This window comes from Solanum lycopersicum, chromosome 4 (assembly GCF_036512215.1).
Source record: "Solanum lycopersicum chromosome 4, SLM_r2.1".
Classification (NCBI taxonomy): domain Eukaryota; kingdom Viridiplantae; phylum Streptophyta; class Magnoliopsida; order Solanales; family Solanaceae; genus Solanum; species Solanum lycopersicum.
In genome coordinates, this window is record NC_090803.1 from 60,553,464 (window position 1) to 60,625,552 (window position 72,089).

Consider the following 72,089-nt stretch of genomic DNA (forward strand, 5'->3'; position numbering starts at 1 on the left):
TATTATCCTAATAAAATAACGAACCTTTACCAATATTATAAAATAAAATAAATAATAATAATAACAGGTGTTGTCATTATTATCTTAGCTTGGGAAAATATATAGAACTCAGCGTGGCCACACAATTGTCAAAATATGGCGCGTTAGACCAAATGCTTAAATATAATACATAATATTATTTTGTAATGTTTACAATATGAATATATGACAAATTCATATTTTTTTTATTGAGTTGTTAGGGTAAGAGATTTCTTGTCTCACTTATTTAACATCGTGTTTTTCTTTTTCTTTTTCTTTCTTGTCTTTATACGTTTTGGTAAGTTCTAAAGATCGAATAAATGAGGGGAATATAATATGGTTGAAAAAAAATAATATAATTTCACCTTTTTGGTGAAAGTATTACCCCTCAATTTTATTTTTTGTTATTAATATTTTTTTTCTACTTTCCTCGTATTACTTTGTTGTCGGCTTCTATAATTTGCCTATTGTTTTCTGACCTAATACTTGGAATATTTGGCTCCTAGATCTATCTATCAACATCATATTTTATTTTATTTTATTTTATTTTTTGATGACAAGATTTGATTTAATTTTATTTTAAAAGTAATGAGGGAAGAAAGATGGTGCAAAGAACATAGATTTTACTATCCATACCTAAAGATTACCTAAATGTTATCTAATCACTTAAATTTATAAATAATTATTAATAATACTCATATAAATGAATTAATTAACACATTATAATATTTCTTTATTCCATATTAAGTTAATTTTTAAGGTGTTTCATACCCTTTAAAAATAGTACATCAAGATATAAATTAAATCTAGTTTTTTTATTTTTATCCTTGTAATTAATTATTGTCAAATTTATGATTACAATAACTAAATAATAATTAATCACTAATTTCAATACTAACTAATAAAGAATAAAATTATAAAAAAAAAACACACTAAAAATAGTTCTGAAAACTGAACAATTAAAGTAATTTAAAAAATGAAAAATATCTCAGAAATTAACTTAATATGAAATGGAAATAGAGATGGAGGGAGTATGTTAAAATATGATACAAATTACTTATAATGCTATTTTATATAGTATAAGTTAGTATTAATTAACTCAATCGCAGTCTTCTAATTGCAAGTATAGTCTTGAGAATTAAAAAAAATGAATGATAAAAAATAATTATTTAAAAATAGAGGAGGCAAGAAATTCAAACTAGCTATAATTTAGCTAATTAGCTATAATTTAGCTAATTATTACACAATTGATTAATTCGTAGATTCTACAGAGGAAAAGAAGAAGGTGGGTGTTTGTTAAAGAGTAGTGTCTCCACATTAATTAATTATATGTTCTATAGTCAATTTAGACATTATCTTTGTTATATTCAATACGTTATAGCTATCAGGTTATCATTATTATTTTAAATATAATTTGTATCATTACTATACTAGCCATATAAGCAAAGGTGGACGCACATTCATATGGGAATGCACATGCACTTGTAAATTTTGAAAAAATATCACGTGTATTTGTATATTTTTTTTATGAAATAAACAAAAATTAGAATATAATAAAAAATTTATGATACAAGCCAAAAGTACTAGCCATGAGATTAAGATCTGAAGAACCTATTTATTTATTTATTTATTTATATTTTAAGTTTTTTGGTACACACAAAGTTTTTATGCAAACTATATATAATAACTAATAGATTTAATACTAAAATTACAATTTAAATTTTAAATCTATCCACGTGTATTATGAAATTACACAATATAACATTTACTATATATAGAACAAATTCAAATTAAACAGAAGAAAATAAGTTTAATACATTTTTTGGTTTGAATTAGTAATACTTAATTTGTTCACATACAATATCCTTAACTAACATGCAAGTGTAAATGGATTACAACTTGAAATTGATGACCTCTAGCAATACGTAGGAAAAAATAATTAAATTAATCAAAGACAACAAAGATATGGTTGGTGTAATATAGTTGCTAATTTCTAAAGAGTTGTTCCTTCTTTCATGATCTTCACTTTGACATATCTTGATGAGCTTCCAAGTTTTCTATTGTAAATTTTTCTTAAGATCTTGTAAGAAAGTATTTATTAAAATATTCTTTAGTTATCATTTCATTTTCACAGTCTCTCGTAGTTAAATTTAGACTTCACAAAAAAAAATCGAATTCGACTCCTCTTCATTTTCCTTCCTTTCGTTTTTTCCAAGTTCTTGCTTGGATCGATGTGAGACATATGACACATATTACATGGATAAAAATCAATGACTAAGATTTATTTGATTAAAAATAAAATTCTAATTATGATTTAGATGATTATTTCATAAAAAAAATTATAATATCATAATGATAAGTCATAACAAATAATATCTTGTTCATAAATATCTTATAAAAACTTCTCTTTTCTATATTTTTCTTATGAGTATTTATAATTCCCCCCCCCCCCCCCTCCCCCCTTTTTTTTTAAATTGAGTAACTTTGAACTTTCTCTTTAAAATAAGTTTACATGAAATTAATAGCAAATATACTCGCAGGGAAAAAAATTAGATAAAGAGAAATTATTTTATAATATATTTATGGAAAAAAATAGAAGATAATATTAGTATTTTTTTCAATAATATATTTATGGACAACATCATATATTTGTTATTATTGTGGTATATATTTTCATTTTTTAATAAAATATTAATTATCTAAATCATAATTAAATCTTACTCATTAATATTCATCTATTTCCATGTGTCTCACATCCAACCAGGAACTTAGGAATTAAGGGAGAGAAGTGGAGAGGAGTCTATGACCAAATCATACACAAAATACGTTATGAATTAACAAAACCTAATGAATTATTTTTTGACCTCCATTTTCAACTTGTTCTGGTAGAATAAGCTACCTTCTCTGGAATAAATGAAAAATGAAATTATTATTATACACCATTAAGGAGAAATATAATTTTATGAGCCATCTTTTTCATTGCCTTCTTGTACTAAAAGAGACAAATCCATTAAAGGATTTTGTAGTTATCTGTTTTTGCACAATTTACTAATTGATTTTTATATTTTGTTCATAGTAAAAGTATAAGACATATCTTATAAAATATTGTGATGTAAAAATATATATTATAAATAAAGTTGTTTTTTATTTTGAAGAAGAAAAATCAAAGATGTTGGGACAAAAGTGCGAATGACTCACTTGTTTCTTAGCCCGTCAATTGGAGAAAAAACGTCTATCTCAAGATATTTTTTCATTTATAAGGTACAACTTGAGACCTCAAATAAATTATGATGAGATATCTCATCATACTCTTTATGGATTATTTGATAGGATGTATTAAAAAAACTATCATATATTAATTTTGATATTGTTTCATATTTTATTTATAGTGTTTTCAATTTGCGTATAACTAATAAAAATATCACAGTAGTTCAGTAATTTAGGTAGAGTGTCTTCATCCTATTAAGTATTATAGAGTGTATACTTCATAATTTAATACACAACAATTCTATCATATTAGCAATATTATATAATTGTTTGTCATGTTACGCTTATTAAAAGTTAATTTAACTAATTTTCAAAGGTAAATTGGATCATATTAGTTCGATATTTTAAATAAAAAAATAGATATTCTAAAACTATATGAAAAGTACTATAAATTATAATTTTTTGCATATTAATATGATGAAAAAATACATCTTAAAACGTTAATCAAAGTTTTAATAGTTTGACTCTAAAAATAGAAACCTTGACAAACAATACCGGACGGAGGGAGTAATTATTAACACACTAACAATCATGGTTAAAAATAAAATTATCTTTGAAATACACCAAATCATATAGTGAATAATAAATAATCTCAACACAACTAATTTTAATATTACTTTCTCCGTTCGTTTTTAATTGTCATTATTTCTATATACTACTATCAAATGAATTAGTGCGAGAAATTTAATATTGAACAAGTAAAAATGAACGGACGAACCAACTATTACTTCCTTCCCGCTATAAATATAGAGCCAAGTTAATGTGAACCTTCCTCACTTAGCCTCAAAATATCATCAATTAATCATAATGGCTTCACCTAGCCTTTTCACTTTTGATTCTTCACTACTTGTAGTACTAATCCTTTCTATTTTTGTTTCAATCCATTTTCAAGTAACACAAGCTCAAGGTACTCAACCAATTGTGAAAGGTCTTTCATGGACTTTTTATGACTCCATTTGTCCCAATGCTGAGTCCATCATCAGGAGGAGACTCCAGAATGTTTTCCGGCAGGATATCGGTCAGGCCGCCGGCCTTCTTCGTCTTCACTTCCATGATTGCTTTGTTCAGGTATTGACTTGTTATTGTCACTAGATCTAAACCTCACTTATAAATAATTACTAGGCGCCATAATACTAATTACAAGTATATTCATCTGTTTCATATCAGTTGTCCACTTTCTTCTTTACATACTCCTTCAGAATCATACATAATTTGGATCGTTTTACTAATTTACCCTTTATCGACTCTTTTGAAAAAAAAAAAAAACTCTATAGAACTTATAAACTTGCTTAGGCTTTCAAAAAAATATATATTGTAGAGGTAAAATGAAGAGAAAATAACTAACTTTTTCTTGATTTGATAAATTGACAAATAATTTGAGATAATTATTTATAATATGATGGACAACTAATATGATGGAACTATAATAAAAAAAAAATCTTATACAGTTTAACTTATGTAACATAATTTGAATTAATATGACAAAAAAAATGAACACTTTCGATGACTAGAAAGCTTTTTATAAAGTTAAATAGACCAAGAAAGAAGTGTTACATAACCTAAAACATAAAAAAGTAACTAATGTTATAACTTATAAGTAACTATAAGAAGATACAACTCCTATTATTCACTCCTGACTTCTTGATAGATAAATTTTAATTCCATCTTTTTAAAAGAGATATTTTTACCATATATATTTATATATATTCAATAATTAATATATGCAATACTATTTTATATACAGGGTTGTGATGGATCAGTACTGTTAGATGGTTCAGCCAGTGGACCAAGCGAGAAAGATGCACCCCCAAACTTGACTTTAAGACAACAGGCTTTTCGGATCATCGAAGACCTTCGCCGTCGTGTGCATCGTGATTGCGGTAGAGTCGTTTCTTGTGCTGATATTACGGCTATTGCTGCTCGTGACTCCGTTTTCTTCGTAAGTTTACGTTTGTTAGTAACTATTTTAAGTATTTATTGGTTTAATTTATATATTCCTTTAGTATTGTTTTGGAAAAAAACCTTCAAGTCAAATTTATGACAAATAATTCAATGCGCAATAGTATAAAAGCCTCAAATAATTGAACAAGTTTTCACTTCTCAATAATGTTCGCATTCAAGTGTCCCACGTCCACAAGTTGTACCTAAACTGTCACACCATAATTAATAGCATATTCTTTCTTTATTACATCCATTTTAATTTATTTTTTTAAATTTGTCTTTGACATAAAAATTTTAAAAGTAAGGAATTTTTTTCAAAATTGTATTTTAAATTAAATTTATATAAAATATATCATATTATTTTTTAATCTTCGAGTGATAAACATGTCATATGAAAAGTTAAAACTAATAAGCAATGAAAAAAGGAAACACACACACACGTATACATATATATAAATATTCCTTCTGTCTCATTTTATATGAATTAGTTTGATTTGCCTGCTCTAAAATAAGTAATAAATATTGTGTTACTAAAGATTATTTCATTTATGGTAAAATGAAATATTTTAAAATTAAATTGTTATTGACTATAGAAATGTGTTATTCTTTTTTGGACTGATTAAAAAAATAAATGTGTTACTAGATATAAAAATATGTTATTCTTTTTTGGGTGGACTAAAAAAGAAAGCCTGTTACTAAATATAGAAATGCATCCTTTTTTTTTTACACCAACTAATGAGTCAAATAAACTAGAATAGAGGTAAGGAGTAATCATTTTCTTATCAAACCATTTGGTCAAATATAATAACACGTTTTGATTATTATCAAAAAGTTAGAACCCACATATATTAAGTACTTCAATATATCATATTTTTGTTTTCTCTGTCGATGTAGTTTAACTTACTAGTTATTATTTCTAGTTAGGTTACTAATAAGTAATACTGAATATCATTTCACGATATCTTATAAGTGATCTGATTATGTAAATAATTAAATGCAGTCGGGTGGCCCGGACTATGATCTACCACTAGGAAGAAGGGATGGACTCACTTTTGCAACAACAAATGAAACCCTAGCCAATCTCCCACCACCTTCATTCAACACAAGTTTAATTCTAGCTTCACTTGCTACCAAAAACTTCACTCCCACAGATGTTGTTGCACTATCTGGTGGTCACACTATTGGTATTAGTCATTGTTCTTCTTTCACAGACAGACTTTACCCTAATCAAGATTCATCCATGGATAAAACCTTTGCCAACAACCTTAAAACAACATGTCCAACTAGAAACTCCACGAACACGACTGTCCTAGACATACGATCACCTAACAAGTTCGATAACAAGTACTACGTTGATCTCATGAATCGACAAGGGCTTTTCACATCGGATCAAGATTTGTATACAGATAGAAGAACACGAGGGATTGTTACGAGTTTTGCTATCAATGAGTCACTTTTCTTTAAGGAATTTGTGAATTCCATGATCAAGATGGGACAATTGAATGTGTTGACTGGGACACAAGGTGAAATTAGGGCAAATTGTTCTGTCAGAAATTCAAATAATTATAATTTGATACAAGGAACTTGGTCAGAAATATAACATATGTAGCCCTTTTATGGTTTATTTCAACATATGTTTGTTGTGTTTGTTGGAGAAAAATATAAGGGTGGTGGGCCCTTTGTAGTTGTCCGTTGAAGCTATCGTAGCTTATGACTATAGCAATAGAAGGGCCCGTTGAAAAACTAATAATTTTATGCGTCTTATAAGACGGAAATAATGTTTTGCATGTGTAATATGTGTGTTTGCTACTGAATAATAAATAAACTTGTGTTATTCCTCCGTTAATCTTATTCCATATTTGTTTAGGCTTGATGAAGATTAAGATTTTAATTTTAATCCTTAAAATTTCAATAAATAAGGGATTTCTTTTTATGATTTGATTTTAATTATTCAAATGTGAAATACGAAGTGCATTTTTTTTTACAATCACTTAATAATGAATTTGGCTATATACGAATGATTAATACCTATCATAAGATGTTCTGGATTAAAAGATTTTCTAAAAAGATAAACATTTCACCACATCTTTCCACTTTCGGTGCTAAGCATCACCATCACTGACTATTACTATCATCCTCAATCAAAAGTCACGGTTAATAGACGTGGCAATCCTCATAACCTATCACTAGCTAGAGGCAGATATAGGATTTAGTCACTGCATGTCAAGCAGAGGCGGAACCCACATGATTTGATAGGGGTGCTCATGCACCCATTAACTTGAACAAAATCACGTGTATATATATATCTATCGTGAGAAACAGACATAAATAGGATATAATCAACAGTGCACCCACAAAAAACGTAGCACGTGTTTAGTTGGTAAAAAGCAGAGGAACCATTCGCGAGAATACGCTTCAGTCTTATTTCATTATTTTTATTTTAAGTTTAGCTTATAAATCATATTCGAGCCATTAGTTACCAATCAAATATTACATTATTCGTTAATTGTAGTAAAAGTTTTGTTAACTACCTAAATTAAGATAGTATTGGTGTATGAAAATCTTCAAATTTTGGATTCGTCTCTAATGCTCTAAAGAGTCACCGATTAAATCAATTTTAGATTCAGATAATTATCCGTCTTGTGGTTGGATGGGAGAGTATGATTGGGCGAAGACGGAATGCTGAAGCTTTAATTGGTGACAATTTTTTGTTGTTCAAAGTTTAAAGGAGGTTTCAACGGTGAAGTGATTTTTTATTATATATTTAATCATATAAAAGAAAAGTCAAAGAGTTAAATTAAATTAATTAAAAAATAATTATTAATTAATACATAATAATTAGTTAAATAAGTAAAAAAGAAATCAAAAAATAAAAAAGAATATGCCTTTTAGTTAAAAAAAGAAACGCTCCCTGCAGGTTGGAAAAAGTCAAAACAAAAAGCTGCTAGCTGGAATCAATCCCGTGAACTAGGACTTGTGTTAAGTAGATGGTCTGCCACTGCCCAAATTAAAGAACACTTCTGTTCTATAGGTGGCACAATTGATGTAAAATGCATTTAAATGTAGATCCTTTTGAATAGAGGTTTGACCTGTAGTCGAAAATTACATAATATTAAAATTTTAGCAAGTAGTCAAATGTGGTAAAGATCCTTATAATCTATCTTACCATAATTAAATGCCATGTTTTTACCTATAAATAATGCTATTTTGGAGGAGTCAAATTGTGAAAGATCATTAAGTGCTAAGTCTAAAAAAAAAAGAAAATGGCAATGGCTAGTGTTGAGTTTTTGAAAGTCACTTTAGCTAGTGTTGCCAATAACAAAGAAGAATTGAAAAGGATGGGGTTGGAGAACAAAGTGAGAAATATGGAGTCCCTTGTTTTGAAACTTTTGGAGGATCCTAAATTTTGTGTTGACAAAAAGAGTGAAGTGGATTGTAACAATTATTTGGACTTGGTATTGAAGGAAATGGAGAGGAGATTGAATGGTTCAACATTATCAAATGCAAATTAGAGTGGGATTAATAAGTGGATATTTCAAAATCTGCTTAAGTTTAAGTATCGTATCGTCTCGTAAGACGCAATAATAATAGTATTATTTTACGTTAAATGAAAAATTGCTTTGATTAGTAAGGTAAGGTCTAGCCCTCCTTGCTTGTACTTTTCTCTTTGAGGTGTTTTATTATTTCTGAATAAAACATAGCCCGCTTGCCTAGAGGATTTGGTTAAAGAAAAATGAAAAATCTCTTTTCAATATGTTTTTTCTTTTGATATTGTCATTATATATAGCTTGCTTACTCGTATATATATGATATGTTTGATTACTTTCAAACGTGCTTGTTTAAATATTTACTATTAATTATGTCTCAAATAGATAAGAGACGTAATTATTTGTTTATGGGTTGAGTATATGATTTTATTTTATTTATATTGATAGAGGTGGAACTTAAACACAAATTTTAACTTAATTTTAATTTAGAATTTTTGAAATAAATCTATTTTTTTCGAAAATAGGTGCATCATTAAAGGAAAGAGGAAAAAATGTGTCTAAGTAGAAATCAATCCATATTCCTTAAGAATTAAAATAACCAACTCAACATTCAGTCAAATACGTTATTTAACTTTCTTAAAATATGAAATTAAATAATGTTAGATCAATTCTTAAATAGATCATAAATTCAGATGGATCATAAATTAATTAAGCAATAATTCTTTCCCCGTCCCAAAATTGTGTGAAACATTAAAAGAAAAAGAAAAAAAGAAGAAATTAAAGGAAACATACTTTTATCAATTGTTTAGTAATTTACTTTGCACCTTACATTGGTGACAAATCGAAAATAAACTGCATAAAAATATAATTTTTATTAAATTAGAACACAATCGATGTAACTTGAAGTGTTGAACATTGAACTGTTTGATTTTTTTTATTATTATTATAAATAATAATAATAATAATAATAATAATAATATGTGAGTTGGAAAAAGAATGGATAGGGTCTCCGCGACACTTCTTTTGCTTCTCTTAGAGAATATCTAGATTGTGAAAACTGAAATTAAAGAACTTATCCGCTTCATGATAATTTATGTTGGGTATCCGCTTTTATGAAATTTATTTTAATTTATATGATGTAATCTGATTGGATATATAATTTAAAAATATAAGAAGATTTAAAGTCTCAAAATTGTCCTTAGAAATAAATAATTTTTTGAATAGAAAAATACACAAATTTTTAACCAAACTAAGTCATTATATAAAATAATTTATCAAAGTAATACATTTTTCTAAAATTTTACAAAACTAGTATAAACGTATTTCACGGTAACGTTTTAGGGTATGTTTTATTTTTTAAAAACTAACAGCATTAGGTTGATAAACGTTACTTTAAGTAACATTTTACTTTTAAAACGTTATTTTCAGTAACGTTTTACTCCTAAAACGTTACTGTGAGTAACGTTTTAGGAGTAAAACGTTATTGTGAGTAACGTATATCAATCTGACGCCATCAACTTTTAAAAATTAAAATATATCCTAAAACGTTACTGTGAAATACGTTTATACTAGTTTTGTAAAATTTTAAAAAAATATATTATTTTAGTGAATGACTTTATATAATGGCTTACTTTGGTTAAAACCTCAAAATACACTCCCGTGGATTTGCTGTCACATAAATGCGAGCCCTCTATGAATAAAATATTGATGATATTATTAGATAGTTATCAAATTTTTTATGACAAACTGAAAGAAAGTGAATTGACCTAGAAAAATTAAATATTCTATGATTCAATACAACATGAACCATCACACGCATCATCACCATTCATTATATGATTAAATCCAATAGATCTTAAAAAACAAAAAGAAAAAAGCATTCATTTCATTCTTGATGATTTTCGTTCCCTTAGTTTTCCATTATAAAGTAAATTTTTGATTTGATTAGTTTTCCATTATCAAGTGAAGTTTTGGCCGATGTCTTTCTAGTTTAAGTATTGTAATTATTAGTTTTTCAAATGATTAATTGTCACTATTCAACAATGGGTGTGATGACACTCGTCTTATCCCACCAAGACTAGTCAGACTAAAATTCAATATCTAACAAAGTGCAGAAGTAAATGACAATCAAACAACAATTTCTATTATGAAACCAAGTCATATTAATTCGATCTCCAAAATCAGGTTGTCATTTGCACAAGCCTCTAATCTAAATATTAGAATTGAAATAAAATAGAAGTCTAAAATGAAGTTGTCTTTCAAGTAAAAATAAAGTCATAAACTGGAGTAGGAAAGTTCGCTGAGATGACAAACAGCTACCTCACAACCCTCCACAAGATGCCTCGGAAATGAAAAGAATGATGGGTATCACGAAGATCCGGGCTCGTAGCCTACAAAAAAATTTATAGAAGCAAGGGGTGAGTACCAAACCACGCGGTACCCTACAAGCAAACCTCTAAACAAATTAAGTGAACAAAATACGGGTACTCCTTACACCCTATCTAAACCTCCACGCTACAACCAAACAGTTCACAGTTTACCAAACACAAAACTCAATAACCACACTCTATCAGTTTACACATTCTCAATAACAACTCAATATTCAGCAGTTACAAGTTTCACAGAGAAACACTCACAAGATCAGCAAAACACGTGTTCAAGTTCATCAATAATAAAAATGTGTCATGCCATGAGATGTAATATCAAATATAGTGATGCATGTCTTTCCTAACGATACACACCCGCTGTCTCTCAGTCTGGGACCCATGGGGGACATACATGTCCATGCGTCTGTCGCGGTGCACGATACGACCCTCGCTAATAATAACCTTCGTGGCGCGCGATACGTCCCTCGAAATATAATATCCATCGCGGAGTGCGATACGACCCTCGAAATGGTACATCCTCTTACCAAAACCACGTCTCAGATACAATGCAAACGACATGCTCAAATGAAAATGAGGAGATAACCATTTTGATAACAAAACACAATTTACAACAAGAAATACAACATCAACAAATAAGCAACAAGTCTCCAAATCATTCTCAACACCAGACATGGACATCCACAAATTTCATACGCTTAACAAGGGTTTAGAAATTCACTTGCCTTAGTAAAATCAAATAGTCACTCCGGTACTTGAGCCTTCCCTTTCGGTTGAGCTTTCGAATCAATTGAATCTATTCAAGTATATATATATTCACAATAAGGTTTCGAAATTGACAACACTGACATTATTGTGTGCTTAATCTTGACCTAAAAATTCATCCCATGCATAATCAAGTTCTTAATTCTTAATGTCAACTATCATTTCGACTATCATATTTTTCAAGTTTCAAGTCTAGAATTCATCCAATTTTCTTTTTTAATATCATAATTTCAATGATAATCACAAAATATCATTCACCCAATATTTAAATAATATACATAGCAATATATCAAAATTTGAACCATAATATAATAACTAAGAATCTAAAAATTACTCTCAAAAGAATTCATATTTACGTTGCAGAATTATGATCCATTTTCTTTCTTTTCAACTCTTTTGCTCTAACCTATGATTGACTCATAATGAGCCAATCATTGGTCATCATTACTTACTCAAAAAATTATATTTCAAGACTTGCCCAAAATTCTCAGAACTTTCCAAAATTCCCAGAATTTTCATTACTTTAACACACAACAATATGCCTCCATTTTAATTCCGATATTAATTACACCTAATTAATTTTATCCTTTTATATAAAAATAATTTCCTTTTAATGCCAAACAAATAAATTCCCAATATTTGCCCTAATTTTTCCAGTAACTTACGTTCCAATTTTTATCAATATAAACACATAATGTATCTTAATATTTTTTCCAGTCAATATTTCTAACATATATTGAATCATACGGAATTTCTCCATAGCATCTCTAAGCAAGTCTATGTCCAAAGAGTCCTTCTCTGCCGAATCAAACCAACCAATCGGAGATCTACACCGTCTACGAAATCAAGTGAAAGCACATGAGATTCATCTGGAATATACTTCCGAAGCATAGAGACATGAAAAACAGGATGAACCGCCGACAAACTAGGTGGCAAGGACAACTTATAGGCCACCTCTCCCACTCGGCTCAAAATCTCAAAAGGTACAATGAATCTAGGGCTTGACTTTCCCTTCTTTCCGAACCTCATCACACCCTTCATGGGTGATACTCGGATCCAAACATGATCACCCTCCATAAACACTAAGGCTCTAACTCTCCGATCTGCATAACTCTTCTGTCGACTCTGGGCTGTCAACAGTCTATTCTGAATCATACGGACTTTTTCCATAGCATCTCTAAGCAAGTGTGTATCCAAAGAGTCCATCTCTGCCGAATCAAACCAACCAATCAGATATTTACACTATCTACGATACAAAGCCTCAAATGGGGCCATCTGGATACTAGACTGATAACTGTTATTGTAGGCAAACTCTGCTAAGGGTAAATGTCGATCACATATAGCACCGAATCGATCTCACATGCTCGAAGCATATCTTCCAACACCTGAATCGTCCGCTCAGACTGACCATCTGTTTGAGGGTGAAAGGTTGTACTCATATATAACTGGGTACCCAGACCATGTTGTAATTCCTTCCAGAAGTGAGAAGTAAATAGTGAACCTGGATCGATATGATAGAAACAGGAACTCCATGTAGTCGCATAATCTGACTGATATATAGCTCGACTAACTTTTCTGTCGTATACTTCACCCGAACTGGAATGAAGTGGGCAGACTTGGTCAGCCTATCAACAACGACCCAAATAGAGTCATAACCACCCACTGTGGTAGGCAAACCCACAACAAAGTCTATGGTAATCCGCTCCCACTTCCAAGTAGGAATAGGCATCCTCTAAGATACACCTCCAGGCCGCTGATGCTCAAACTTAACCCGCTGGCAAGTCAAACACCTCAAAACAAAGTCTGAAATATCCCTCTTCATCCCATACCAAAACTAATTCTTGTGGTAATGATCGATGATATGCAAGCAAATAGAGTGAATTTAGCAAGTAGTTAAATGTAGCAAAGACACTAATAATCTATCTTAGCTAAACAATACTATATTCTTACCATAGTTGAATGCCAATTGATGAGAAATGAATTTTAAGTTAGATTCTTTTATGAAAGAGGTTTGGAAAGATGGAAAGATGTGCAAAATTACATAAATATGAAATCTTAGCAAGTAGTTAAGTAGGCGCTTGGCCATGTGATATCATATCACGATATGGTATCGTGAGATAGGAATCAGTGTTTAGATATTTGATTTTACGCTGATTTCATCTCATGATTTCATATCATGAGATGTGATTCCATATTCTCCAAAAATCATAATATGGAATTATATGGTGATTTAATATCATGATTTGAGATATTTTAATACAAAAGTTGATCCACGAGTTTATATTTTGTTCAAACAACTCCACATTTATATCTACTAACCATTTATTTTATATCTAAATAAAATTTATAATCACATCATTACTTTTTAAAATTTATTATTCTCACCGACATAAATTTTATTATTCTCACCAACATATAGTCACTTTAACTCACATTAACCAATTGTTAAAAATGATGAAACATTATGGTCTATGAGCATGAAAGTATAATTGCGGATGATATTGACTAACAAATGACTCAAAATAACAATGTTGGTTCGTCTTCTATGTCACATGACCAAGAAATGTAAGTTTAACGTGAGGAAATTGTCCGTACGTCTGTGGGAGGCTTATATATATATATATATATATATATATATATATATATATATATATATATATATATATATATATATATATATATATATATATATATTAAAGACTAGCACACTACAATTTACATTCCAGTTTTTAATTGAATTAAAAATATGTGAAACAATTACTTAAGTGGAGAACAAATAATTTTGTAATAATTTAATATGCAATTTTATAAAGTTTTTGTTTATTTGATAAAATTGAATAAACATTTGAGGTTATTTTAATAGTTTTACCACTTATGAGATTTTTATGTTTATGAGAAAATATGCAACACAAAAATTTCATATTGCATGTCCCATCAAAAGTTCAATTTCATCTCATGATTTCATATTATAATACTATATCGCATGGCCAAACGGACAATATAGCGAAGATACTAATAATCAATATCAGCCAAACATATTGTACTCTTGACGTAATTGAATGCCAATTGATGTAGAATGTCTTTAAGTCCATAATATCCTTATTTGAAAGAGGTTTGAAAAGTTGTTGAAAATTACGTAGTATAAAATTTTACCAAGTAGTAAATGTAGCAATGATACTAATAATCTTAGTCAAAGTAATATTACACTCTCTTACCGTTGTTGAATGCTAATTGATGTAAAATTAAATGCATTTAAATCTAGATCCTTCTTTGAATAGAGGTTTGAAAAATAGTTGAAAATTAAATATAATATTAAAAGTTTAGCAAATAGTCAAATGTGGCAAAGATCCTTATAATCTATCTTATCGTAATTAAATGCCATTTTTACCTATAAATAATGCTATTTTAGAGGTGTCAAATTGTGAAATATTATTAGGTGAGCTAAGTCTACAAAAAAAATGGCAATGACTAATGTTGAGCTTTTGAAATCCACTTTAGCTAGAGTTGCCAATAACAAAGAAGAATTGAAAAAGATAGGGTTGGAGGACAAATTCACAAAGATGGAGTCTCTTGTTTTGAAACTTTGGGAGGATCCTAAATTTTGTGTTGACAAAGAGAGTGAAGAGGAAATTAACAATTTCTTAGACTTGGTACTGAAGGAAGTTGAAAAGCAGATTGAAGATGTAAAAGCTGTTTTGGGTTCAACATCATCAAATGCTAATTAGAGTGGGATTAACAAGTGGTTATTTCTTTTAAGATGAAATCTATTTAAGTTTGAGTATCGAATTGTATCGTCTTTAAGACGAAATAATAATGGTTTTACTTTATGTCAATTGAAAAATCTCTTTGATTAGTAAGGTAAGGTGTAACCCTCCTTACTTGTACTTTTCTTTTTGAGGTTCTTTATTGATTATGAATAAAAATTTAGCCCGTGGTAACTAGTTTACCTAGCGGATTTGCTTAAGGAAAAGTGAAAAATCTCTATTCAATACGATTTTTCTTTTGATTATATATATATATATATATATATATATATATATATATATATATATATATATATATATATAATTCCGTCTCAAATAGCTAAGATATGTAATTATTTCTTTTATGCATTAAGTATGTGATTTTATTTTATTTATATTAATAATAGTGAATTTTAAATACGAACTTGAACTTAATTTTAATACAGAGTTTTTGAGATAAATCTGGAATTTTCAAAAATAGATGCGTCATTAAAGGAACGAGGCAAAAATGTGTCAAGGAGAAACCAATCCATATTCTTTAAGATACTAACTCAATATTCAGTCAAATACATTACTTGACTTTCTAAATATATGAAATTAAATAATATTTGATTACTCCTAACTTGATCATAAATTCAGATGGATCCTAAATTAAGCAACAGGTCTTCCCGTCACAGAATTGTGTGGAACATAAAAAACAAGAAATTAAAGAAAATATACTTTTATTAATTGTTTGGTTAATTTACTTTGCACCTTACATAGGTGGCAAATCCAAAATGTACTGCATAACAATATATATATATTTTTAACTTGGAACACAATCTATGTAACTTGAACATTGAACTGTTTGATTTTATTTTTATTTATTTATTATTATTATTATTATTATTTATTTCTGGAGAAAAGGAAAATTTACAAGTCATTTTCTTATTACTAGACTAGATATGTGCATGAGTCCCACATCCGTGTGAATGAACCATCTAGAAACATTTGAAATTTTTTATTTCTCGTCTACTAAACCGTGAAAATAGTTCGAATCGATTTTATTCATAAAGGGTGTTAATTATTGTGTAAATTTATTAGTATATCCTTCTTATATCAAATAAATACAAAACTATTATGAGTTGGAAAAAGAAAAGATAGGGTCTATGCTTCAATTCTTTTTGCATCTCTTAGAGAATATCTAGATTGTGAAACCTGAAAATTAAAGAATTTATCCTCTTCATGATAATTTATGTTTGAATATCTATTTCACAAAACTTTTTTTCAATTTATATGATGTAGTTTGAAATGTTTTGGAGATGTATGTAAAGACTGTATCGACAGATCAAAATGTTGCATTTCAAGTTAGTGGTCATCATGGTTATCACATGAATTTGTTGGCTCAAAATTATGGCCTTACCACGATCAATCAACCTCATTTTGTAGAACCGATTGTTCAACCACCATTTCAACAATTGTTGATGCATTATCATCGATCATTTGGTGAAGGCTCAAGTACTCAAATGCATATTGATAATAGTCACATGGAATATGAAGCTAGGTAAACAACAAAGCTTTATTTTATTAAATTTTAGTCTAACAATTTAATAAGATAATTTTTATTGTCAGTATACACAAATTATCTCTTATAAATAGAAGAAATAATATTTTATAATATTTATTATCGCTTTTAAAACAAGCTTGTATATTTATAATTTTGCTAGAATTTGACTAATATTTTTTTTACAGAGATATTGAAATCAACATTGATCTATATAATGATGTAAATGCTGAAATTAGTGATGAAAGTTCGGAGGAAGATGAACCTCCGAAAGATGGTGATGAAAGTGAATCTGATGAAGATATCGATGATATTAGAGATTTTTCTCAAAATGGTGTAAATCTTCATAATCATGATCAGGGTGTGTCTCATGACATACCCTATTTCAGGACATTAGAGAATGAGGAAGACATTTTCATGTCTACATGTGAATCTGAGATGGAAAGTTGTTCAGTTTGGTCTGAGCAAGCAAAAAAAGATTTAAAAAAAGGTATGCTTTTTAGTAGTAAAGAAAAGTTGAAAATAGCTGTAACTATTTCGAGTTTGCACAAAAATAAGGAGTTCAAGGTGGTAACATCTACCAAAAGTCTATGGGTTGTGAGATGTAAGTTTTATAATTTATTGGGTTGTATGTGGTTTCTTCGAGGACGACAAGTTGGAGATAAATTTTGGAAGATAGGAAAATATGTTGAAAACCATAGATGTGAGACTGAGGGGCTTTCTAGCGGTCACGCCAACCTAAATACCAATTTGATTGCATCACTACTTCTAAATCAAATTAGAAAAAATCCTAAGTTCTTGGTGGTAGATGTCATTTCAAAGGTTCATGAAAATTTTGGTCACCAAGTGACATATAGAAAAGCATGGCTTGGACATCAACGCGCATTTGAATTGGTGTATGGTGACTATAAGAAATCATTTAGTGACCTACCTAAATTTTTTTGCAGCTTTTCAACACTTTAACCATGGAACAATTGTGGAATGGAAACACGAAGAGTCTATGAGTTCATCGGAGGTAAAAACTTTTAAATTTGTATTTTGGGCTTTCAAGCAATGCATTGATGGATTCCAAACATGTCGCCCAGTTATTTCAGTAGATGGAACTCATATTTATGGAAAATATGAGATCAAATTATTAATTGCTGTTGGAATTGATGGAAATGATAACATTCTCCCTTTAGAGTTTGCTATTGTAGACAAAGAATCAAAAGAGGCATGGAAATGGTTTTTTAGAAATTTGAGTGCCATGTGATAAAAAGTAGACAAAATGTATGTGTTATATCTGATAGGGCAAAAGGAATCTTGACTAGTTTGCAGGAGTTGCGGCGATTTCAAGAGCCTCGAGTCTTCCATCGATTTTGCATAAGACATCTTAAGAGCAACTTTCAATCTAAATTTCCAAACAAGGACCTCAACAGATTGATGTGGAGGGCTGCTTCAGCCCATCAAGTAAGGAAGTTTGAGTCCATGATGTGGCAAATTAAAGAAGAAAACATCGAAGCACATGCATACCTCATGGAAATTCCCTTGGATAAATGGACTGTTAGCCATGATGATGGAAAAATATGGGGAGTGTTGACAACAAATCTTTCAGAGTCATTCAATGGAGTGTTGAAAAAAGCACGAGATTTACCTGTCACTGCTATGATTAGACTTTCATTGGAGCAAACTATTGAATGGTATACCCGTAGGTCTCAAATAGCACACCAACTTGCAGAGCAAAATGTAATATGGACCGGGAGGTTCAAAATAAAGTGGGAGAAGAATCATGAAAGTTCAAAGAGGCACTTTGTTTTTGATTGGAATATACCCACAGGAGTATACGAGGTTAGATCTATACAAGTTGATGGTACTGGTGGTAATCCTCATTGTGTTTCACTAAATGAAAGAAAATGTGATTGTGAAAAATGGGTTAATATGCACTTCCCGTGTTCACATGTCATGAAGGTAACTGATAGAATGGGAGGGCTAGCTAGAAATTTTGTTAGCGAGCATTTCACAATAGAGTATTATGTTGCAACATATTCTGGGTCATTCTCACCAATTGGTCACGAGTCATTTTCTTATCACTAGACTAGATATGTGCATGAGTCCCACATCCGTGTGAATGAACCATCTAGAAACATTTGAAATTTTTTATTTCTCCTCTACTAAACCTTGAAAATAGTTCGAATCGATTTTATTTATAAAGTGTGTTAATTATTGTGTAAATTTATTAGTATATCCTTCTTATATCAAATAAATACAAAACTATTATGAGTTGGAAAAAGAAAAGATAGGGTCTATGCTTCAATTCTTTTTGCATCTCTTAGAGAATATCTAGATTGTGAAACCTGAAAATTAAAGAATTTATCCTCTTCCTGATAATTTATGTTGAATATCTATTTCACAATAAAATTTTTAATTTATATGATGTAGTTTGACTGGATATGAAATTTAAGAAATATGAGAATGATTTAAAGTTTCGAAATTATCCTTAGAAATAAATATTTTTTAAAATAGAAAAATATACTCTTGTAAATTTCTGTCAAATAAATGCGAACCCAATATAAATAAAATATTAATAATATTATTACATAAATACCGAACTTTTTACAACTGATTGAAAAGAAAATATATTGTAAAATTGACCTAAAAAATTAAGTACTCTATATGATTCAATACAACATGAACTATCCCAATTTCTCTCAACTTTTGCAATTGTGACAATAATGTATTATTGTCATCAAACAGATCTTTTAACAGTTTGTTGAGAATTATTTATTGCTTCACATTGGCAAATCAACATGTTTTCAACATTAATTATAAGCATGAGTGATATTATAATTCATGCAATATTTTACCATGTGAACTAGACAAAGTAGAATTAAAGTTGTCCATCTTTTGTTAAAATATTTAGCAAGAATCAAATGTGAATTTCTATCCATGTTAATGTAATTCTTGTGGCAATGATGATTAGCCTAATTAAGAAGCAAATAAATCTCTTAAATGAAGGCTTTTCACACAACCAAAAGCTTAAAAGCAAAAAATTAATTAAACAAGTTGGTCATTAACAAAATGTTACTTTCAACTATATAGTAACCCTACAAACAAACCAAAATGTGGACTATATACACTTTACTAATTGGAATTGCATTATTGTTGCCTTTATTCTAAATAAAAACTATCAGTTTTATTACAAAGACATAATTGTGAAATTTGGCCCCCACATGATATGTTGAATTGCCCACCACCATGTGAACCCATTAGAGCAAAGCCCCTCAATGTTAGATGTCACTTCCTCTTTTCCAACTTCTATGTGGCATATTGCAAATTTTGAGAGTCCAAATAATTTTTTTTATTTTGTTTTATAAATATTTTGATCAATTATCATGATTTTAAATATTATTTTATGTAATTTTTAAATGTATAAAATTTGTTTCAACGTATTTGAAAAATTTATGTTGGAATTTTTTCAAATTCGAACGGTACCACATGAATTGAGAGAGATAAAACGAATATAGACAACACTTTGTTTTTTCTTCCTAATAAATATAGTCTCATGACCTTTCACTTTAGGGAGGAGTCAGGTAGGATCGAGGGGGTTCATTCAAGCCTTGTTCGATTGAAAATTATATTACTTATATATGGTTAAAATTAATTGTATATATGTATAGTAGATAATGAACCTCCTTCAATTGCTTTGTATATTTACTTTTTCATATTTTAAGCCCTCTTATTAAAAATTCTGATTTCACCGATACTTTCGATTTCTCTCATCATTTTCAGCGTGGGCAACAAAGCCCCCTCCAACTTCCCAACATAATCACATGGCCTTCACACTCCATTCATAGTATATTTCTTTACATACATCATCTTCTAAGAAATTTCTTGCCTAACGTTAGGAAACATATTTGGGAAACTTAGGGAAGTCTTTAATATTACATGCCCCTCGATTCAAAATTATGATAAATTTGAGCAAGTTCTTCAATGATAAGGATCGGACTAAATTTAAATATTAGAGATCAAATTTGTTAGTACTATTTTTCATAGTCGAAGGGTAATCTAAGTTAAGGACATATTTAGATTAATCGAATTCAGACAAAGTGAAATATTATTCTATTTTTCATAATTGAGAAATGTTTTTGGTACATTTTTCTTAATTATAAGACTGATACTAATTTAATCCTTCAATTTCAAGAATTATGAGAGTCAGGTTTTAAAAGTTGAATCTATTAAATTCAAATTCTGAAGTCAGATCTGATAAGTTTGTACATAATATTAGTAAGATTACAAAGAATTGTAATAAGGAGTTGGAAACAAATGAAACGGAAAGAAAGATGTTACATTACATCAAATATATACATGCACCACAAAAAAAAAAAAGTGTTGGAATGACATACAAAAAGATAGATCACATTCATTGATAAATGCATGCCTAGCTATAAAGTATGTACTTTCCAACAAAGCCAACTTTTATTTTTCCTCACTTTTTAGAGACATAAAATTTACAATAAATCTAAACTAAGGATTATACATGTGACATATATTTTATAATATATGCATTATTATTATATATGTCAGCATGCATGCCCTACTAGCTACTTTACTCTCTATATAACTATATTTATGATGAAAAATTCCAACACCACAAGAAAAAAAACAATTCTCCCCTTCAATAATAACTAAATGCAAGAAAAACAAGAAAAAATTGTTATGGAAAAGTGTAGATCTTATCCACAATATTCATCTTCAAATAATTCAGGTGAATTTGGGAATTTTCAAGATGATCAAACAAATGTATACACATTTAATGGTCCAACAACAAAAGGATTTGCACCATCAAATGATCCAGAAATAAAGAGGAAGAAAAGAATTGCAGCTTATAATATGTTTACTACTGAAGGTAAAGTTAAAGCTACTGTAAGAGAGAGCTTCAAGTGGATCAAGACTAAAATTAGTGATATTCGTTATAATGTTTAAAGTTAATCAAGAATATAAAAAGAAATAAAAAGTTAATTAATTACCCTTTGTAATATAAAGTTTCTAATTTCTTCAATATGGTATTTGTTCATTTTGATGGAAATTGTTGATGTTGATTTGATCAGTAATTTTCTATTTGTCGTGTCATCATTCAACTAATAATTATTACCCTCAAAAAGTCATATTTCTTTCTTGATTCTATTTTTTTCTTCAACAGAATAGTGACTTTTTGATTATGAGATTGTGTATTCTTTAATTTGTTAAAAGTTTTTAACATTTGTTGAGCTTTAACTATTTTGATATATTTATTTTTTAAAATCTTCTCTTCTTGATTAGTTTGTATACACTTAGACTGTTTCATTTTACTTTTACCTCTCACCAATATAAGAATGGAGTAAATTTTTATCCACCTAAACTTAGTCTAAAACAAAGAAATCATCGATCTAATATTTTTACTTTATTTTTCATGTTATAATTTCATTAATTTTTTTATGATACGAGTGCCTTAAAAAAGTAAATCAAATGTTAATCACCATTTTGTAAGGATTTCAGTAATTCTTTTTTGAGAATAATTCGATCGTACACATGTATTGTACACCCAATTGATTTCTCTGGATAGACGGGGTGTAAAATATTCAAAAACATATAGTAGGCGTTTGATCATAAAAATGACATTTTGTATTTTTTTGAAGTTAAAATATAATTGTCTTTGGCTATATTTTTGCAAAAGGAAAGAAGAGAACATTGTTCAAATTTGAAATTCAACTTCAAGTTTGATCCAAAACTAATATTCATGTAAAGTGAATAATTACTTTTAAAAAAAGTGAATAGTTTTAATGGTTAAACGGATTCATAAATGACGATAAAGTAATAAAAAATAAACAGATTCATAAGATGACGATAAAGTAAAAAGAATAAACAATCTCTTATCCTAAAAAGAAAAAAGGGCACGATCAATGTATGGGTTGATTTCCCAATTCATTTTTTCAATAAATATCAATTTGGATTTATTTATGAGATTTTTGTTTCAAGGAATTAGATGCTATAATGATAATAACAAGTTGGTTGCTTTTAGTGTTAAAAAAATAATCTTGATGAAAATTTGATTATATCAAATCATGAACCTCTATTTATGGGAGGGGAAACAAAGTAATTTTATTTTTTATTCTGCTCCGAAAAGAATGTCATTTTTCTATACTTGTTTATTCAATAACTTAAAATATAGTTTTTCACAATTCCACAATGTAATGTATAAATTTTAGTATAGGCAACAAGTTATTTACCCCACCAATTATAAGTTGCAAACCAAACTTTAGAAAAAAAAATAATTAAACGTATATACACCGATGGTATAAAGATTTTTTTGCACTATCAGCATAACTTAGTGTGTTGTAAGTGACTTTAGTCAACAATGTTGTGAAGCTTATGGAATCTTTGATGATCAAGATCTCGAAAAATCTTTGCTTGATTGAGACCTTTGGGCTCGACTCAATCTGTTCATCGCGTCCTTGTTGTTGTTGCTGCTGTACTTACTAGCTCGGCTTCTTCTAGCATTTGGCAACGGAGGTTTATTCTTGACGTTCGTAGTGGAATTAGGATGAGATTCAGCACTTGTTTGAGAACTCTGAGATTTCTCAGTTGGCTTTGAAGTACTTGAAGATGTGCTTGTAGTAGTTGTAGTAGTAATAGTAGTACTGCTACTTCCTGGCTCTAGTTGTCTAAAAACTGTTGAAAGTCTACTCTTTATTGGCTCCTGCAACATACAATTCTTCGCTTTCAAGTGTTTGATCTTAGTGTTTGATAGGAGTAAAAACTGAGCAATGTACCTCATTAGAGCCAACGTCGTCTGGTTTTGTTTCCTCTTCATCTATTACTTTCTTTTTTCGTTCCTTTTGTGATTGAGAGCGTTGTCGAGTCTTGTGCCTGCAGGAAAGGGAAACAAAATAACGTGAACATGAATGTCGATTCACTTCAACAGAGACTTAAGTTTGGGATTGTTAGATTTAGGGAATGTAACAGGACATGAAACTTTATTGGCAAAAGTCATTATTGTTTTGTTAGTGTAGTGTGTTTTGCTGCAATTTTGTATTTTTCTTTCTTGTTCTACAAAAACAAGGCAGTCTTTGGGATATCCGATCGGAGTTTGGAAAACAGAAAACAAGTTAAGAACTTAGCAAAACTGATCAAACTAAGCTCAAGCTTGACATATTCTTCGAAAATGGACTTGGGACCTAATTCAAACGCAAAAGCTAACTTTTGAGGTGCGGATTAAGGATTATAGTCCATAACCTCGACTTATATCTGGATCTAACAACGCTAAACACAGAATTCTGACGTATAAACGAGCTCACTTACCTTCTCCTCTCAAGCTTTAATTCTGCCTCAGGATCCTCCTTATAGACTACAGGCAGCTCCGAGAGTTCACATGCCAAGGGGCTCGTACTAAAGAACTGCATTGAAAAATTTTCCGAAATCAAAAGACAGAAGCATTTCATTTAACCAATCACCTCTAAATAGAATCACAAACTTGTAGTTAGCTAGGATGGATATTGAATTAATAATTCAATTAACATTTACCTCATCTTGGAGAGCTGAACCTGCAGAACCGCGATTTGCAGGATTTAGCGCAAGAAGAACGCTTAAGAGCCTCCAAGAAGATGCAGGGAAGTGCCTGAAAGCTTCCTTCTTGTTAGACCTGTAGGTATATGGTGGCCTGAAGGTAGTCGAAAGTTTCGTTTTCCTCCAGTAATCCTCTGTAGGTGTACCACAGAGCTTGAATATCTTGTGCAGCTGTTCCACCTAGAGCAATTTTCAACATTTATAGTATCATACATAAACACCCTTTAGAATTTTCAAACATTGGAAATTTTTTCAAAGTTAAGCTAGTACCTCGGTGCGACCTGGGAGAATGGGCCTGCCTGCAAACATTTCAGCCATGAGGCAGCCTGCACTCCAAAGATCAATACCTATTCCATAATCAGTAGCACCTAATAGTAGTTCTGGAGCTCTGTACCAAAGCGTGACAACTCGACTTGTAAGAGGACGTTTCTTTTCAGGATTAAAGTGATTTGCAAGTCCAAAATCAGCAATTTTTAGCATCCCATTTTTGTCAATCAACAAATTGGATCCCTTAATATCTCGGTGCAAAATACCCCTCTCGTGGCAATGCTGCAGCCCCGAAAGCAGCTGCTGCATGTAACACTTAATCTGATACCAAACAAAACGCTTCCAAAATCAGCACTTGCAATTGAAAAGAATGGTTAGAAAAATATGCTGCTGACCTGTGCTTCATTGAGCCTCCTATCAGGGCTAGATATTATGCTGGTAAGATCAGACTGCATGTATTCGAAAACTATATAAAGACTATAATGCATTCTAGAAGTAGCCAATCCTTCAAGCTTTATGATATTTGGATGGTCCAATTTCTGCAAGATCATAATCTCTCGAGCCATGAACTTTATACTCTCTGGTTCTGAGGTATCAAAACGAACTTTCTTTAAGGCAACAATCATCCCAGTATCCCTGTCTCGTGCTCTATATACGTTGCTATAAGTCCCCGAACCTATCTAAAATATCAAAAAACTTGCATTAAATTCAATTTCACTACTCACTGCAGTGCATATATGCAAGTAACCATTACAACAACACATTATTCATGTTAACATAACCTGACAGAGTAAAAGTTTCTTTCTTTATACCGTCAGTGCATAGAACATAAACTCTAACGCTAATTCCAGCATCCCACATTTCAAAAAGATGGGAAATTAAGATGATTATTACATATACCTTATCAATTTTGTCATAAGAATCAGCACTTTTTGGGACTAAACCAGCCAAAACTTCTCTTGGAATATTATCTACTAACCATTTTGGCCATCCATCTATTAACTCTTCCTCCTCATGAGTTGTTGTTGTTGTTTTGGTAATTTTCCTACCAACATCATTAGTTTGTTTTTTTTCTCCCTCATGTGTGATAGTATCTCTGTTTGCATCACTTAATCTCCTACCACCAGCATTTTTCTCCCTAATTAGTTCATGAGGCCTCTGTCCAGTAGACCTCCTTGGCCTAACATGTTCTCCTCTACCAACATATCCACTCTCTAATTTCAACTTCTCTAGTCCCCGAGGCGGCGAATGCATTGAAGCCTTTGCTTGAACACACCCCATGAGATGGAATATCTAATCAAGTTTCTTAAATAGTTGAAATCAGATTGAAGAATGGCCAAGCTTTTGAAAATTTAAAAGCTCGAGTTGAGGCGTTTGGTTAAGTTTTTATGAATAAAATAAGTGTTTTTGAGCGAAAACATAGTTACTCTTATAAGCACATTTGGAACTTGACCACGTGCTATTGGCAAAAGTGTTTTGCAAATTGATTAGTCAAACATAAACGGTTAGTTTCTAAAAGTTCTTCCAAATAAACAGATTTTGAAAACTTAACCGAACAGACTATAAAATTGTGACATATTGTCAAGAAAAAGTCATGAATTGTTGATCAAATCCAACAAAAAGAAGAAACATGGAAAAAACTGCAGGCTGAGCTAAAAATATGAGAATATATATAGAGAGAGAGAATAAAAGGAAATTTGATGAAAGTGAAGAATTAAGCCGGCAAGGCCGGCAATTTTCAGAATAACATTAATATTGTCTTTATGTTGTTGTAGTTTACTTCATTAGTTGGCATATTAATTGAGTTTATTAGAATAAACACGTGGTAAAATAGGTTATAAATATTTTAGAGTTTAACTTATGTATAGTAACTAATAACAAAGATAAATCAAACTTTTTCGAGTTACAATTATAGTATATTTGGTGTAATTTTACATAAATGAAGCCGGGATAAACACCTTAGAAGTAGAGAAGTCGTTTCCGATAGACTCCTAGATAGAGGCGAAGCTAGGATTTTCAATAATGGATTCAAAATGTGTAGAAATAGATAGCCGAAGGGAATTTGATATTTACTATATATGCATAAAAAACCTATTTTAATCATGTATAAATAATATAAATTTTCTGCCCTTCATACAAGGTAGCTCCACCCTACTCCTAGATCAAAAAAAATACAATTAAAGCAGTATACAGAAAGAAATATGCAAATGTAGAAAGTTATGGCAAAATATCATTAAATCATCCTAATTTCTAACCATAGTCATAATAAAACAAAACAACAATAGAAATGTAAAAAAAATAGATAATAACCAAACTCTTAACTACGGTAGTATTATCATAACTAATAATACGGCTAATAGTATTGAAGAATAAGCAAGACGATGCTCAAAGTATTTAATTAATTAACTTGACGTGTGTGTCATCTTCTTTTTGTGTTAGCACTAATAGGCGGAAATTAATCTTAGTAAATTATGATACGACGCTACAGCTATTTTACTGCTGTGGGCTGTGGAAAACGATTCTTTAGCTTGTTTGGATATATTTATGTTCCACAGTCTCGTAATATATTGTATTGTATATTACTTAATATTATTTCAATAAATATAATATTTAAATAAATCGTGACATTTCATGCCATCATATAATATTACATATCAGTCATGTAATAATAAACTTACAAAAGAAACACATAATATGAAATAGATTTATAAATAAAAATGTAGACTAAAGATTAAAATAAGATAAATAATAAACAAAGTCAAAAAAAAAAATTAAAAGAAAAGGTAACAATGCCACTGTAAGTATATAAGTTGTTGCACAAATTTCTTTTTTTTTTTTTTTTGTTATTACATTCTATAATAGTACTAATAAATTTAATGGTATGTTGCAACAAAATTTAAGTAAATATTATATATTTAAAATAATGTACGGTACAAGTTACAACCATCCAAACATAGTGATTTGAGCTAATGATGGCTACTGCCAAAAAAAGTGTTGTCTTGAACAAGAAAGGAATTTAGTATATACTCTCAATTTTAATTTTGGTGATATATATTAGATTTTAAGATTCAAATAAATTTATTTTTAATCATAATTTTTTATATCTTTGAATATTTTGAATTGTTAATTATCGTGTATTATTTAGTAATATACAAATTTCAAATCAAATAAATTAAAGATTTTGTATAAATTTTCGATTAAACTTAAATGATTCGTATATCAAAAAAACTAAAGCATGTCAATATCTAGTGAAAACGGTCAAATTTGCCCATGCTATGTGAAACGACCTAAATTTTAGAAATAAATTGATTAGCAACGAGCTCATCTAAAATTGTCCCATTAAAGGGGGGAAAAATGGTACTTAGCTCATTCCAGAACCTAGGTAATTTTCGATTCCGTATTTCGAGATTTTTAAGCCTACAAAAGCAAGCACGAGAGAATCGCTTACTCTAACCAACTAGACTACAACAATTACGAGTTACACAGTAAAAAAACATAATGAACTATCACTTTTTTTTCACAAATTCACATCAAAACTATCAGTTGTTTCCTTTTCTTACGTGAATAATAACACAGGTAGGAGTGTGTTAACTATACTGTATATAGTAGAATGAAGGGGCTCAAACAAATGAAATTTGAAAGAAAGCAATTGTATTTCTTTTACAGAAAATTACAAAGGAAAGTATCTTATGGCAAGATTTAGTGATATGGAGGAACCTCATTCCAAGTCTAGTATCCCAAAATTTGAGAGAAGGATCTTAACTTGATCCACAAAGTCAGAACCAGTTGCATATTCTGTTAACATCCCAACAGCAAAACCAAACATTGCCCATCTGTTCAACAGATATATAGATAATCAGTACAAGTTAATGCTTAAAAACTTATCATTCCAAAGTGCTTGTAAGAAACTATGTTCAAAGCTTAATTCGACTATCAGCTCACCAACTTATACGTCTTTTTACCACCTCTAAGCAATTGATAATAAACAACGGCAAAAGGATGTATGTCAGCTACCACAAAATTGTTTTAGAAAGTCAGCTACACCTGAAAGAATGTATGTCTCTATAACTGTGAAGGACATGAGAGTTATGATCGATCGATCATCATAAGCCTGAAAAGTCTTTCTGGTGTCTGGTATCAGAGCCACTATTTCGTAAAGTGAACTGCAGCGCGTTTTCCTACTATGTTTCTAACTCCAACATAGCTTGGCTGCACGTTTGGTTGTCCATCCCATCAAGAAAATACCACTTTTTTTTATCAATGCTTCCGAATGCCCATTGTTAAGAGTCTAAGAAAAAGAGCAAGCTTCTTAGAAAGCACATGATCAACTGTACATGTATATAACGATGATTTCACCATCCAGTCAAACTGTGCATGTTGTATACATTATGTCCATAGGCAACAATACTATGCAGCAGGCAACGTAATGGTGAAACCTTAAAAGCTTTTTTTTTTCTAGCGAAGGATTCAAGAAGATTCGGTTGAAGGTGTTTTTGCCAAACCATCACAAGTAAATATCTCTTCAATGGATTTAATGATAATCAAGTTCAAGAATCAAAAGTATTCTGAATATAGTCAATCACTTTGAGTTTACGAGAACACAAAGAGTCATAGAGATATGAGAAGTTTTGCTTTTGCTTTCGACTGACCGACCTGTTAGCAATGCTATACTAGATTGTCACCCTAACTGGTCCCTATACAGCTACTCCTTCCACTCTCAACGGCCTTTTCTTATCTTACCAGTAGCTCTATCTATCGGTACCAACCAGGGAACTCCTTTTTTACGAACTACTTACTCTATCTGAACCCTCTACCTACAGATGCACAAATTGCACTGGTGACCGCGCATAATGCCCTCTAAGCCATTCAGTCATTCGAAGGACTGGGGCCATAGGTGTGATCCATTATTGAGATTCGACTCTCGAGAAACAAAACTCAACTTAAGCTCCATATGATGGAAACATAAATGTTTACTTTTTTAGGTATCTCTATCTAATCTCCAATTTAAACCAAATTAAAGCACTAAATTCTGCTTGTTTCGCTAACACACACTTTGGAACAAGTTAGATCAATGCCAAAAAACTTGTATTAATTAAAACTGAAAACAGCAATTAAGGATACTATAGCTACTACTTAAAACTAAATGAATCCAAATTCTCTCAAATTGTTAATTAATTACCTGCCATTAGAAATCTCATTCTTGCCAATAAAGCCAAAGAAGGGACCTTGATTCGCTTGCTCAAGCTTCTTCTGCTTGAAATACTCTTGAAGCTCCTTAGCCTTTTGCCTCTGAAATTCCATGGTAATTACATTTTTGCCCTCCACTGCAACCTGCTTAAGCGGAGCACTAGGCGGAGACGGAGGCGGTGGCGAAGAAGTTGAAGGTGGTGATGGTGGGGTAGGTTTGAGAGGGGTTGGGGGTTGTACCATAGGTCTTCTTAAAGGGCCATCAGCTTGAGAACTCCTAATGGTAAGTGTAGTAGAAAATCTGAAATTATAGGATGATAATGAAGAAGAAGATGGGTTTTGAATTTTGATGCAGGGGAAGGAAGAAGATGATGCTACTGACATTTTTGTTTGTTGGATTGTTGAAGAAGAAGGGGAGGGAAAGTTTGTGGAAGGGCTATGGTTTAACTGATTATCAGAAACTGGATAGTGAAAGGTGTTTTGTGGATAGCATGTGGCCAAGTTTCATACTACAAACTTCACAACACATTAACATATACTTTTGTGTACACAGTCAAAGCTAATTTTGAATTTGAAACTAGAAAAAAAAGAACTTATGAAAATTGAAATTATATTTGAATATATGTATTTACTTGGGGAAAAATGCAAATTTTTGTGAGTAAAAATCTGAAATTTGATATGAGTAAATGTTTACCAACTTAAAAGTATTTGGAGATTGGTACTTTTATAATTTATCACCAAATGCTAGCAACATTTCATTAGCCCTTCTTAATTGGTTAAGAACCATGGTGAGTTGATTGTCATTCTTAATTAAATTCCTCAAAATTCAAATTTTGGACATGATTTTTTTACAAAATCATTTTTATGAGATGGTTTAGGGTTAGCAATTCATTAGACAATTTTGTCGGTTGGTTCGATTTTTGCACTATCCCTATACAAGACTCATTTATCTATTTGTTCAACTTTATACACTTATCTACACTCAAAGTTAGAGGACATAAATGTGAAATAAAACCAAGTATATAGCACATTATCAATACCAAATTGATTAAAACAAAACGAAAAAGAGCAATTTTTTTTCTTAACCCAAAGATTTAGAAATTAGGAAATGAAAAGTTCATGAGGAAAAAAAGTATTGACTTTTACTCCACAAATTTCCAAAAGAAATCATAAAAAGGGAATCACTAATCAGTTGGAGTTCAACACAAATTGCAAAGCAACTCCTCACAAAGGATAAGTCTAGTTTTAGCATAGTGCTTTGGAAACATAAGCAGGTTTGTTTGAATGGAAAAATCACAAACAGGATGACAATCTCTTGAAAGTTCCCAATAAGATCGATCAACATACAGCTATCTGAAGACCCGAAGGGAGTGATTAACACACGAGAAACCACCATCGACCATCAGATTATGCCCACTTATATACCTTGATTCATCACTGGCTAAGAAAAGCACGGCATTAGCAACATCATCAACCGTCAATTCCACCCCCTGCAAGTTAGCATTCCTGGCAGCAAAATCACGAAAACCTTCCATTGCATCATCAGTCTTCTCATCCTCAGGCAAGTGAGCCAGAGCTAATCCAGTTGGAACTGCATAAGGAGAAACACAATTCACATGTACACCGTGTTTTCCCAACTCAGCTGCAACGTTCTGTGTAAGTCCCAAAACAGCATACTTGGAAGCTGTATAACCATGAGGTCCGACTCCACCAATGGCACTTGCCACACTGCACAGAGATACTATTGCTCCCTTCTTTAGTGGTATCATTATGCGAGCAGCATGCTTCATTCCAAGGAAAGTACCTTTCAAGTTCACGTCAAGCACATTTTCAAACACAGAAAGTTCATATTCACGGATATCTCCAATAGGGGGCCCAGACAACCCGGCATTATTAACCATTATGTCAAGTGTACCAAACTTTTGAACCGTAAAATCAACTGCATTACTAATATCAGCTTCTACAGTCACATCACAGTGGATAAAGCACACATTCTGGTCATTACCAAGGGTCTCACAAACATGCTGTCCAACTTCATCTTGAATATCAGCAATGCATACTTTTGCACCATGCTTATGAAATAGACGTACTATGCTCTCTCCTATGCCAGTTGCCCCTCCAGTGACTAAAGCAACTTTTCCCAATAACCTGATATATCAGATGAATGGTCAAGTGAATTTCCGGGAAAAATAGATAACATTTAAGTGCATATAATGAAAAAAGAAAAGCATTTCCCTGTCAAAGGAAGGATTTGAATCTTCAACATTCCTAACAAGAGACTGAGAGAAGAGTGAGAACTCTTATGTTCCACTCAGCATCTTAATGGTTGAGCAGGAAATAATCTATAACTTGAACACACTATTCGCATTTAGGGGAGAAGGGGAGGAAGGATCAGAATTAGAGGCAAAAAATGTGGGGAGAGGGAAAAGGATGACACCTCTTACACCAGTGTTGTTTACGACCAAAAGGACAAATAACGAGAGACAGAAGTTGTGCTTAAGCTGATAGTACAACTTTTGCAAGTAGTTTGATTACTTAAGTACCATAATATGATTCAAAACTGCATCCAAGGGTGTGACCTAGTGATCAGTAAGAAGGTTGTAGATCTCATGGAGAACAGATTTAGACCTTGACAGTAGATATGCTAAAAGGTTGTGTAGAACAATACAAATGATCAATTTAGAGAGTTTTAAAAGGATTAGAGTATGTCTAGAATCTTGTTGAGATAAATATCTTTTGAAACTTGAAAATTTAAAATATTTAAACTTATGTATTTCCATGTCATCAAAGTTATTGCCATATCATTAAGATACCTAGAGTACCTATTTTCTTTCCTCTTGTGATAGCTAATTCAGCCTGCAGGTAACTTTATATCTAACCAGCAATAGCGAAATAGAACAAATCATTGTTTGACAAAATCTGCTAATATCTGACTTATCAGAGGAAGTACTTTGGGTTCTCCTGTGCTATCGTGATTCCCAAGTTCATTTACATTTGATCAGCCATTGAATCATTTTTTTTTCTCCTGAGAAATAGTCTTTTCCCAAGCCATAGTCAAGTAATAAGTAATAAAGAAGCTGAAAATTTCATTTCATGGGATTTCGGAGAAAAACAAGAGAGGGAAATATGATTATAGGTACAAAACCAGTGGCAAGTACCTTACACAAATCTAGACCAGCTCGAGATTTTATAAATGCATATTCCGATCCGTTTGTATCAAAACATTGGCATAGAGAATGCAATTTTCATTCGATAATATGCTATTCTAAGTGATGGTAAGAATGGACTAAAAAGTGAGAACGATACACATACCTCATGGATTTGCTAGTCCAGAAACTCAGATGCTAGAAAGAAAGGGAAACTGCATTGAAGGGTCAAAACTAATCCTGTTTCTAAGTCTATCCTTTTAGCACCATACCACTAGAAGAAACAGAGGAAAAGTATTGAAATGTGTTTCACAGTTCACATCATAAAAGGTGCATTAAACAGTGCATCCCTGGTGGATAGATAATTTTTTCAAAATATAACCCCCAGGCAATGTGCATGTGCAGGCTTTTCTTACCTAATTGGGTTTGAGGTAAAGAGAGGAGCAAGGGACGATGAGTCCATGTCAAACCTCTTCCTTTTATTTCCGGAAACAGTAAGGTAGTTTCCATATCACACCTCTTGATTGCACATATCACATTGATCCTCTGTGAACTGCAGACAAGATAAATACACGGTGGCTTGTACAAAACCATGGTGTGCTTTGGGAAAGCTTTCGGTTACGCATCAATAAGAAAAAATCTGAGTTAATCCCAGATGAGAAGGTGTAAATTTTTGTCTTTGTGCATCTGGAATTAACTCAGACTGGAGGATGGAGTATCTCGTTATGCATCAATACGATAATCTTTGTCGTTGTTGTAGCTTCTCGTACATAAGTGAAGAAAAGGATAAACCATCCTAATTAGATTATTATGTCGAGTATACAGACTAAAATTTACATTTTTATTCATTATACCTACCTTATACACTAAGAGAAATCAAGAAAATATTGTGAGGCTTTTTATGGAAAGGGTAGAGGCGGGAAGGAGATACAATCTGGTGGAATGGAATAACGATAGCTCTAACTGAGGGGAGAGTCCGGAACATAAGCACATTTTTCATCTGTAATAAGTTCATCTTGGGGAGGTTTGGTTGCAAAGAGAATTCTCTATAGAAGATGGCGATCCTCGCAAGATATGTATATCAACAACAGGAATGCTTCTGCAATTACGTCGTAAACATTAAATGACGACCTTTACAGAAAGGAATCATGAAGTGATGGAATGAGCTCTCAAGAAATGCTGGTCTTACTATGCTAATGGAATTGGTACACATCTGTTGTTTATGTGGTGTTGGAGCCTGAAATATGAGCTTCCTTGCTTGCTGCAGATTACAATGCACAAGGAAGCTCAAGTAGCTGAACTTCTTCAACAAGATGATATCATATTGCGATATCCTTTAGATGACCTATCTTAAACAGGAAACAGGACCATATTGATGAATACTGTGAAGATACTTTAAGCTAGTTTTGGAACAAAGTGTTTGGAGAGGTTACCGGCTAAGCCACACTGTGATTGTTCAATTGATATCAGTGATTCTAGGCCCACATGTAGGTCCATATTCAGATGAAAGCACCTAATGTCTTCATAAGGTATACATGTAGGAGTTCTATGCTAATGTCACACAACTTGATAAAGAGAAGACAGACAGCTAGTCTGTTGGTTCTGTATGTGAACTACAATTGGTGAGAGCATGGATCATACACTGCTCTGCAGTTCCACCAATGTTGGTGTACCACTCTATCTACAATCCGGTAGTCCACTCAGAAGGAGAGGAACGATAGATTATTTTAGAGCATAGCAGACTCTATACATCTTTCAGGATGTTTCGATGATCCTAATCGGTGCCAACAAGCAGATCAAGCTGACATTTGGGGGATTAATCTTAAGCACAATTATACACTAGGATTTGGTGCAACAAGGCCCCTAGAGATGTAACTGATGGTTTGGCTTGGGAATTCCAAATGGAGGTCTCAATTTCAAAACCCCTTGCTTATAACAACAGAGGGAAGGTCGAGTTCATCGCACAGAGACTTGCCTAGTACAGTTAGCTATCTTGTGTGGTTTACAAGCTATTGCAGAAGAGCGAAGTTTACCCTGCTCGCACCTAAAAGGGTAGTGATTGCGGGGCTTCGCTTGTCATAAAAAAAAACTTGGCATCAACTGGCAAGTAAGTACACAAACATTGAGAGTACACATCTCTACCCCTCAACTCATCTCCACTATGTACAAGTTGGAATATTTAGTTGTCGACAAAATTGAAACCAAAGTTAAGCGTTTCGTTTATATATTATGCCTTTGTATTATTGATACAAAATTATATGGTGGACTCTTTGGAAGTTTTGATGTAAATCCACAATGTTTACAATGACATCAAATTGGTGTATTTTCAAACAAATCATTTCTAGGTTTTGCAATTTTTCAATCAAAAATTAATCCTCAAATCAAAAACATAATTTTAAAGAAAAAAGTCAAGGCTCACAAATGTCAATGCTAATAAAACCTATCCTACCAAACTTTTCCCCTAAAATAAGAAAATACAAATCTTAATAGCTTTTTTACTCTATTAGTTAAGCTATATTTGCCACCTTATAATTCCCCAATTTTACAAAAAATAAAATAAAATTACACATAGAAAGAAACAAGAAGCAAAATTGAGTTATAAATAGTTGCAGCAATACCTTTGGATAGGAAGAGAAGTATCAGTCATAGCAATAAAGTTCCTTCTTTTCTATCAGGAAAAAAAAAACGCTATTATTTCGGTGGAGATGTCCAGTTTAAATCCTACTCCCTGTCTCAAATTGCGTGGCGTATTTTAATTTGGAGTTTAAAAAAGGAAAATGAATTTTACAACTTTATAAATTAATATATGTTATAAAAAATATTTTCTTTAAAATAATAAAATAAATTATTCAAATTCACTTAAAAGCTAGAAGAAGACAATTATCCAGCTTCAGACAGTAGTCACATGAATGTTGATAAAAGAAAAAGAATTTTAATCGCATGTGTATTGGTTAGGGTATGGACCGTAGTGGGGTGGCTAGATTCACAAAATGGAAGGCTTTTGAAAATGACTGGGATATATAAACAAAAAAATGTAATTTAATTCTCCGTCTTTGATTTTTTTTTTTTTTGACAAATCAAAAAATATAAAATATTTTTAATCAGTTATTTTTAAAAGGGTTGAATTTTTTTGAAAATTTTAAATTTTTAATTCATTCATTTCATAATTAATAGGGGATAAAATGGTAAATTTACTGTTTTCTTAATAAGTGTGACAATTTAAAAATGGACAAATAACTATAAATAGAAGGAGTATATTTGTTAATTATTGTGACAAGTCGATTGTAACGATCCGCCTCGTAATTATAGATGATTTATTAGTGGGGAAAAAATGAGGGAGAAAATTTTAGATTTGAAGATTTAAGGTTGAATTAAAATTGAATCAAATGTGAGCAAAAGTGTGGTGTAGGGCAAAAGGCGAATTTTAGGATAATTTGGGGAAATATATGGATCATATAATAAGTAGAGTTTGTTAACTTTATTCTTGCGACGTTAAAGGAGTTCGTAAGACTTTTCGAAAGCGGATTGGGGTGACTAGAAATTTTAATTATTAATCAAAATCTAAAGAACCAAAATATATACCATTTAATCTGACCCACTAAAAATATAATATTAAATATGTTACAATTAATTTTTAGTTTTTTCCTTATCTTCAATCGTTGTTTGTTTTACATTTTGGTGCCAAGAGTTTCGTAGAAACCATGAAATTGAAAAATAAAATAAAAATTCTAGTATTTTTTTAATGTATGATACAAATAACAAGTTTAACAATACGATTTGTAATAGAAGTTGCAATAGAGGAAAAGAATAGGGAGACGAGGCAGAATGATTTAAGAAATTACTGGTAAAATAAAATGTTAAATATTAAAATTTTAGCGGGCCGACTTAAATGGGGTGGATCATTAAATGATTTAAATAGATGTATATTTGGTTCTTAATATTTTGATTAATAATCAAAATTCTATATCACTAAATTTTAATTAAAAAAATAATTAAATAAGTTGAGTGATTCTCTGCATCACTGTGCAAAGAAGTCATAATTGAGTGACTTTTGAGTTAAAAATGAAAGTTGAGTGACTTTCTATGAAAATAATTGATAGTTATGTAACTTTTGAATTAAAAATGAAAGTTGAGTGACTTTTTGTAAAAACAATTGATAGTTGAATGACTATCAAAATTATTAACTCACGTATTTATGAAGCATCTAAATAACAACATGAAAGAAGATAATAAATACATAAACGGCTTGTATCTCACCTCTTTTTATCTATTTAATTTTTTAAGTTATTGTTATGAATCATCACTAAACAAATTATAGCTACTAATGAAAATTATGATCTAAAGTATAGTTATCTATTGAACATTAACAAAATTTTCACAATGCACTTTAGTGCGGAACCAAGACACCTCGTGATTCACTTTATACCATCATTTAAGTTCAAAATAAGTCCAAAAAAGTGCACACATTACCGGACTTTAATTTGTAAATAACCTCTCAAAAGTGTAAAGAAAATACTTAATTCTTTCTTATTAAACAATTTGATTTTTATATTTTCAATTCAACATGATAAAAAACAATCGTTGTTGTCGAAAGTGCACATTTGTATATGAATCTTGGACGTTCTCGATATCGAATTTTTCATTCACTTCATATATTCTTCGATATTACCACTTCATGAGAATTCGATAAAAAAAGAAATCTATAATCAAGAATTAGTTATCCTGAATTTTACAATTGTCAGAGATAATTGCAACTTTTTACTAATGAAATGTTAGTTAATCAAATAGTTATTTCAACCATTTATTATTAAGAACAGTCCTAACTTGAAGTGAAAAAATTATTGATTTTTTCAAAATTACAAGAGTCCATATTATTAGGGTGTATAAAATTGAACCAAAAATTAAATTAAATTATAAATTGAGTTAAATTGAAAAAATTTCGACTAGTGATTTGATTTGATATTGAAAAAAAATTCGATTATATTTTGAGTTTGTTTGGTTTTAACTAAAAAAAACTCGAGACAAATTAACCCGACATTATATATGTAATTTTAAAATTTTATTTTATACATAAAATTATTTGTTTTTGATTTCATTTTAAAATCGGAAAAGGACCTAAAATATCTTTGAAGTATTGAAAATGGTATAAAATTATCTTCATCTACCTATTGGCTCCAAAATGCCCTTTTCATCCACCTATTGGCTCCAAAGTACCCTTGTCATCCACCTTTGGATTCAAAATTGACCACTTTTTTAATTGTTTTAAAATTAAACTCTTTAAATTTTTTTAAAATGGTTGACGTTCAACTATTGGTTATAATTTATTTTATTAATATAATTTATAAACCAACCCACTACCCACTAATTACTAACTAAACCTCACCCAATTAATAATTCAATTATAATATCAAAATCATCATAAACACTACTAAAACACGATGAAATTATAGATTCCTGAAAATAACATTCAAAATTATTCGAATCGAAACCCAAATTAAATTTAGGTTGAGCCGCTTATTTAGGAGGACAATTTCTTTCAAGATTGAATGAGAAATTTATGATTAAAGGTAAAGAAGTAATACATCCCGAATTAATTCATACATTTTTTAAAAAATATAATTTTATAAATATTTATTATTTATTTTAAAACCTTTAATATATTATTTTTTAAAAAAAGTTACCTATGAAGTAACATCACATAATTGAGATGTAAGAATAATTAAGATAAACATAGTCAGACTTTTAAGTTTATCGATAATTTTATTTAGACACTTGAATGTATGATAATTTACTTCTATATATATTTTCACCTCAAATTTTTAAAAACACTCAATTGGTAGTAGCTAATCTGTTGTTGCATTGATAATGTGACAGATTTATTAATTCAGAGGGGTTTAATTAGTAATGGGTCGGTAGTGGATTGATATATAAATTAGGGAAAAGGGTCTGATATACCCCTCAAGTTTATCATTTGGAGCTGATATACCCCTCGTTATAAAAGTGGCTCGTATATGCCCTTGTCGTTATACAAACGGCTCACATATACCCCTGCTGTTACATAATGACTCACATATACCCTTCATATAACGGAAGTTAAAAAAATAGTTTTAAATTTATATTTGTTATTTCTAATTTTTTTTAAAAAAATTATTTAGGAGTATATATGATTTTTTAATCAAAGTTCAAGGTATATTTTATTTTTTTCATACATAAATTATTTTTTGACTTCTTTTATTATAATGATTTAAGTTTCTTATTCTTATTTTGTTTTTGTCTTTCATTCCTTAGTTTAAAGAAAAAAAAATTAAATTATTTTTTTTGTGTGTATTGTAATTTAATTTCGTATTCGAAGAAAAAAATTGGTCTTCTACAATAAGTTTTACAAGAATATTAGTGAAACATAAATAAATTTGATTATCAAAATAATAATTATAAATTAGTCATTGAAACAAAAATAAGTCAAAAGAAATATGTTTGACGGGGATTAAATTTACTCATATGAGATTATATTTTTTAGAAAAAAATAATAAAAATTTAGATTAAAATTATTTTTTTCCATTTCCGTTAGAGGAAGAGGGTATATGTGAGTCATTTGTTTACAAGTAAGGGTATATATGAGCCACTTTCATAACAAGGGGTATATCAGCTCTAAATGACAAAGTTGAGGGGTATATCAGACCCTTTTCCCTATAAATTATATTAATAAGTTAAATTATAACAAATAGTTGAGCGCCACGTATTTAAAAAAAATAGATTAAATATAAAACCGTTAAATAAGTGGTCAATTTTGAATCAAAAGGTGGATGACAAGGGTATTTTGGACCCAATAGGTGGGTAGGAAGGGTATTTTGGAGCCAATAGGTGGATGGAGGGTAATTTTGTACCATTTTCAATACTTTAAGGGTATTTTAGGCCTTTTTCGTTTTAAAATATTTCTTATACTGTTTCATACTTTTATCCTTTAATATATTATTTCAAGTTTAAAACTTAAAATTCGAAATGGTCCGATAAAGATTATAGTTCATAAATGTTGACAATTATAATAAATCTTAAATCAAACTCAAACTAATACTAATGCAAAAAAAAAATCAATTCAACACTAAGAATGACAATAATATTGAATATTTGTTCTTTAGTTTTACATTGGTTTAGACAATTAAAATAGATAATTTAATTTTAATTTTTATTAAATATTTAGTAATGTAACTAACACTTAATAAACTTATTTTAGCATGGTTTAGTACTTTTAGATTATGATTATTTTCATTATGACTTTACAATTTTTATTTTATATGATGATTAATTCATCATTATTTTTTGTTAAATATTTTTGTGTCATCAATATCCATCTCATATTTTGTGTTATTTTTTTTAAGAAATACCTTAGATAATTGTGTTTTGATTGGACTAAAAAAATATTTGGAGTACAAGTTAATTATATGTTTGTATGCAAACTTTACCGAAAAAATCCAAAAATCCGCAGTTTATTAGTTTGGTTTGATTTATAAATTTAAAAATTCGACACAATGATTTGATTTGATATTTAAAAAATCTGAACCAATCCGAGGTTGAAAAACAAAAAGAATCAAATTTTATTAGATTGATTTAATTAATAAATTAATATTTTTTACACAAATAATTTAATTTGTTTGATATTTGAAAAACCTAAACTAATCCGGTACACCCCTACATATTACTTACATAGTCTTTCTCTCTATCTATTTAACTACGTTATATATTATAATTCACGAGAGTATTAACATATAATCATGAAGTTTAAATTTAATATGTAAGGTATATAAATTTGAAATATTATGTTGATTTATCTTCTATAATTTCTTTACTTTATTTGAAAAACGTATGTATTTTCATTTTCTAAATTTAGGGGTTTATTTTTTAGTTTATATTATAATTCTGTTCTTCTTGCCATAATATAATTCGTGAGAAAATTTCAATTTTATGAATAGCATTTTGTACATCATAATTTATATTATTTATATAGATTTTCATTACCTATTAAACTACATTATATATTATTTATAATTGATTTGTCTTCTATAATTTCTTTACTTTATTATAATTTTTTTCTTATAAATTTGTAGGGTAATTTTTTTATTTAATATTATAATTCTTTTATTTAACTTATTTTCTTTATATAGTTGTGACTGACTTGAAATTATAAGAAGTTGACCAAGATAATAATTACTCCAATCTATAAAATTAATTTTATTTTCCCTTTTTCTTTTCTTCTTTCCATAATATAATTGGTAAGAGAATTTTCATTTTTTATCCCAAAAAAAAAAAGAAGAGAATTTTATTTTTTGGACAGTATTTTGTAATCATTTTTCAAACTATAAATAAAGACTTATATTATATAGATGATTGATTTGAAATTATATAAGAAGTTGACCAAGATAATAAATACTTTGATCTATTAAATTAATTTTATTTCCCCTTATTCTTTTATTCTTTCCATAATATAATTGGTAAGAAAAATTTAATTTTTGGACAAAATGTAATCATTTTTCACACTATAAATAAAGACATATTTTCTCCTCACTTCTTCATAATATTTCAAGATTTAAGGTACTTTCTCTAGTCATCTTTTTATTGTACACATATACTTTAGCAAAAAAAAAAATATACTCTTTTCATTCTTCATTTTATTTGTATAAAGAAGTAGAGAAAAAAAAAATCAATTTTATATACGCGTGTATATATATTCTTTTTATGCATAAAACTTCTTTATCCTAATTTTCAGATTTTGTTATTTTTTGTTTTGATTCATCTTAATATATATTCTCTAACGTTATTTTTATTTTTTGAAAATGTAGATTTGCATTGGAAGTGATTGTTACTTGAGGTACTTGACTTGGTTCAATTAAAATTATTTATAGATTATAAATCTTTAATTTATGTAAATGCATTCCAAATTTTTTTTTCCTTAAAAATTACGATTTGAACATACTTTTATCTTTTCATTTTTTTTCATATGTTAGTAGAATTTATAGTGCGAGCTCTAAGAAGTCTATATATATCTATTTTATTTTGTTTATTTGATTATACAATTTAAAATGTTATAGTATAATATACAGACTAAAAAAAATGTTAGTACTTAATTTTATCATAGAATAAAATTATACTTCTAGATTACTTGCTTTAGTTTATCTCTCGTATCACAGATCTGTTAAGATTTTGAACTAATAATTTTTAAAAAAATTTTTTATACAGTGATTCTTTTTATTTTGTTTCATAGAGTTTCATTTATTTATTATAACTTATTTATAAAAGTGTTTATACATATCAATTATGTTTTTAAATGTAGATCAATTTTATTTGGACACATCATATTTTATTAAGTCCATAAATACAAATTTCAATAAAATTTTAAAAAAATGTTGGGACAGATCTGTTTGTGATCTAAGATTGTTGCGAAGAAAAAAAGACATTAATTGTTTTTATTAGGTCTAAAATCTACAAATTTATCATTTTTTCTTTTATCTTTCTATTTTTTTCATCTTTATTTTAAAATTAAATAATATTAATATTAGTTGACAAAAGTTAGGTCATAACAATATTTTAAAATTAATTATAACTCAAATGATCAAATAACTAAAGTAGAAGTAATGACTTCTTCCTTTGGAACAATTATATATACGTCCAAATATTATCTGCAGGGAACATAAAGCTAGATTTTAATTGAGTATTTTTTTAATTTTTTGGATTTCTGGAAATAATCTAACATAGATTTTCAAGGCACAAATTTTAGTAATATCACCAACATAATAAAATACTCAATTTTCTACATTAATATCTTGTGTTGACTATAAAAACTTGCCTATCTTCTAAACTTTTCCTTGATTATTTTTTTATTATTTAAACCCTAATAATTTTTTCTTAAGTTAGCATATTACTAAAACAATCTCCGTTTATTTACCTAAGATATGATCATAAGTTGTAGTATGTGTTGTAAAATTTGTAGGTTTCTATATATAAATACGATAATTAAATTGTATAATATTATAATTAAATTTTTTTATTTAACCTGTGATTTATTTTACAGAATTTTTTTTGAAAAAAATGTCGACCAATTCTTCTGGGATCACAACAGAAAATGATGTTGACTTAACTTCTAATGAAGTCAACTCACCAAATTTAGCTGTGGTTGATAATATGCGTTTGAGGAACACGCCAAACAGGATCTTGCATGTAGCAAGGTAAATGTACATTTGATTTATTTTATTTATAGTATCAAATAATTATTATAATAATTTACTGGTAGATAACGCTAAATAGTCTAGACAAGATAATTTGATAATTTATTATAAAATTGAACTCATATTCATTTAATTGACAGGCCTATGATTAATCAACCATCTCAATTCAATCTTATTCAAAGGCAAAATTTATCTGTAGCGGTATGTTTATTTTATTTTCCCAACATTATTTATTTCTTTTACTATGTATACAATTGTTTTAAATGTTTTTTTTTTTTTGGCTTGAGTCATGTTCTTAATCATGAATTACTTTTTCTTACATGGCTAATTTTAATCAGAAAAACTTTAATCGTATATCAATTAAATTTTTTTGTTATATATAATTACAAGATAAATTGTCAATACTAATTTTGTGGTACAAATTATATATAGTATGTGTTTTGTTTTGTTTTATTTTTTTAATTATTTTGATTTCACTTCCTTATATATATTTCATCAACTTTTTTTTTTTCAAAAGATTTGTATGTAAAATAAGTTACAATGTATTAGTGATGTATTTTCATTTTTTTTATGAATGAGTGTAGGAAATTGCTCAGGGACGTACAAATTTGGGTACCCAACCAAGACAAAACCCTCCACAGATTCCTAGGTAAAATTCTTTTTGTAATATGATAAACTTAAAAAAAATGTTATTACACATAAAAAAAAATTGATGTTCCTTCCTTCTTTTTTTTTTTTTTTAATTTATGGATCTTTTAATCGAAAAATTCTATTATTCTAACAAAATTTCTATTCAAAATGATAGATAATAATTTAAAAATATATTTTATTAGTTTCAAGAATAATTTTTGTACAAATTTAAAAATAGCAAATGTAATATTTAACTGAAAAATAAAATGGTCATTTGTTAAATCATTCTCATAAAATTACATTTTTATGCATGAAAACAATCGAAATAGCTTGTATGATGAATCCTATGCTGCTAGAGGTCTACCAAGGGATCCTATCTTGCGTGCCATATTAGCTAATCCAGACTTTTGTAAGTTATTTTTTATTTCATTCTTATTCTATTTTTGAAGGAGTTATATATTAGTATTTTATAATTTTTATATTTATGCTAATTGCACTTTTTGTGTGTTGTTGTAGTTATCATCCCCAAGCCTAATCAGAGCAAACGTTGAATGGCTAGCAAGAAGGCCAGGGTCATTTATGGGATGTTTTATGGCTTTTGTTGCTTCTTTTGAATTTCATAATATTTAGTAAATTTTTATGGATTTTGTTACTTATTTTGAATTATTTATGGACCGTGTTTTCTCATTTAAGTTATGCAAAATTGTGTTTCGAATGGTCAAAAGTTATATCATTGTTATATGTTATAGAAATTATCTCATGTAATGATTGTTATGCTTACTATCAAATCCAACACAATTATGGGTGTGTTTGGTATATTAATTTTCTCATATCTGGTTAGGTTGAAAGTTTTAAAAAATAATTTTTAAATTAAATTATTTTTCTCAAATTTAAAAAATACCTGGTTAGTTCATTTTAAAGAATATTTTCAATTTTTATTTTTTCACCCCACTTCTACCCTCGACCCCCATCAGCCCCTACCCCCCAACACCCTTAAAAAAAAGATTTTTAAGTTTGTTCTTAAAAAATATTTTCAACTTTAATTTTTTGTTTTACCTCATCTCACCCCTATCCTCCCCCACCCCGCCACTCCCACCCTAATATTTTTTTTTTCATCTAACCCACCTCTACCCGCGAACCCCTCTCCCCACCCACCCACCCACTCCCCCCACCCTAATATCAGGATACAAATTAAGTATTTTATTTGTATTCTTTGTGTGTAGTGAATAATCAAATGACGACTTGAGATAAAATGACATTTTGATTGGTGCTATGATAAGAATAGTGAAACAAACATAGAGTAATCATTTTCTTCAATGAATTTTGAAAAATTTAGGCAATATAATTATGAATTTTATGCATAAATAATCATGGGTTTTTCAATAGAAGTCATTATCTTTCTAATGATTTTTTTTTGTCAATAATCTCCATTGGTGGATCCTTCAATGAGTTTGAGCAGGAAGACTACGAAGTTAATTAAATTGAACCATTATTAACCTTTCGATGAAAATCATCTTCTTTTCCACTCATTTCTATTTTTTTAGAGTTCTTCCGTAAGAGTTTGAATATGTGTCCATAGGTATGAAATTAAGGAACAATAATTAATGGTGACAAAGTTTTAAAGAACCGTTGAAGAAGAAGATGTCAAAATAAAGAAAAATGTGAAATATTTAAAAAAAAATTGGGGGCACAAATTAAAAAACAAAAAAGAATATTATTGACATAATTAATATATTAGAATTTATAATACTTAATCATATAATGACTAATAAGATAGTGCTACGTGTTTAAATTTGTCACTTTAACATTTTTTTTTCTTCTCACGCACCTAAAGGAAGGTGAAGACACTTTCTATGTCATGTCATCTTCAAAGGGGGCATCAACACCACTTTAAAAAAAATCAGATGTGTAATAGATCGTCCGAATAGTTAAAATGTGTAATTGACTTTTCGAAACAAGTTAAAGGGGGAATTTATGAGATTTAGAAGAAAGTTTTATTCTATGGTCCATCTTTTCTATCTCATAAAATTGTATTTCTTTATCTTTTCCTTCTTATACTTTAATTTGTTGAACTTGATTGATGGTTCGAAACAACCTCTCTATCTTCATAAAATAGTGATAAAGTATGAATACATTCTACTCTCTCTAAACCCTACTCTCTTTAAACCCTACTTGTGAAATTTAAGTGAATACGTTATTATTGTTATTATTTCGTTCTCCAAAATAAGTAGCTACAAGAAAATAGTATTGAACTAATGGGAAGTATTAGATTCATTTTAATTGAATTGAGTGAGGATATAAGTTGTACATTTACAATTTGGATCGAGCAATTTCATTTATTAAGAAAACAGAAACAATTAATTGGTATAGTGATTTAGCATTTTATTTCTATTACAGTCTTGAACGTATTTATTCATTGCATTTTTTAAAGACAATAATTCTAAGTTAATAAATTGAAGGTAATATAGGAATAAAAGAATCATCCCTCCTTCATTTGTCAAAATGAAAAGTAACAAAGGACTTCAAATTAGAACATATTCCCTCTGTTATAAAATACCATTTGTCAAACTATTGACTTTGTGCACTTTTTTAAGAAAGTATAAACAGAAGATAATTTTATTACATCACCCTTTAAATATAATAAATATAATGTCTTGAAAAATATAATAGAGAAATAACAATAATATATGATAAAAATAAAAATATCACTTGATTTCATAAAGTGAATAAGTATTGTTGAACATCCCAAAATAGTATATTGACAACTATTAATTGTTGAATGAAATCTGACGAGTAAATAAAAAATAAGGAAGTATATGTTTTACGTTTATAAGTCAACACCCAATCACAAACAATAATTAATACTTTTCAACCTGAATGAATATACGTACATGTAATAAATTAAAATCATGTCGTTTTCAACAATTAATAAGCATTTGATATGTCATAATCAAGAAATTTAATTTAATTTCAAGTGTTATTTTAGGTTTGCATATATAGTATACATATATATATACACACACCAACAACGATATTTATACATGACAATTGTTTAAATTTACTCACTACGTACCAAACACATATTAATATATTGTACTTGTAGACATGCATGGAACTAGCACATATTTATATAAACTCGATCTCACATATCATTTAAAGTTATAGAAAATTAAAATCACAAGCTGGATTGGCTTCCTTACGAAGACGGTAAAATTATCAAAGTGAATCCTATATAATGTGAATTCAGAATAATCGAGCTCCTTGATAAGTGATTGGAAGCAAAAAAAATTATTACCATGGGAAGGATATTATTCTGTCAAGAGGGGAAAATCATATTTTAAGAGTAGGGAAACAAAAAAATATATAAATTAAAGTCAACCGTAGGTCAATATTATCAAACTTGAAAACAAATTCAAATTTGAATTATTCATAAATTCATTAATTAAAGTATATGCTTAGATTTTCATTTGCAGTTTAATTAGCCAATCAAATCATTAATCTAGTAGGCTTCAAAGAAGTACTCCAGAAATTAAAATTGCGAAGCCATTTGTAGTATAAATTTAAGAATTGGACCCAAATATTATATTCGTACTATTTTAATCTTCAAGAAATAATACAAATATATCATTGTAAAATCTTTCCTATTTAAACATCTCATATAAATTAGTAAAATGGGGTGATAATTATTATTCCCTTGTTTTCTTTTACTTTATCTCTTATACTAAATTTTTTCTTTTTGTTTTAAGTTATCTATTTTAGTGAATCAAGAGAGATGTATTTATCTATTAACTTTACTTGTTTTATTTAAATTTAATATATTTAAGAAAAAGTATTATGCCTTAAAAATAATTTGGTAAATATGTAATTAATGGTGATTTTGCGTACTTAAGCATTTGGAATATACACTGAATTGTCAAAGTTATTGTGAAGTCTCTGATTAGAATCTAATACTAAACATCAATTAACGAGGATAGCAAAATCTGAGCTACTCGATGTGTTTGATTTAAGCACGTTCAAACTCTTTAAGTGTGTTAGTGAAACATCTGATTATACTCGCTCAAGCTCAACACATATAAAGAAATATTGAGTAACTCTGTAAAGATGGGGTTCCGTCATTATAAAAGAGTCAACAAGGAAAAATTTTGGGTAGGAAAACTTTTTCGTAGTAACTTGAAATTTCTCAACCTAGTTCTTTGAACGAAATCAGAGTCTTTAAGGTGTAGGGAAATTCGGTAACAATCGTGTAGAGGTGTACATGACCGGGTTGGTTCGATTTTTTCAAATATCAAACCAAACCATTTGTATAAAAAATTTAAATTTATAAACCAAACCAAACCAATAAAATTCATTTTTTTTCTGGATTTTTCAACCTCGGGTTGGTTTGAATTTTTCAAATACCAAACCAAATCATTGTGTCGAATTTTTTAATATATAAATCAAACTAAATAATAAACCTCGATTTTTTTCTTTCAAATTTTTGGATTTTTTTCGGTATAGGTTGAGTACAAACATATAATTAACTTGTGCTTTAAATATTTCTTTAGTCCAACCAAAATACAATTATCTAAGGTGTTTTTTACAAAAACAACACAAAATATGAGATGGATATTGATGACACAAAAATATTAAATTAAAAATAATAATGAAATCATCATATAAAATAAATATTGTAAAGTCATAATGAAAACGTTCATAATTTAAAAGTACAAAATCATTCTAAAATAAGGTTAATAAGTATAAGTTACATTACTAAGTATTTAAAGAAAATTAAAATTAGATTATATATTTTAATTATCTAAACAAATGTAAAACTAAAGAACAAATATTCAATATTATTGTCATTCTTGGTGTTGAATTGATTTTCTTTTCGATTAGTATTAATTTGATTTTGATTTAAGTTTTATTATAATTATCAACATCTATATACTATGATCTTATTGGACCATCTGAATTCTAAGTTTTAAACTTGAAATAATATATTATAAGAGAAAACTATGAAATAGCATAAGAAATATTTTAAAATTATATAAAAGTAAATATTTTTATGTATAAAATAAATTTTAAATTAACATATATAATGTCGGGTTAATTTAGTCTCGGATCGATTTTTTTTAGTTAAAATCAAACCAACCCAAATTTAGTTGGGTTTTTTTTCCCAATATCAAACCAAGTCAGACCAAATCACTAGTCAGGTTTTTTTTTCGGGTTGACTATATTTGTGGTTTGGTTCGATTTTCGGTTAGATTTTGTACACTACAAGAAAAGTGTGAATTACATGGAGATTTTCTTAGGGATTACTATGAAAATCTGCAGGTAACTTATTTTCCTGCAAATTTTAATACTAATCCCTAAGAAAATCCTCATGTAATTCACTCTTTTCTTGTAGTGGTACACCCCTACAATCGGGTGAGTTAATGATATTTTTTTTTACATGAATAGTTAGATAACTGGTTTAGGAAACGATACGACCTTACGAAATTGAATGCGGGTGAGTAAAACTTCCGAAATCGATCTTAGCGTGATTGGATACTTTCTGAGTGTCATGGGATGATAGGTATATTGTGAAATGGGGCTTTGAAATTCCTTTTTTACCATTCTGTCTCCATGTAGACCACCAGAGTGGAGCCACTGTAGCAGGACAGACGCGACTTAAGTCAGAAATACAACTCCCAAAATGTTTTATTCTGCACTTTTCACTTTGAGAGCTAAGGAATGAACCCAAGAGTCTTCTTGACAGTTTTCCACCATTCTTGAGACTAAAGGTAAGGTTTTCACTCTGTGGATCAAATTTTCAATCCGTAGGTTCTATTTTCTTGGATTAATATCGATGAAGAATGGTTTTGGTCTGGAATTTATGGTAAAAAAATCCCTAATCTAAGTATGTGGGATCAAGGTTTGGTCTAGAGGGTTATTGGGATTGTTATAGTCCGGATAATTAGACCTTTAATTGTTGATCCTTATGTATATTAATTGTTTGTAGACGCAAAACAAACGGAAAGAATCTAAAAGGGAAAGATTTAAGTGGCTTCGGGGATTCAAGTTTGGATTCGAGGTAGGTGATGGTTGTGATTTCATGATTGTGTGATGTATGTTTGTTCTTCCTTCATTATGATGCATGTATGTATGCGAATGTTGCATTATTGATCACATTAATTGTAATTGAGTATGAAGAATAACTATATGCCATGAATCACTTCTTAATTGTATGATTATTGTGAAATATACATTGTGATTGTGATATGGGGCGTGGATTAGATCGGTTGTCATGTTTCGCCATAAATAATCGAGATCGGTGTTACGTTTCGATATAAACGTGAGATCGATTGTCATGTTCCGGCATAAATATTGAATCAAGTACCACGAACCGGTGCACTAACAGTTTGGGTTTGGGTTCTATGAGAGGACCATTGAATTGAGTTCTATGAGAGGACCATTGACTTGTTATATATTGGCTTATTGTTATGAAAATGAATATGGACCATGATTAATGATTTTCTCAAAGAGTTCTACTTAGTGTGAATAGGGGTATGAGACTTCATTCATGCGTTGCACAAGTGAACTTTAAGAGTGGTTGTGGTGTGGTTTTGTTATTGAAGCATGTGAAATTGTACGTTGCTCGTAAATGATAATTGATACTCTATATGTTCAGTGTATGCATGCTTATGATGTTGTAATTATTTATATATGTTTCACTTAGTGGGATAGCCGTGTAATCCTACAAGTACATGACGATTGTATACTGATACTGCACTTGCTCTTATTTTTGTTGAGTAGATGACATCTTCCGGCGGCTATTGACAAACCTCGCTTAGAAGATCAGTGATCGTCGATCCAAAATCAAGGGTGAGCCAGTTCTTCTGGGCTGCCTTGAGTTCTCTTTTTGTTTAGCCCAACTTATTCGGACTTAGACTAATTCTTAAGATAATCTTTAACAAAAAATCAATAATCATCCGTCAGTTTGAATTTTTTACAATAACGAATGGATGAACGACGATTTTAAAATGTAAAATTACAGTTGAAGAGAAAATATAGAAATAAAAAAAAATCTTAAAATTAGTATTTTGTGTTTAAATGGTACAAAACAAAATAGAGGTAGAAGTGTTAATTTTTTTTTATTTTTTTTTTAATTTTTGTATTCCACTCTCTTAGAGCCACATCACTTGGAAGTGTCAAAAAGAAACATAAATATTGAAGGTAAAGAGTTAAAAATGGAAAAAGGTTGAGTTGGAGTACTAAAATGAACTTTGGGGACAAGTTTAAGGTTCTTTATATATTATGTACATTGTTTTTTCGTTACTTATTAAACTACGGTATATATTATAATTCACGAGAGTGTTAATGTATAGCCTTCAAAATTCAAGTTCAATATGCATATAGTGTGTATATACCATAATTATAAATATTATATTGATTTGTCTCATAACTTTTTTACTTTATTTGAAATACTTATATATTTTCTTTTTTCTAAATTTAGGATTATTTTTATTTGATATTATAATTAACTTATTTTCCTTATATATCTGTGAGTGATTTGAAATTATGTAAGAAGTTGACCAAGAAAAAAAAAGGGCTAATTCAATCTATTACATTAAATTTATTTCCCCTTATTCTTTTCTTCTTTCCATAATATAATTGGTAAGAAAAATTTAAATTATGGATGGTATTTTGTATATCATTTTCACACTATAAATGTAGACATATTTTCTCCTCATTTCTTCATCATATTTCAAGATTAAGGGTACTTTCTCTAGTTATTTTTTTACTCTATATATATACTTTTAAGTTTTAGCAAAAAAGTATTTAGCTTTTCATTCTTTATTTTATTTGTTTAGCTCATTCTCAAATCTTATACAAGAACAATCATGTATATTTATAAATTTTATAAAGAAGTAGAGAATGAATTTTAATTTTGTGCACATATATAATTGTCTTGAAAATCAAATTTTTAATGATCTTTGTATAGATAAAACTTCTTAATAAAATTAGTAGTTGTGTCTTTTTTATATTTTGTTATAATTCTTTGTTTTGATTCATCTAAGTATATATTTTTTAAAATTCTATTTTTTTTCTTTATGCAGATTCGGATCGAAATTGATTGTTACTTGAGGTATTGACCTGGTTCAACTTAAAATTATATATAAATTATAACTCTTTAAATTAAGTAAATACATTGTTATTTTTTAATTATTTATTAAAAATTGTTCATAAATACTTTTCTCTTTTTGTTTTTTTTTTCGATATCTGTTACAATTTATAACTTGAACTCTAAGAAGTCTATGCATATCTATTCTCTTGTTTATTTGATTATATAATCTAAAATTTTACATCCGAACATACAAAATATTTGAGAAAAAAAAATAAAAAAAAATGTTATTACTTAATTCTATCATGATATAAAGTTAATCACTTTCAAAGAGAGCCTGAAAAGAAATTAAAGCGATTCTCTTTATTTTATTTCATAAACTTTTATTTGTTTATTTTGGATTGTTTCTAAAAGTTACTATACATATCAGTTATGTTTTTAAAACGTAGATCAATTTTATTAGAGCATATCATATCTTAATAAGTCCTTATAGCTAGGGGTGTGCATCAATTTTTCGGTTCGATTTTATATTATTTGATTTGAATTATTAGTTTTTATTTTTAAAGAAGTGTAACCTGATTCAAATCAAAATAAATTTGGTTTGGTTTTTCTCTTTTTGGTTTGAGTTTTTTCGATTTGGTTAATCGGTTATGTCAATAATTATAAACATAACAAAATTATTTGGAATTTAAAAAATTATATATAGACCACTTTTGTCCCTTTTTAGTTATTTTCATTATGCTTTAGTTTATTTTCTTATGTTTGGACATCTATAATTGATGTACTTTTGAGTATTGTGTTTTACATTTTACTTGTGATTTATATTTAAAAGAATATATTGAGAGTATTGAGTTTCTTTAATATAGTTTTAAATATAAACGTAAAACACAATACTTCAAAGTATATCAATTATAGATGTCCAAAAAATAAGAAAATAAACTAAATCATAATGAAAATAACTAAAAAGGGACAAAAGTGGTTAACTCCAACTTAATTTATATATATATATATATATATATATATATATATATATGTATGTATGTATGTATGTATGTATATATATATATATATATATATGTATGTATGTATGTATATATATATATATATATGTATATATATATATATATACATACATACATATATATATATATCGGTTTTTTGGTTTTCATTTTTCTAAATTCGAAACCAAATCTACAAAATAAATTATAAATCCAAAATCAAACCAAGAATTAAAAAAATAATTAAAATTAAATTCAATTTGATTTTTTGATTTAATCCAAATAGTGCATATCCTTATTTATAGCTACAGTTTATAATATTATAAAATGTTGGGACAGTTCTATTTTTGATTTAAGATCGTTGTGAAAAATTATTAATTATTTTTATTAGACCTAAAAATCTACGAATTTACGTTTTTTCTGTATATCATCTTTTCTTTTATCTTTATATTTTTTTTTAATTTTCAAATAACTTTTACTCAAATTAAATAATTTTATATCAACCAAAAGTTAGATCGTGATAGTAGTTTTAAATTTATTGTTATTTAAATAATTAAATAACTCAGATACAACTAATTTTTTTGTTTTGTTTGGAACAATTACATCTATGTCCAAATACTCTCTGCAAGAAACATAAATCTAAATTTTAATTGAGTGATTATTTTAATTTTTTCAATCTATTGAAATAATTTAACTTAGGTTTTTAAGGCACAAAATTTCAGTAATATCACCAACGTATGATAAATACTTAAAAGTACTGAATTTTCTACATTAATACCTTGTGTTGAATGTTAAAACTTGCATGTTTGTGTGATTTTTAAAAAAATTTCCTTGATTATTTTTTTTATCTAAACCCTAATACAATTTTTTAAATTAGCATATTAATAATTAAAACAATCTTAGTTTATTAATATATGATATGTTAATCATATGTTTTACTATGTATTGTAAAATTTGTAGGTTTCTATAAATACGATAATCAAATAATTTTTTTTAATATTTTAACTTTTGATTTATTATATACAATTTTTTTGAAAAAATATTGAAGTAAATATTCTGGAGTTACCGTAGATGATAATATTGACTTTAACTAATGAAGAAGTTGGTGCCTTTGTGTTTAAATACTTAACTGAGTCATGAATATTTTATCTGGATTGATTATATAATTATAAATTACTAATTTATAATATTCATGTGTGTAGGTTATAAATCTACTAGAAAATCATTCGAGGAATATGTCAAACGAAATCTTGAATGTACCAAGGTAAATATCCACTTGACTTGTTTTACTTAGAGTAACAAATAATTGTTATAAAAAAAAATAGTAGATACTCTAAATAGTTAGTATTTTACAAAGATAATTTGGTAATTTATTATTTATATTGTTGGCAATGTTTTTTCAGTGAGTATACAAATAATGATTTTATAAACTCGAATTCACTTAATTGACAGGCCTATAATTAATCAACCATCTCAAGTTAATTTTGTTCAAGGTCAAAATTTACCTGCAGAGGTATGTTTATTTTATTTTCGAAATATTATTTCTTTTATTATATTATATTAATGATATATTTTCATTTTTTTATGAATCAAAGCTGGAAATTGCTCAGGTAGATACAAATTTGGATACCCAACCAAACTATGACTCTCCACAGATTTCATAGTTTTTATAATATGATCAACTAAAAAAGCAGTATTTTTCTTTGTTTTGAAAAATATAAAATAATGCAAGTACACATTAAAAAAAATGTTGTTCTTTCCTTTTCTTCTTCTTATGTATTTTTTTTTTTTACAATTTATAGATCTTTTACGTGATAGTCGAAAAATTCTATTATTCTAATTTAATATCTAATATAAAATGTAGAAATTTTGTGAATGATATGTTTTATTAGTTTGAACAATAATATTTGCACAAATTTAAAAATAGCAAGAGTAATATTTAACTGATAATATAAAAAAGAACTTAAACTAAATTATTCATAGAAAATTACATTCTTATGCATGAAAAAAGCAATTTAAATATAAAAATAATTATTTTTTGGTGACATAAAACACAGGGTTATGACAAATAACTTGTATGATCCATCCTATGCTGCTAGAGGTGTACCAATGGATCCTCACTTGCGTATGATCTTAATTAATCCAGACTCTGGTAAGTTATTTTTTATATTATTTTTTTTCTATTTTCGGAATAATTTTTTTAAATATATTAGTATTTTATGATTTTAATATTTATGCTAATTGCACTTTTTATGTGTCCTTGTAGTTATCATCCCCAAGCCTAATCAAAGAAAAAGTTGAATGGCTAGCAAGAAGGCCAGGGTCATTTATGCAATGTTTTATAACTTTTGTTGCTTATTTTGAATTTCATAATATTTAGTTAAACTTTTATGGTTTTGGTGGCTTGTTTTGAATTACTTATGGACCGTGTTTTTTCATTCGCTCTGTAAGTAAAATGCAAAATTATGTTTCATTATTTTTTTTATTTGAATTGACTGTTTTTAAATTGAGGGTCTTTTTAAAATAGTTTTTTATTTTTATGAAATAGGAATAAGATTTGCGTATATTTTATTCCCTTTCATATTTCACTAGTGAAATTTGATTATAGATGTTATTAATTAACAAAATAATACTAATTCACATAATTTACTTTACAACATGTATCAATATAAGTAGATATAAGAAAGTCATGTTTTAAATTTTTAACAATTAATAACCATTTAATATGTCAACATCTAGAACATTATTTGATTTCAAGTGTTATTAAGGTATGTGTATACTTACATCAACAACAAAATTTATACATGACAAAACAAATTTACTCACTATTAAGCTCATATATATTAATATATATTGTATTAGGGGACATACATGAACTAGCACATATCTATTCAAACTCAGACATCTAAAGTTGTTTGAAAATTAAAATTGTTGAGACAAGTTGGATTTGCTTCCTTTAATAAATGTGGTGAAACTATTAATGTGGAATCAAGAGGTTTACTTGTCGTATTTAAATTTGATATATTCATTAAAAAACACAATAATTGACATGAATGTCGAATATCCTTATTAATTGATATTTGATATTAGATCTTGAAAAATAACTTGAAAAATAAATTATTAATATTAAAGATAAAACATGAAAAATAATATTTATCTTTTCTTAATATGTAAGTAATAAGTAAACATAAAAATCAAATAATTAAAACAGTGAGCTAGTAAAATTGAAAGAAATATTATTTTATTTTAATTATATCCTTATCATCAATTACTAGTTGTCAGACTTTGATTTTCCTAGCATAATTAATAAAGTTAATTTATTACAATTAATTCTTCATAAATACTACTTTTGTTCCTAAAATTGATGTGTTTAGTTTGGTCATACTCCGTAAGAGAAACTATTCATTCCTAAGAAACAAACAATGTTCTTATTTTCCTTAATGAATATTTTGAAAAGATGTAATTTTTTAATACTCTCTTTATTGTATTGTAAGTGAATTTATGAGGCAATGTATATTTATTTAGAAAAAAAATTATGATATAATACAAAATAAATTGTCATTAAAGTTATTGTTAAAATATTCTTAAAAAAATTCAAAGTAAAATCATAAATGTGAGCAATTAACTCTCTTATACTTATCATCTAAAATATAAATGAATGGCACAAATATAGAAAAGTTCAAATATATGTCTTGAACTTTGAATAATTTATTTATTTTTGGACTATGAAAAAAGCCAAAAAAATAAAACTCTCTAATTTAAAATAGGATAAAATTGAAAAAAAAAACATTAATATCTAAACATCACTTATTTAGAAACAAAATTTAAAAAAAAACATCTATTAGTTAAAAAATAAAAAAGTACTATTTCAGTATTTCTCACATACTTGATAAACGTGTTAGTCAAGCCAATATTAAAATATTCCCCGTACAAATTTTTCGCGAGAGCTAAATTAATATTATTGTTGGTGGATTCGGTTGAGTTCAGTAGCATTGACTTAATAACTTTTGTATTTGGATTTTAAAAAAGTTACTTAATATGTATAAATACATTATATAGAATCATAATGAATTAATTTTCGCAAAAATTTAAAATTCATACGCTCAAAATTAATCTTAATTAACTTTAATAGTAGGATTGACTTTCAATTGGACGTATCCTTTCACGATTAATCACCAACATATTTTAACACACTTTCACAAAAGGAGAAAATCATTTCGAATCATCATCATGGGTCGTTCATGTAGACTAATCCAGACTCATATAAAAGAGATAGAAACAATAGACATGAGTTTTATTTGAATTGATGAAAATCATAAATACAATAGACTTATTGTAATTATGAAATTGTGACAAATATTAGTACACCTTATGTAAAGACCTTAAGAGAGTGATTTACACTTGAGAAACCACCATCAACTTTAAGATCATGCCCACTTATGTAACTTGCTTCATCGCTGGCTAAGAACAACACAGCCTTAGCAACATCCTGAGCCATCAAATCCACGCCCTTGAGGTTCGCGAACTTACCAAAATGAGAGTTAAAATCCGCGATAGCATCATCAGTCCTTTGTTCAGGAGGCAAGTGCAGCAGCCCTAATTCAGTTGCAACCGCGTAGGGTGAAACACAGTTCACACGTACACCGTGTTTCCCCATCTCAGCTGCAACGTTTTGCGTTAGTCCCAAAAGAGCAAACTTAGAAGCTGTATAAGCATGAGGCCCTAGGCCACCAATAGACCCTGCTACACTACACAACGACACGATGGATCCTCTTTTTCGTGGAATCATTATACGAGCAGCATGTTTCATTCCTAGGAAAACACCTCTAACGTTCACATCAAGCACATTATCAAAGACAGAGAGATCATAATCGAGAATATTTGAACAGGGCGCCCCTGTTAATCCAGCATTGTTAACTATTATATCAAGCGTGCCAAATCTCTCTACAGCAAAATCAACAGCATTACTAACATCAGTTTCTGAAGTAACATCACAATGGATGAAACACGCGCTATCTTCATCACCAAGGGATTCACAAACGCGTTTTCCAAATGCATCCTGAATATCAACAATGCATACTTTCGCGCCATGTTTGTGAAACAAACGTACAATGCTCTCTCCTATACCACTTGCACCTCCAGTAACTAACGCAACTCTTCCCAATAGCCTGTGATGAAATTCGAGTCTCAACTATCAGTAAAATTTCATCATCACGTGTTCAAGTGCTCAATCAGAAATCAGAATGATGTTTTGATTGTCGATGTATTCTGCCTACATTATATCTATGATGTTGAATTCAGATTTCGATTAACTTGATCTCTTGAGTTTAACTAATATACACGGATGAAAATTTTATAATAACTACACTTTACAAGCAATTGCCATTAAAATTGAGATCAACAAATATAAATTAAATAAGAAAAATCATTTGTTACAGCAAAGTTAAAATACACTGTGATTAAAAAATCTTTTTACATTGTGTTAATGTACAATTAAACTTTTATATTGTAGGAGTAGTAGATAATTGGTTGAATTTATTGATGTAAACGATAATGTGCGGACACACGTCATTTATTTTAGACCTAAGTTTTTTCATCTAGTGTCCGATATTTATATCAGAGCCCTATTTCAAATTCGCTAGCATATGCTTCATTTGGTGAGCACTCTCCACCAAGGATTTTTCTATACGACCCGAGAAATCGAAGCCTCTGATTAAGAAAGAAAGAAACTTCGGCACAACCACATCCAAAAAAATATATATATATTTAAAATGAAAAAGAAGAGTTATCCAGAAGAGAAAAAAGAAATTCTCAAATTCCACTACAAAATGTAACAATGGCTCCTAAGTTTTGCAATATATCGATCAAACTTACTTCTCCAAACTAATTTTTATCAAGAGAATGCATTTAAATTTACTAATTAACCAACCTAATACTCAATATATAACAATTAAACCAAATTCAAAAGAAAAGACATCAACCATTCTGATTTGAAATTAAAAAAGAGGTTGCATTTTATAAAACCAACCTAATATTGAATAGCTATCTACATATAACAAATGAACCATAACATTAGTAAGAATAATAACATATTAGTATATTATCGAAGAAAATATAGTATATGCAGATCTTACCCTATCTTTAAGAAATAAAAAGTTTTTGATAATTCGTTCGCTCAAGAAAAATAATCGAAATTAAGAAAAAAGAAGTAAATGCATCAACTAACGATGTACTATAGTAATGTTAAGAATTTTGAAGTAGAACCTTTGATTGGAAAGAGAACTGTCAGAGCTTCCTTTCACTTCCATGGCAGCAAAAAGTTTTCTTTTTTCTTTCTAATAACAAGATAAGATGTGATCAAGAATGAAAAAAAAACAGATATTTTACTAGTTAGGGATTTTATAATATGGAAAATACCGACTTATATTATTGGTGCTTTACGATGCTACAATAAATTAGTGGCTATTGCAAGTTGGTGATGGAAATTGGAATAGACCATGTGCAAGCTATTTTCCCCAACAGAAATCATGGAAAAAAGATTTTTTTTAAAAATTTAATGTTTCAATTATTGTTTTTAGTAAATCGATGGAAGGCTTCCATATTGGAAGGGATCTAATTCGAAGAAGGAAGTCATTTGTGGACTAATTTCGACCATTTACCAGAACAGGAGATTCACGGTATGGCTTCAGAAGAGGTATTGGGGTGTCAAGAATGAATTCCAAACATGGATAATTTGTCTTTATTTGCAGAAAACTCGTGTGCTTGAGAGTTCCTGATGATTAAATAAAACAAGATTTAATTCGCTTAGTATTTTAAGGGTTGGGTTCAATCTCAACTCATTAACATCTAACCCGTTTAGGGAAATTCTCAATTGAGCACAATTCAAGTTCCTATATTAAATCTATGAATTATCATCTATTTAACATCTTTTATGATTTATCTATCAATTTGTTACTTTTTAAAAAAAAAAAATCTTGAACCGAAATTCGCATTGTGATCTAAAAGTTAAATATCATTTTGTTAAAATTATTGAGATTAATCAAGTCAAATTTAGCGGATCAAGACCCAACCATTTTTAGCCCATTTGAGTCCAACGTAAATTTAGGCAGGTCAAGACTCAAACCAATTTTAATATCTCCAATTTCAATCCTACCCGCTTATTTGACACTCTTAAGATCGACCATATTTGGATTATGAGTTACACACTCTAAATTCATTTTTTAGAACACTTTTTAACCTGATTTTCTTTATTCCTAGGCTCATGAAAAAACATCAATCATCTCACCCCACTCTAAAAATAAATTTAAAACTAAAATTAGGAAAAATGAGAGGTTTGCTCGATAACAAAATAAACACGGGAGGAGGGGCTTAAGGCTTAAGCCTCGTGACAATTTAATTTGAAGTATTTTCGGACATTCCAATTTCTTGTGTTTTTCAGTACTTGCCTATGATGTACACCAATGATTGATAAAAATCATGGCTCCGCCACTGCTTGATAATGTATGTCATTGCTCATGAAAGATTAGGCAGCCCGCTTTTACAGCTAATATACATGAATATACAAGTTCTAGCAAGCTTCAGTGCTTAAACATTTACTGCATACATCTATAATACTATATGAAGATACACAAGCTTCCTACTAATTTGATTCATCCTGTCTGGGAGGAAAAGAAGACGAGAAATATTTAAACAAAGAAGATATCGTAAAAAGGATGAAATATGTAATTATGAAAACAATGGACAAGCAGACCCCAGAGAAACAAAAATGTCATCCAAGAATTTGAATATAGACAATAGATTAGTCACAGCCAAAACCAGAAAAGCCCATGATAAATGTGGCCACACTACCTAATACAGCCTCAAATTTCAATTGCCCCGAATGATAGTTGAGCAAGGCATGTCACAAAACCAACTTCCCCCGTAAGCAGCACCTTGATTGTCGCCTTCCTAAACCTTCTAGAAGGAGCTAAAATTACATTATCTTGCAAGAACATGTTCTTTCATTCCCACTCTCAAACTCATCATCTGATTCACCATCATCGCTGCAATCACAAGTACATGAAAGTAAGTAAAAAAGACTTGCATGCTTGGAACAACGAAACAATAAGTATAAAGGGTCACTTGACTCATGTAAAATGTATAATGCAAAGCTGGCAACCTAAATAAAGGTAATCAAGTGACTTTTCACCAGACAAGGGATCACCATATAACACACAATATTCCAGGGAAAATTACACAGGCATGCTTGTACAAAGATGTACAAGTGTTTGATATGAAAATTACAGGCCTCAGACCAAAGTTTCTACTCTTTATGAATTTGTAGGTACAAAGAACTCATTGAATATGTGCAAATTCAGATGATACCCATATTTATAAGCTAATATTCTATTTAGCTTTACCTTGTCTTGAAAATTTATAAACTAATTTTCTCTTTAGCTTTACCTTGTCTTGAAAATTTGCAAGCAATTGTACTAGTCAAAAGAAGAAGAAAAAGTTGAAATCAGTTCAGACGTCCTAAAGAGCTTCACAATGCTAGGGGAGAATCAAACAATATTCTAATTCACAAAATATTTGTGTCAAACTGATAAATATGCTGCCCCTAATATGTTTGGGCAATTTACACACCACTTTTGACTTTTGACATGTAATTGAAACACCAAGAGCCAAGCCCGTTGGAGTTGTTTTCACACTGCATATTTGAGGGCATCACTCATCAGCATAGCTCATAATGCAACAAAAACACCAGATAGTTAACCCAAAACTGTGAGGATAAAGAGGAAAAGTAGTCTTCACCCCCAACCAAAGAAGATATAAAATACCAAAAAATCTGACAAACCCAGACACACTTAAGTCTGGAGATACTATATAATATATAGTTATACAAATGAATATCTCTGATCTTATGCTTCAAATGAAGCAACCAGCTTGAAACTCCTTTTCTAACCACCTCACCTTCTGTTGAATATATCCAACTTTTTGACTGTTCCAACTGAAAACTACATGTTTTTCTCTTTCAGTATCTCCCCTTAATCTCAGGTTTTTCTCGTAGTTGATGACTAGATACAATTTTTATTTCTCTAGCCAAAATCTCTTCTGTTCCATCCCTAGCTTTCGGAGGAATTTGAGTGTGTATGGAAATAACAGAAAACAAGTCGCTATCATGAAGATGAAGGATCTGTTTTTCTTCTCCAGAAAGTTTATCGCATGTGTAAATCTTAGATGACTAAAGGCAGCTTCATAATTCAATCAATCAACAACACCTCAATCTCAAATGAGGAACTCCCAACTAATAATAAATCACAAAATAAAATACTTGCAAAAGAAAAAAAAAATGATTCAGGTGCTATCTAAGCATAGATATGGTTACACCCTAAGGAAACATTGTTTTTCAGATGGAACACTCCTGAGACTTTTAAGATACTAGCTTGAAAAGATGCAATAATCACAATGAGCAAAGGATATGGAAATTGCAGAAAAGCAATTTCGAGTTGCTATACTGCAAATACGGCATCTAGATATTTAAGGGCATATACTCTGCATGTTCACATAATTATTATCTCTAGCACCACGTGTTTCTACCACAAACTGTTACCAGAAATTTTAAGCATGGAAATAGATAATGTAAGGACAAGAAGAAGACTTCTGGAAAATGATAAGCAGTTAGCAGCATATGGGCTATTATTACTTCATAAAGCTACAGATGGAAGGACCTACAACAGTCTTATCAAATGTATCTTGTGCCTTGAAACTGTGCTTCACAAGAACAATACAAAGACATGTTGCCACCTGCGGAAGATGCCAGAGACATGAACGAAAACATTTGGTTCTACGATCAAAATACATCCTATCAGTCAAGGCACAGAACATTAAGCTGAAAAACCATGGAACTAAGCATGCAAGACTTAATCAAGACATTTCGAGAATTTTTTAACGGAGCTATTTGTTTCAGGATATGACTAAATCCCCATCTTACATGAATAGTCTAGTTCTTTGAACAGGCACAACAATATTATTTTGAACAGAAATCACTAAAACCATTTAAGTTGGATGTAATTGTTACCTGGCAAAAAAGTTAACAATGCCTAGAATGCGGAACAGCAAGAAACAAACACCAGATTAAAGATGATGAATAGAGTTCATACCTAGGCTCAAATTCCCGTATCTCAAAAAGTTCTCCTCCGGTTGTGTCGGTCCACTGCACTTTCCTTTTCTCCACAGGATTGGGGGCATCATCAACCTTTTCAGATATTGTATCACGTTCATTACCACCAGAAATGGAAACACTATTTACTGGTTTTTTTAGGCTACTCTTAAGAGCAAGCTTTGGTGAAATATAACTGTCCTCAACAATATTAACACATTGCGGCTGATCGCTGCCCTTGTCTGAAGCGGGACAGCTGGGCAACACTTCTGGCTGTTGGGTAGGACCAACTTTAAGGGGAGATGGGCTCTCAGGTCCAGCGGCAGCGCGACCAAAGCATACAAAGGAGCCGCACCCGCGGACAAGCCTGTTCTTCCCGGAAGCCAGCTGGAGATCAGAATCAGTTTCTTGGTCCACCAACTGGTACTGGTTCCACGGTGCAACTCTCATGGGCTTCTCTTCGTTCTTCTGACCCAAGAGTAGAAGGGTCAGACCCTTACTATATCCAGAAGCTGAAGACGAGAAGAAACCTCCTCCTTCTACTGCAAATAACATCAGTTCTGCTCATCTGGTCGACATGCAAATGCTTTTGTCTAGAGCTAGTTTGACCTTTAGGGGGGAACTTCAAGCACCTGGCTCACGTTGCCAATAACTGCTTGTAAGACTAGCAGCATATGAAATATTACAAACATGGAAAAGAAAAGGAACAGAGAACACAATTATTTTATTACAAAAACTCATTTCTGTAACACATAAGGATCTAGTACTCCTTTTTCAGTTCATTTCACACTAGTTCCATTTTAACAATGACCCAAAATGTTTGACGTCATACCATTTCTATACAACTTCTATAGCCATCAAGAATTCACTTAGACCAAGAAATATATCCACAGCCAACCCTTAACAATTACAGACTTCGAAACTCAGAAAAAAGGGTACATCCTTCTCCACTTAAATACCAGTCTTAGATCACATGACGCAGAGCTCAAATGTGCAAACTAATAGCCTGTTTAGCCAAGCTTCTAAAATCGACTTATTTTGAAAAGAGTTAATTTAAAATGTGCTTTTAAAAAAAAAAAATACTTTTGGTGAGAAGCATTTTGTTTTTGACCAATAAATTTAAAAAGCATACTTGAGCTGTTGAGCAACAATTAGTATTTGATGGAACTTTTTAAAAGTGCTTCTGAGTGTATTTTTCAAAAGAAGGGTTTTTGGGAAAACTACTTTTTAGCTAGCTTCTGAAAAATAGCTTGTGCTACTCCTCAGAAAACTTATTTTCTCCTGAAAGTTTGGCCAAACACCTTACTCATAAAAAAAAATACGCACTTTTGGAAAAAAACAAACGGGCTAAAATCATAAGTCCCTCCAACCTTTGCTATTTGAACTAAGCCCTGGGCAAGAATCATGTCCATACTATTTTATACTTTGAGGTGATATTTGACTTTTAAACTATCTTCTTTAACAATTACTTTAATATTTCTTCCAGATTCACTAATACAACACATGAATCGAATCAACTTCTTAAGCTCCCTATTCTCAAATACAGTCATGTAAAAGAAACAGGGGCAGTATTTTTACTGCCAAATCGCCAAAGAAAAAATATATGCACAATAGACAAAAGGCTCTAGAGACTAGAATGAGCCCGGTTGTACTGCTTTTTTTCTTTGACTGATTTCCTTAATTAATTATTCCAGCCCCTATTCCACGCAGTAAGAATGCAGAATACTAGATGACTGCCAAAAGGATTATAATTAACTATCTCAATCAAGTTAATTAATTTACAATTCTTCAATATATGCTACAGCACATGTCAATTCGAAGTCAAAATAGGCGGACTCTAAAGTCAACACTGCATTGAACACTACAGATCACTGGCAGAACACTCTAAAAAAGATCAACAATAATTAAAAAAGTAAAAGGATTAACAAAAACATGAAACTAAGCTCTGAACAAATGAAAACAGATTCAAACCGTCAATGAACCACCAATTTTGTACTTCAATATGAATTTTAAAAAAATCAAATAAAAATAAAAATACACCAGCTATGCTTTAACAAAAATCTTCAATGCAAAACAAATCTTATACAAAAACAAGTAACAATAAAAACTAGCGCTATAAACCTCTCAGTCTGTCAGTCACATAGTCAAAGATCTAAAAAAAAAAAACTCCGAAATCAACACAGAGCAAAGCAAATTCAACATTTACACTAAGAAGTAAGAAATCAAGTAACCGAAATCCAAAACCGAATACAAAAATCGCTCTGCAGCAGCATAGGAAAAGGTAGAAATACTCACAGATCTGAGAGCGAATTCAAGGCAACGACAAGTTCACCGGACCGGCGAATGCATCGGCGATCACTAGTGATAGATTGTGTAAAACAGTACGGGGATAGGAGAACGTCGGAATCGTGTGGTTGAGCAGAAAATCGCCGAGAAAATGAAGAGCTGAAAGAAGAAGAAATGGATTTATGGGGATATATATATTGGGACTACTTTTTGTATTGAAGATTAGTGAATAGTACTGGATTTATATTAAGAAAATAAAATTGTACTATTACTATAGTATTTTAAGTAAAAAATAATTAATGGTAAATAAGAAAATAGAAAAAACAAATGGAGATTGGGGGATAGTGACTCTGTGGCGCATGATAGCGATGGGTCCCTTTTTGATTGCCTTCTATTTGTTTATTTTATTTTATTTCTTTTTGTTGACAAAGCAATTTGTGGCCACGCCATTATCTCGTTTTAATGTAATAGTCCCAAACTCCAAAAGTAAAATAAGAATAAAATTTGTATATATTTTATATTTTTTATTAAATTGTTATTGTTGTTGACAATTAAATAGATAAATAATATAAATTTCATTGGTTTAGAATTTAATTATTTTTTTTTTTAGTTTTTGCAAATTATTTTAAATATTTAAAGTCAAAATTAATTATAATTTATTTCAGATGCATCATATTTAAATTAATTCGCATGTATTTGAATACACTCGCTCTCATCGCTCCTCTCTTACTCGCCTATATTTCAGAATTTATTTTATATGATTTACTTTTCTATATCTACTGCTATGAAATTTATTTCCTTACAAACTAAAAAGTTATTTGGGAACTTTACCAATCAAAAAATTGGAAAACATTTTTTTTCCTCCTTAGTAAAAAATGAAATGAAATCTCATAATTTGGAATATAATTATTTCTCTCTATTAATTTTTTAATTATTTATTTTGAATTTTACGTGCCTCTCAAACGAGTATGATTGATATTTATTACAATATTTATATTAATTATACGTAGTATTTAGCTTTAGATCTTTAAAAATTATTTGATTAATACTAAAAATGTTTTTTTTATTAATATACTAAAATTGGCAAGTAAAATAAAAGGATATATTTTCTTTTTGAATGGAAGTGGACTTAAAAGAGCTTAATTAGAATATGAAATAAGTAGCGACATCTCCCATTAATGAGGAATTAATTTTCACATTGACCTAACTCCAAATTGAGACTGAACCTTCCCTTTGTTTCGATCAAATGTGGCATACCAAAAATTAAAAAAAAAATGGTGTGCACAAAATATACGACCAAAAATAATGGCATGCTTATTGATTGACCATGAAAAACAATCAAATAAACTTTATAATAAAGTCCAATTTATTAATGAAATTTCATGTTTGATTAGTTTAAGCTCCTATTTGGCTATTTAAAAAGTTGTGATTTTTAAAGTGATAATGAATAAGTACCCTTCATCATATGTCCGAAATTTCAGATACACACTTATACTATACTAAGGTCCTATTATTCTTGAACTTATTTTATTAATAATTTTGTACCTCTTTTTGGCTTACGTGGCATATCTTGTGGATCAAACGCTGGTTGATTTTTTTTTCAAGTTAGTGTCACGTAGGTCGAAAAGGAGTATAAAATTACTTATAAAATAAGTTCAGGAGGTAGAAGGACCTTAGTATTTAGTATAAGTGTGTCTCTGAAATTTCAAAAATATGTTGAAGGGTACTTATGCATTTTCCCATGTTTAAAATTTGAAGTAGAGTTTGTTTAAGTATTTTTTATTGAATAGGTAATTAAAAACTCAAGAGATTCTTACGAGTAATATTAATCTTGTTAATATATAAATCAATTAGTTAATTCAATTGTTGAAGATGCGCCCTAAATCGATTCAATCTTACTAATCTATTTTTTTTTCTTGGTCATAGTTTATTATTCATTTTAATTGTTTATAATCATTATAATTATAACTTTGGATTTCATTCTTATCTAGATAGTTAGGATAGTTAAATTTTGTTAATGATTAATACAAATCTCTATATATTCCGATAATATTTTAATCTTATCATTTTTTTAATTTGTTAAACTATATATATTTGTGTATGTGTGGAAGATATAGAATGTATTCAAAAACTATATATATACGATCTCAATTTATTTCAGTGATTTTTTTTTGGGTGGGGGGTTAAAGAAGATTAATTATTTGGAACGGAAACATAATATTAACTCATTAATCTACATTAACAATAATATCTCCTAAGTAACAACTTAAAATGTAATAAATGTATGTTACAATATAGTATGAACATGCAACTAAAACAGAAAATATACTTGTTGACTCTAAATATAAATTGTATTGGTATATAAGGAACTTCTAATTTCTTAAAAAATATTGCCTAAACTAAGTTATTTTAATACTTTGTTTTTTTTTTTTTAATTTTGTGACTTAAAACCATGGACTTTAAAAATTACTCTACTCTTCACTTTACTTGTCCATTATTTTAAAAATAAATTTTTATTTTACTCATCACTTTTAACATATTTTTTCTTACTTTATCCTCAAGATCAATTACTTATTCTTCAAATCATTTTTCAAGACCTAAGGCTATACATTTATTAATATGAATATTATGATAAAATATTTTATAGTAATAATTATTTCACAAGTGTTTTAGAAAAATTCACTTTCTTGTTTAATGTCCAGTATTTATATTAAAATTTGATTATTTTCGATTTACATAGCGTAAAATTTCATTCAAATTCAAAACTCTGAATTTATATATGCACCACATTGTTTTGGTGGTTGGTATTGCTGACTAGGGCACTAGGATATGTAGAAAGTAAGCTCAATGACAAGGACAAGAGAAGCTTAATGCTATAATGTGTGGAGTTGGGATGGTGTATATTATCTACTATTTCCTTTAGAATTTATTCATATGAACTTATAGAATTTAAAAAATATTTTAATTAGAAAAGTTGTGATTCATTATTAGAATATAGAAGACCCAATCATAATAAAAGGGGAAAATGAGTTCTAACTTTATGTACTTTTAAGTTACAAATGTATATTTTTTTTTTACATCATTATGTCAATGGAATCCCAACTAAAATTTTAATTTTACCAATTTAAAATATATGCTTTAGATCAGAATTATTAATCTTGTTAAATTCGTACTCAATATTTAATGGGTTTAAAATCAATAGTAAACTACGTATAATCTTATATATGAAATTTAAAAAGGATGGTGAAATTTACTATGATATATTCAAGAGCCATCGTAATAGTAACATCTAAATTTTGGATCGATTATCTTTTGAATTAAAATAACGATAAATTGAGTATTACGATTACAGGGGAGAAGCAAAGCTTCGTAGATAGCTTCGCTTTCTCCTCGCTTCTTTCCTGGCAACTAGCTTCTCAAGTGGGACAGTAATTTATACCACTAAAGAATGTAGTGCAATAGATGAAGTTATTTCTCTCTTAATCAAAGATTTTGATAACAAGCGCTGAATATAGAAAAATCCTTGATAGAGAGTGTTACCTCTCTAAATGGAGTCCTATTCGATGCGAATTCAAATTAATCAAATTCTAACATAAACATCGAATATGGAATGAAACCCGAAAAAGGAAAATAGTATCTTTTGCCTCTTCTTTTGTGGTTTTGCCTTTGTCAAAGTCAACATTATCTTTTACTTTTTCTCCTAATAAATATGAGAAAATCATCTATAGCATAAGTTATTCTAGTAGTCTAGTACTAAAGTACCAAACCTAATTATTAATTAAATATTACTAAAGCATTAAATCTAATTAATAATTATTCTAGTAGTCTTTGGTTGCCTTTGCTTCTTTTTTTTTTCCTTTTTTTCCTTCTCAATTAAAGTCCTCTTTATTTTGGGCTATATATTATATTATTCATCAATTAAGAATATTTAAAGGTGTTCAAAATTTATACAAAGTAATAGTCTTATATATACAATATAATTTACTAATATTTACAATTAGATAACTATCTAAGTTACTATAAACGTGAAACAACAATTTAATATGATTTTTTTTTTTTGCAAGTTTATTTTTTGTTGTTTGTTATTTGTGCCAATTCTAATGTGGTCTCATTGAATGTCTTAAAAAGACATTACATATCCTTAATTGCAGATTACATGCAGTACTCCAAGGGCTCTAACTTATAAAAAGATTTAATACACTTAACTTTACTATTATTAATTCACTAGGACATGCTTGTATCATTACATGCAGCCCAAAAGTGGTCAAGTAATTTATTTATCAAGTAGTAAAGTAATATAAAAGCATAATCAAAACACAAACATAATTTTATTCCAAAATTGCACTTTAATGAATAAAAGTAGTAACTACATAAAGTCTCAATTTAGAATTATTGTCCCTACCCTACTTGAGCCTAGAATAAGATTAAATACCAGAATACATAATATGAGGATTATAAACACGATAATTTTACATAAAGATCGTTAGGGGCACATATGTGAAGAGGAACGTATTATCACAGAGAAAAAAAATGAAAACATTAATTGTAAATTTGTTTCTACCTTCTTTGTCCTAACTTTATGTTAGGACAACCGTCAGCGATAAAATTAATGTAGAGCATATATGGTAACCCTAATGGATGTAGGGAGTACCAATTTAGAGATTATGATTTAATTTGATATGTTCATCAAGTAACCGATGTACAAACGAGATTTATTTTTTATTAAATATTATTTATGGTATTACTTGAATTACAAGTAAAAGTGGACATAAATAAGAAATAATTAATAATAAATAATAATAATTCTTACACCTACTGCCTACCTTCAAACAATAATTTTTTTTTAAAAAAAAATTACGAAACACGATATTCTAACATGTTTCTTAATCAAATCTAATCCCCCAAAATTATAACAAGAATTATAGTTTTAAAAAAAAAAAAAAACTTTGGATCCTAAAAAGCTTGTTGGCCCACCCCCATTATAAATCACATGTAAGACACTGGTGATTTCAGATAATTTTGTATTGTAGTATCTTTAGATTGGTTTTCTTTAGATATGTTTTATTGTAATCTGTGGATATAATTAGGGGAATTTTACCTAAAATATATAGTGTTAGGAGATAATTATATTTTTTTTATATTATAAAATATTTTTAAAATTGGTGAAATTTGAATAAATTTCAAAACTTCTTGATACATAGCATTTTAATTTGGGGTATATCAATCAATATTTTTATACATTATGTCTCGATTTCGAATATATTATTTAACGTCTTAATATATTGTGTATTTTTCGATATATCACGTAAAGTGAATATGATATATCGTGTAAAGTGATATATCCGAGACTAGAAACTTATGTATTTTTTTCAAATAATATTTTAAAAATTATGATAAAATAAGTTGTGCGTTTAGATAATTTTTTCTATAATTAACTATCCTTTTTTTTGTAGTAGTAGTTTGATAAATTATAACATTCGATCTTGAAAGTTTGTCATTGAAATAAATAAATCTGAAAATTCAAAATTAATCATTTTCAACTTCTTAGGTCATTGGAGGCTATTTCATGAATTATATATATATATAAAAAAAACTAATGCGCGTTTGACCTATCAAAAAGAATGTAATAAAAAAATTACGTTGAAGATATAATTAAATAAATAAAACATATTTTTTAATAGTCTCATAAATATTAAACTTTTAGACGAGAAGTGATACAATTCAATAACCAATATGATTGAACTTTATTTGTCACCCTTTGAGCATAATAAGGGGAGTAGAGTTGGATCTACTATTTGAATTTTAATGGATCGGATGCCAGATCTAAATTCTATTTGATTTACTTGGGTTGAATCAAGTCTTGGACAAACGTTTAAAATTGTCTGCATAATTCATTTAAATATTTTTATCAGAAATTATACCTATTTAACACTTAATTTATTCAAAATATGTACTTATAAATCACAAAATATTCTATATTTTTTATTGAGGTGTCTAAGTAAATTACGTAGACAACTTTAAAAGCCAATAACTTAAGCCTAATATATACTCAGAAGCGGAGTTAGGTGGGAGTTCATGAGTTCAGACAAATCCACTAACTTTTTCGTAGATCCTATATTTGTATTAGAAAATTAAATTAATATATGTATATCAACATATTGTATTAGAAAATTAAATTAATATATGTATATCAACATATGAACCCTCAAGTAAAATTGATTTAGAACATCCAAACTCTCAGTCTTGGCTCCGCCTCTTATATACTACCTATGTCGACTTTTAATTATTATACTTTTTTTTAAAAAGCCAAACTATAAAAACTTTAACTAATATTTTACAGTATAGCTTTTCATCACATTCATACAAAAAAATGCAATTTATTATACATTTCATATAATATTTTA

General features: G+C 29.1%; 8 protein-coding genes across 10 annotated transcripts; 1 reads left to right on the plus strand and 7 right to left on the minus strand.

Moving 5' to 3' along the window:
* The first annotated feature begins 4,060 nt into the window (after positions 1–4,060).
* Positions 4,061–7,068, plus strand: LOC101253684 (peroxidase 12). The gene is made up of 3 exons (NM_001347483.1): positions 4,061–4,353; positions 5,030–5,224; positions 6,227–7,068. Exons 1-3 carry the CDS (start codon positions 4,093–4,095, stop codon positions 6,824–6,826), a joined length of 1,056 nt encoding a protein of 351 aa, NP_001334412.1. The 5' UTR covers positions 4,061–4,092; the 3' UTR covers positions 6,827–7,068.
* A 5,572-nt stretch (positions 7,069–12,640) lies between these two features.
* Positions 12,641–13,592, minus strand: LOC138348215 (uncharacterized). Its single transcript, XM_069296839.1, has 2 exons — positions 13,310–13,592; positions 12,641–13,071 (listed from the first exon to the last, which is right to left on the minus strand). The coding sequence occupies exons 1-2, from the start codon at positions 13,590–13,592 to the stop codon at positions 12,641–12,643; spliced, it is 714 nt and encodes a 237-aa protein (XP_069152940.1).
* Positions 13,593–23,293: 9,701 nt separating this feature from the next.
* Positions 23,294–26,496, minus strand: LOC101257167 (probable serine/threonine-protein kinase At1g54610). The gene is made up of 5 exons (XM_026030788.2): positions 25,001–26,496; positions 24,689–24,910; positions 24,467–24,561; positions 23,938–24,034; positions 23,294–23,864 (listed from the first exon to the last, which is right to left on the minus strand). Exons 1-5 carry the CDS (start codon positions 25,304–25,306, stop codon positions 23,553–23,555), a joined length of 1,032 nt encoding a protein of 343 aa, XP_025886573.1. The 5' UTR covers positions 25,307–26,496; the 3' UTR covers positions 23,294–23,552.
* Positions 25,372–26,278, minus strand: LOC109120081 (probable serine/threonine-protein kinase At1g54610). Its single transcript, XM_069296840.1, has 2 exons — positions 25,898–26,278; positions 25,372–25,677 (listed from the first exon to the last, which is right to left on the minus strand). The coding sequence occupies exons 1-2, from the start codon at positions 26,276–26,278 to the stop codon at positions 25,372–25,374; spliced, it is 687 nt and encodes a 228-aa protein (XP_069152941.1).
* Positions 26,497–28,580: 2,084 nt separating the features above from the next.
* LOC101253996 (light-harvesting complex-like protein OHP2, chloroplastic) lies at positions 28,581–31,194 on the minus strand. Its single transcript, XM_004237779.5, has 2 exons — positions 30,177–31,194; positions 28,581–28,830 (listed from the first exon to the last, which is right to left on the minus strand). Exons 1-2 carry the CDS (start codon positions 30,566–30,568, stop codon positions 28,716–28,718), a joined length of 507 nt encoding a protein of 168 aa, XP_004237827.1. The 5' UTR covers positions 30,569–31,194; the 3' UTR covers positions 28,581–28,715.
* Positions 31,195–31,338: 144 nt separating this feature from the next.
* LOC101254297 ((+)-borneol dehydrogenase 2) lies at positions 31,339–36,309 on the minus strand. Of its 2 annotated transcripts, none has more exons than XM_004237780.5 (2): positions 35,949–36,309; positions 31,339–32,332 (listed from the first exon to the last, which is right to left on the minus strand). In XM_004237780.5, the coding sequence occupies exons 1-2, from the start codon at positions 35,975–35,977 to the stop codon at positions 31,534–31,536; spliced, it is 828 nt and encodes a 275-aa protein (XP_004237828.1). In that variant the 5' UTR covers positions 35,978–36,309; the 3' UTR covers positions 31,339–31,533. The 2 variants fall into 2 exon arrangements, with proteins under 2 accessions (XP_004237828.1, XP_025886574.1); XM_026030789.2 differs by lacking the exon at positions 35,949–36,309 and adding an exon at positions 33,497–35,900.
* A 21,222-nt stretch (positions 36,310–57,531) lies between these two features.
* Positions 57,532–59,702, minus strand: LOC101254591 (xanthoxin dehydrogenase). The gene is made up of 2 exons (XM_004237781.5): positions 59,523–59,702; positions 57,532–58,426 (listed from the first exon to the last, which is right to left on the minus strand). Exons 1-2 carry the CDS (start codon positions 59,564–59,566, stop codon positions 57,628–57,630), a joined length of 843 nt encoding a protein of 280 aa, XP_004237829.1. The 5' UTR covers positions 59,567–59,702; the 3' UTR covers positions 57,532–57,627.
* Positions 59,703–60,959: 1,257 nt separating this feature from the next.
* LOC101254895 (uncharacterized) lies at positions 60,960–65,949 on the minus strand. Of its 2 annotated transcripts, none has more exons than XM_004237782.5 (3): positions 65,695–65,949; positions 63,401–64,031; positions 60,960–61,300 (listed from the first exon to the last, which is right to left on the minus strand). In XM_004237782.5, exons 2-3 carry the CDS (start codon positions 63,952–63,954, stop codon positions 61,231–61,233), a joined length of 624 nt encoding a protein of 207 aa, XP_004237830.1. In that variant the 5' UTR covers positions 63,955–64,031; positions 65,695–65,949; the 3' UTR covers positions 60,960–61,230. The 2 variants fall into 2 exon arrangements, with proteins under 2 accessions (XP_004237830.1, XP_010320116.1); XM_010321814.4 differs by having other exon boundaries at positions 63,401–64,063; positions 65,695–65,933.
* Positions 65,950–72,089: the final 6,140 nt, after the last annotated feature.

Bases quoted from the DNA above. Each gene is read 5' to 3' on its own strand.
- LOC101253684 (NM_001347483.1), top strand. From the start codon at position 4,093: ATGGCTTCACCTAGCCTTTTCACTTTTGATTCTTCACTACTTGTAGTA. The intron at 4,354-5,029 runs GTATTGACTTGT...TTTTATATACAG, and splicing joins TCCATGATTGCTTTGTTCAG to GGTTGTGATGGATCAGTACT. The intron at 5,225-6,226 runs GTAAGTTTACGT...AATTAAATGCAG, and splicing joins CTCGTGACTCCGTTTTCTTC to TCGGGTGGCCCGGACTATGA.
- LOC138348215 (XM_069296839.1), bottom strand. From the start codon at position 13,592: ATGCCTATTCCTACTTGGAAGTGGGAGCGGATTACCATAGACTTTGTT. The intron at 13,072-13,309 runs GTTATATATGAG...TTGATTCGGCAG, and splicing joins CAACATGGTCTGGGTACCCA to AGATGGACTCTTTGGATACA.
- LOC101257167 (XM_026030788.2), bottom strand. From the start codon at position 25,306: ATGCAGCAGCTGCTTTCGGGGCTGCAGCATTGCCACGAGAGGGGTATT. The intron at 24,911-25,000 runs GTACTAGCTTAA...AAATTGCTCTAG, and splicing joins TTCTCCCAGGTCGCACCGAG to GTGGAACAGCTGCACAAGAT. The intron at 24,035-24,466 runs GTAAGTGAGCTC...CCTTTCCTGCAG, and splicing joins TTAAAGCTTGAGAGGAGAAG to GCACAAGACTCGACAACGCT.
- LOC109120081 (XM_069296840.1), bottom strand. From the start codon at position 26,278: ATGGGGTGTGTTCAAGCAAAGGCTTCAATGCATTCGCCGCCTCGGGGA. The intron at 25,678-25,897 runs GTATATGTAATA...TTGATATTTTAG, and splicing joins CTTATGACAAAATTGATAAG to ATAGGTTCGGGGACTTATAG.
- LOC101253996 (XM_004237779.5), bottom strand. From the start codon at position 30,568: ATGTCAGTAGCATCATCTTCTTCCTTCCCCTGCATCAAAATTCAAAAC. The intron at 28,831-30,176 runs GTAATTAATTAA...TCTGTTGAACAG, and splicing joins AATGAGATTTCTAATGGCAG to ATGGGCAATGTTTGGTTTTG.
- LOC101254297 (XM_004237780.5), bottom strand. From the start codon at position 35,977: ATGACTGATACTTCTCTTCCTATCCAAAG. The intron at 32,333-35,948 runs GTATTGCTGCAA...CTGATATATCAG, and splicing joins ACTTCTCTTCCTATCCAAAG to GTTATTGGGAAAAGTTGCTT.
- LOC101254591 (XM_004237781.5), bottom strand. From the start codon at position 59,566: ATGGAAGTGAAAGGAAGCTCTGACAGTTCTCTTTCCAATCAAAG. The intron at 58,427-59,522 runs GTTCTACTTCAA...ATTTCATCACAG, and splicing joins AGTTCTCTTTCCAATCAAAG to GCTATTGGGAAGAGTTGCGT.
- LOC101254895 (XM_004237782.5), bottom strand. From the start codon at position 63,954: ATGTTATTTGCAGTAGAAGGAGGAGGTTTCTTCTCGTCTTCAGCTTCT. The intron at 61,301-63,400 runs GTATGAACTCTA...TTGTGATTGCAG, and splicing joins ATACGGGAATTTGAGCCTAG to CGATGATGGTGAATCAGATG.